A 72,089-nucleotide genomic window follows, 5' to 3' on the forward strand; every position below is an offset into this window, starting at 1 on the left:
AGAAGCGGTGACACTTTCGAGAAACATATTGGACAGTTCAACCAGAGATACTACGAGTTTCAGTGAGCTTAATTATCACATTTTTAAAATTAGCAATATTTCAAGAAAACGGGGCTATAATGACAACCGTGACACCAAATCTGATCATAATTTTACTTGTTATACAAACTTAAGTCTTTTCTGTCTTATGTAGTATTACCCGGGTCATTATTGGCTACTAAAGGTTTTTACACCTCAAGATGGAACACGGTGATACGTCATAAGCTTGATGCTACATATATGGTCAACAACTTCAGTCCTATCAGAGGCTAATAGGAGTTGTGGTATGGTGTTTAGCCAAGTTGGCACGTGGACCCCTGCAGGCTGACTTATATAGTGGTGGAGTTACAGTAATAGAGGGGACAGAGGGGTTGGCAGGCTAGCTGGTGCTGGTAATAGTGGGTCCTCCAGCACCTTCTACAGGATGGTAGTCTTTATCAAGTCTTCATAAGGAGCAGCACCAACATCGTCGCCACACCTGCGAGGCCTCGTCGCCTCTTCCTCACCCCTAAAACAACTCTCACATTGACAAGTGTAACTTAGTTAATGGTATATCAGTATAGGCTGATAAGTCACGGCTGTGATACACACCGGTCACCCGAAGCTCGTCCATCCGCCCACAGGCTGCTAGTTGTAACACACTATATATTTAACCCACCGCCGCTACCATCACGCACCTCATGTTGTGGTAAGAGGTAACTATGAATTATGTATGCATGTGAACATCCTGCTTATAAATTTATACGCTAAAATGGTAGATATTAGCTGTCAGTGTCAGATAATTCTCCGATATAAGCAGATGAAAGGCCCCGGGGAGCACCAACAGGGTTTCTTTTTCCCTTCGCCTTCAGCAGTGAAAGAAAAGGTCGACGGGCGATACATAAATTGCAAGTCGCTAAAAGATAATAATAAAAACAGTTATATATCACGTACAGCGGCCACTTACACACTAATGTTCTCATTACAAGATACCTGTGCCAGGTAATGAGGAGATGAGATGGTAGTGAGGACGGAGGCGAGGAGGAGAGGGAAAGTATTGGTAATGTAAGAATAACGGGAGGTAGGAGAGGAAAGGGTGCTAGGGATAGAGGAGGGGGTGTAGAAGTGGTGGTGTTAGAGAAAGAGGAGAGTAAGAGAGGGTGAGGGAGGGAAAGCGATTGGTGGAGAGGATATCGCTGAGAGGTGTGGTGGGGAGAATGTGGTAGAAGACGAAAGAGTGAGTGTGGATGGAAAGGGGGAAATGTGACATGGGAAATGGGGGGTGTAGTAAGAAAGGGGGAAGAGAATAGGGGAGTAGTAGGGAATGGTGTGACAGGAGGAGAGGAATGTAAGATAGGGGAAGGAATGGTGTGGCAAAGGAGGAAGACGGGGTTGCATGGTAGAGGTTCTGTGTCAAGGGAAGATAAGGAAGAAATTTGGGGAGGAAAGGAGGAGTAGTAGGAAAGTGAAGGAATTAGTAGGGAAGAGAGATAAGGAGAGGAGAAAGTTTGGTAGAGGAAGGGGAGGTTGTGGAAGTGTTCAGCCAGGGGAGGGTGTGGTAAGGGATGTGGTTAGGCAGGGGAGGGTGTAGTAAGGGAGGTGGTTAGCCAGGGAAGGGTGTAGTAGGGGAGGTGGTCAGACAGGGAGAGGGTGTGGTAGAAGATGAAACTTTAGAGAAAATGGGAAGAGACTTGAGAATATTTGTAAGTCTCCAGTTAATATGAGGAAGGCTTCGGCAGGTCCCTTCCACCCGTCACCAGAGAACAAATTAAAGAAGTTTGAGAAATACCGAGAGAAAATTATAATGTAAGGTTAGTGATAATGACTCGTGTATGAAGGTATTTCTGAAGTAAAGTGAATTATTGCTATCATTACAAATTTGAGGAGAACAACGGACCAAAGTCGAGGTAAAGATTGTTCGATGTTTGTGGGTTTGTGTTTATGACTATGGATAATAATTTTATATGGTTGGTATGAGCTCAAAACAGGTATGATGATCGGTTGTAAATAGATACCATATACGAACATTGAGCAACCTTTAACAGATGATACCAGCGCAAATTAAAAAACGCTGCAGGAAAATTCTTGCAAAAAATTCTACAAAACCTAAATTTAGGTCGTAAAGAGCAAATGGTAGCCTTAAATCCTCAATAAGAGTTGCTCCTCTAACCCAAAAATATTTTAGCAACAAAATCTTAATTTGTTGGCATTATAAGAAAAAAAATATACTAACATTTTCAACGTAACGAATTTACGTTTTGGAAATCTGCCAAAGGGGTTACATTAAAATAATTATGACTGCATCTATGTTTAATTATTACTACTACTATTGTTATACACAGAACGGAAAAATTTTATGATATAACAGCAGAGGTCCGTTCTAATACACTATGGTAACAAATAAGAAAATAAAATTATCCACAATAAAATAATTTTTTTTAATTTTAATTTCCAATATTTCTACTGCATTACTATTATTCTTTAGATTCGACGAACAATACCGTTTAAAAACAAGTGATCCAGATACATGTGGTCTGGAGTTTGTTCCATTATGTTGATAACAGTAAACTTTGCCCTCCTTCCCTCTGGACCGTGTCTGTGGTCAGCTGAAGTAGATTAAGCCGTCAATTATGGCTGTACGTCGTTAATGAGAGCGTCATTAGCTTAACGTATTAGTGCAACCAGTGTGTGTGTGTGTGTGTGCAGGGGGGGGGGTGGTTACTGTTGCTTGAGAGGCCAACACAGCTACACTCCGACTACACCCTCAGTATATAACTCCCTTCTCATATCCTATTCTCGCAGACGAACCAAGGAAAATATCTTAGAGCCAAAGTCTTAGTTAGATCTGATGTGAAAGTAAACTTGTTTTGTCCAACACGAAAATGTTTTCAATGTCTGCTCTTATAATGTAAAGGTTACTCTGTGTTAATAATAAGAAAAATGTTACTTAATAATTAACTGAAGAAGCTAAAACCTGAAAATACTCTTTAAGACACATATGGGATGTGTATGACAGAGAAAACTAGTGACAGTGTTTTAATGCAAAGTCACTATAAAAAGAAGAAAGTGGAATGAACACACAAGACATTTGCGAACCATTGGTGATTTTTATATATATGTGTGTGTGTGTGTGTGTGTGTGTGTGTGTGTGTGTGCAAACAGAAAATCTCAAAAACAGATGGAAAAATCTTGTTGAGTCTTCGTAGATCACAACTTGTTGTCTGTTGAAAGTCAGTGGTCGCTAATTTTCTTCCTTTACTTTTTTTTTACGTTAAAATGCCTTTGGTGTCGACTCTCATGCCGGTCTGTGTCTCCGTTAACACCATCTCTCTGAATACGAATACTCTTTAATTTCTATCCAGATGTATATATATATATATATATATATATATATATATATATATATATATATATATATATATATATATATATATATATATATATATATATATATATATATATATATATATTTTTTTTACCATTACCTCCATATGTCACACAGAAGGTTAAAATATAAAAAAATTGTGGATAAGGAAGGCGGTGTATTGTGATTATACTGCTGGATTCATGAGCAAAGTAAACTTCCTAAAAGCGACAGATACTTTCTACAACAGATTTATTTAAACTCTTCAGAGTGTACGCAAATGAATTTCATAAAATAGGTTTATCACAATTACGACACAACTAGACATTAAGTTCTGGAGTCCATTCTAACACTGACAAACTGCTGCTAAATCTAGTGCACGCGGATGGACGAAACCACAAACCTTGAAATAAAATTCCTATTAATCACGCAATACAACACTAAAGTCTGACATTTTATCCCACTACAAAAATAACAAACTGTACTTCACTAACACACGAACATGTAATAATATAAGGCCGGAGTTAGTCCAGCTGAAGCTCTGTACCTGAATTTCAAAAAAATTCTCCAACTTTAGCAGAGGCTGAGGCGGTACTTATTACACATCCAGATATAGATATGAACCGACAAGACCCCACTTCCTGAACACCGAGGTTGGTAATGTCTCCGGAATGGTTACTCGGGATGAATTTAGTGCGGCGGTAGATGTGTGGTGGACAAGTATACGAGTGTGGCCAGGAAGATAACATCGTGCTTGAGGGACGGACTGCACTCATACCTGGCGTGTATAACCGTCTGTCTCCCTGATTCCTTAAGAGTTTCATCATACTCTTTATCTGATGTTATTCATTATTTATCTTCCCAGATTATTTTTTTATCTGTCTCATATAATAAGTGATGTGGTCCTCAGTGTGCTGGTGTGTCTGTGGGAGTAACTATAGGTGTAGGGAGAAAGAGGAGATAGGATATGAAGAGGCTTGGGATCCTTGAGTCCGTGGATTACGTGCTGAAAATCAATAATTAATCGACAAGCTTCCGCGGCTCTTTGAGTCATGGAGCCATTATTTACAAGTTTGACGAGATACTATACTGTAGAGTTAATATTTTGTTTCTATTATCAGATAAATGACCAGCAGTAGCTTATACGGTTGGTACCTTATCTTACTGTTCATATTAGTAAAGTACTCCCGTTAATGATTAGAAAGTTAAAAATGTATAGAGTATGCTGTGTGTTGCAAGGAATAGCTTTAACGACGACACTTGTCTGACCTCTCTCTCCCTGATAAAAAAAAAAATAATTATATATATATATATATATATATATATATATATATATATATATATATATATATATATATATATATATATATATATATATATATATATATATATATATATATATATACAAGTAAATCACTGTAGGCGCGTGATCTAGGTATATGTGATGCTGCTTTCGTGTAATTCACATCTACTCACCCCTGAAGATGTGAATTACACAGAAAGAACTCTTATGTTTTATCAATATATATATATATATATATATATATATATATATATATATATATATATATATATATATATATATATATATATATATATATATATATATATTACACGAGAAGGAAAAACATATAAAATGTAATACACTTGGCTCAAGGCCGGTGTAGCTGCCACAGGCGGGTCATATATTATACATAATCAAGTGTTATAAAAGCCACTCTTACCATCAGTACTCCTTACCGAGATGAATAGAAAGATACAGTACAGGGAGTCTTATGTGTCAAGCGTGTTTACATTATAGTGCTGCCAAGACCCGAGACCAGAGTATTGTACTGCCGGAGACTCCACGGAGCGCTGGATATCGTGGCCTGGCAGATAGCTATTGTTCCCACCTTGTTTACGACTTAAACAGTAGATATATAATAACAAGATAATGTTCATATTATTATATTTGTGTTCCACCTGTATCGTAACTCCCATCGGGATCTGATAAGCAGCAAACTTCATTAATATTCCGCCAGTGACCCGAGGAGGAAGATGTGATAAAGATAACTCTCGCCAAATTACTGAATGGAAGTTGATAGTCGAGTGTTTTTAGTAGTGGGGGAGCCAGAGGACGTAGGCAACTTCAGCCCCGCAGCTTCGTCACTTCTGCTGCCTCCAGCACCACAAGAATGAGAACAACTCCTGCAGGAGGAAACTAAACTTACTAATAACCATATTATACTCGTATGGTTTTTATTCACCTCCGTCTCGTAGTCCAAAGGATTTTTTTCTTTATACTTAATTCACCCAGGTAATATAATCTAAATGCACCCGTTCCTGGTAACCTCAAGAAGCAAGTGTAAGACCAAGGCGCCTTGATAATAAAAAAAATAAATAAAAAGGGGAAGATAAATCGATCAAGGTATTTCATGCTACTGGTCATCTTGCTGTTGTCCCGAGTGTTGGCAGCACTCCAACCTTTATCACACAGGGTTACGGGGTTATTACGAGAAGAATAAACGCTTTAAGTATTAATAATAAAGTAAAGGTATTGGTAACCACAACACCGAGCAGTAGTACTGACAACACGTGGTAGTTGTGACTATATTCCTTCACAGTTCAGTATTCGCAAACAGTGACACTCCATAATACCGGAGATCATCGTTACCCATACCTGCGAGCTTTTCAAGATTATCATCATCACAGTTTCCGTGTCTGGAATTGCTGATCAGTACTAAATATTCATAAACAGAGGGACATGGCCGGAGCTGCTCTATTTAACACACGGATGCAGCATCTTATCTGCTCGTGTTTGTCATATATAAAACTTGTTTGTATATGACTAGTTGCGTTTTGTCCCTCAAAGAGACTACAGTACTAACTATTAACAAATTTTTGCCATATTACTAAAACGAAAAATGACCCTAAATTGGTTTCTTTACAATGTATTTAATATCATTACTCTGTATAATTCAACCTTTTACTTGGCGGCATCTAGATCACTTTCTGATGTCATGATTATCATATTCAAACGTTAAACAATCTGTACATCATGGATTTTACGAGTCATCTTAGTTATGAATATCCAGTGTAGCAGAACACACTGCCAACTACACCTATCATTTACATTCAGCCATAAGGACATAAATAGTATTATTACGGCGATTTAACTAAATGACCGCCCGCAGATCGGAATAAAGTGGTGAGGAATGTTGGGCGAAGGGAAAAAAAATTATAAATAAGATGTATAAAATTGGAACACAAAATCAGTATGCAATTTAAACCGAGGTAATAACCAAACCAATAAAACAATCAGTAAATAGCGTGTAAGGCAGAGACTGTATGACCGAATAAGAGGAGAGAGTATGTTGCCAGTGACTCAGGCCATAAAGATGGAGTTGAAATACTACACACAATACAGACAGCACAAACACACACTTCCGAGCCTTCAATGAGTGTGAAGTTTAAACCCACTGATGCCAGGGTTGAGCCAGGCGCCACGGCATCAATTTAGTCATAATGGACGAGGTTGACCTCTGCTTGCGTGCGTGGGAGAATGTTAAGTACAGTCATCACACTAACCACATTTACCATTCCATCTCCACAAATCACACAACGTGAAATGCGAAACCTTCAATTTTGTGGTCAGTTGATATAGAGAAGCACGATCAGACATTTTCCTTTGTCTAAAAGGTATATTTCTTGTCAATATTTGCATAAAACTTTAACACGTCGATGTGTAAAGAAGATAAACCTTGTTGGTGAACATACTGAAGGCATCAGCAGAGTTAAATGGACTGACATCACGCAATACTTCTACAGGAACCTTGATTATGAATATAGGGACATAGTTATATCTGGCAACCTAAGTTTCAAGCGGTCATGAAATAATTGAACATCACAGTTAACTGAAATCAAATTAAAACAAGAAAACAAATATTTTTATATTATTGATATTTTGCAATTATCTCAATACACACCACATAAATAAACAAAAACAATTAAACATATCCAGCGTGAGGAAGAACTTAAAGAAAGTGTAACATTGTACAATATTCTGAAAATTAAATTGGTGTACATAATCCTGAAGGTTATAACTTGAAGTGAGTGTGGTGAGGTGAGAATTTAAGACAGCTCTAATTATTACTTACACTGTTGAGTAAAACTTATATCCTTCAAAGACTTTTAATTGATTTAATAATATTGTAAGGATAATTTTAATTTTCTCACCTGATCATCACACAACACCTCTTATACAAAATGTTGATTTGGGTATCCAGATATAGCGAAGATATATAAGAGGGTACAACCTAAGCCCTGAACTCTGGCTGTTCCATGGCTCTGGGTTTCTGGGTTATGTGGTTGTCATCCACTGGGTTGTGTACGTCGCGTGAACCTAACTTTACCTCATCTTCACTTGTTTCACACACACACACCTCACCCACCCACCTATGGAAGTAAATAAATAAATAAATTACCCCGACAGGTAAGATGCAACATGAAAATGATAAAAAATATGCATTTTTTAATCGTCCTGTATCAAAATTTTTTGAATAAAAATCAAATCTGGCATCGACACTCTTTGTAAAACCCTTCATCACTTCATAAAATACGAACACGAGCGATCAGTAAAATGACGTCCCGAGCACCATGGGGTTTCCCGTTCCATTTGGTAGCAACGCGGCTGGACCATCTCCGACTGCCCTGTTGACTACGAGTTGCAGCAGTGTATAACCCTCCTTTACAACACCTGGCTTATCACGGATATGGTTTCAACAGCGATAAATGTCTTGAGAAGAAAGGTTCAGGTAATACAAGAGTTCTTCTAAAAATGGTTTAAAAAAATATTTCATACTACCAAAGACCACAAATACATATACAGTACAGTTCTCAAAGTATATCATACTTCGGTATGCGGGTAAATCAAACTGTACACAAAAACATCTATAAATTGCACATGACGAAAGTAAAAGATGCCGCAAGTAAAATACCAAAAGGTGAGATTATGTTGGCTCGACCCGGAAAACGAAACAGCCACCTCCGGTGTACACTTATCTAATTCGCTAGTAAATGACTGGTTGCCTTCATATGCATTACACCTCGCTGATGTTATCCCGCAAAATGTCAGAAATAATTAGTCTTCACAGTGTTACATGACTGTTAAAATAACAAGGTTTACAACTTGTAGACTATAAAGGGTAGAATATAATCTATAATTAATAACAAGGACTTACAATTAATAGTTTCATCCAGCGAAGGGCCATCGTACACCTGGTAATCAGGATCGTTCCTGTGTGGGTGTCGATATTTTGGCCGTGTAACCAGAGCACAATAAAGCTTGTGTCTTATCTCTGTATCTCCCACACAAAATGTTTCTACCTTACCAGACAGGCGGGGCGCGGTACTTAAGGTCCTTCCTTCACTATTTTCTCTCCTCCACAAGATCCACATGACAGTCTGGAGCTTTTTACACACCACTCATGTGAGACGCCTTGTGAGCGAAAACACAAGAAAACGCTGAAATAATTGAGTTTAGGTTTACAATTATGAGTCGCAGGTTGAATGTGTGTGTGTGTGTGTGTGTGTGTGTGTGTGTGTGCGTGTGTGTGTGTGTGTGTGTGTGTGTATCACTTGTGGGTTGATCGTCAATCTTTGCACTGTACTGTTGGTGAGAGGATGTTGATAAATCCAGATGGGAAGGAGGAGATGGGGCAGGGGAGGACCCGACAGACCGGGCTGGCAACTGTCTCCATGGTCAAGAGACCACGGCCGCGTTAGCGGGCAGGGCCGACTACACACGTCCTTACCCTATGAAGGCTGAAGGAAGTGTGTGTGTGTGTGTGTGTGTGACTGTTAAACGTGGCCAACCCGAGGTTGTTGCCGGCAGTGAACACCCACATGATGAAGGTGAACATTTCACCCCCGCTGTACAAAGTTATGGACGGAGCAGCACGAGGAGCGGTCAAAACAGAATATGTGGACTAGCCTTGCGTGCCTGAGACGATTTCTTCTCCACTCCAACTCTCAGAGACGATCATTAAGTCTCTGATCTGGGAAGATGAATGACCTGGGTGGCACTAATTTGTAAAATTTTTGCTTAATATTTAGACATCATGACCCGGCAGACAAGGACGAGTCTCCCGTTATCAAATCGATATCCAGATCGCCCGGCGAGATTACAAGTGGAATTACAAGCTGGCGAGAGTCGGCTGCTTGACCTACCAAATGGTATTTGGGTAAGGTCGCCCTCAGCGTGATGGAGTCCTCACTACCCTGCCCGGCCTCCTCGTTACCACGCAAATATATGTTGAGTGAGGAGATAAGAACAGCCTGCTTCTGGCCGACCCATCTACTGTTTCACTCACAGTTTTATCTTTGATCTTTTATTATGGTAGTTAACATGTGTTTATATTCTTACACTTACTAAACACTTCATGTATAATGTTTAAGTGAGCCTTACAGGTAATAATCTCACTGTGTGTCGTCACCATCTCTGAGGCTCGCGGAGACAACCACTAATGATGCGTACTGCTGTTCCTTTAACCTTACATTTACTTGTGATAAAATACACGTTACTGCTAACGATGTACCCAACATTATTAACTGTGTTCAGCTCTGTGTTTTTGCTCAGTTGAACTATAATACCCGATAAATATCAAAACGAGTACAGTATTCAGTTATATTTTCTATGAATTCCACAAAAATATAAATGTATGAAACAATTTAGCTTCTGTTGAAAAATGATCTTATCTTTTACTTCTACACGGGAAAGATAACAATTACAGCTCCTTCGTTACATGTCAGAGGTCCGAATATGGGTAGTGGAGTGGGTATTAATCCCGGGTTCGAATCTCCATTGAAGAGGTCGGCCGTAATGACCGAGACTTTGACGGTCAGTAAATCAAATGAAGCAGAAGAGGAGGTAAAGTGAGATTGATATCTGGTGTGAGCCAGTACTTAACAAGGCGTCCACTAAATTAAGATTTTCAAAAAGTATGACCTCATTGGACCTTTGATCCATAAAAAGTAAGATATTATGAGATATCTGGACTGCAAATTTGGTCCATATTTTTTTAATTTTTAACGAATTAGCAATCGTTCCAATACCCCAAAAAATTATTTTAGGTTTTATTTTTTGTCCCATACCCAATTTAAAGGCCGGATAACTTCAGAACTTTATTATGCATTCTTGGTAATAATAACCTTATTATTATTATCCTGGGAAGGTAAGTAATGCACTAACAATCACCACAGTGACCCCCAGAAGTACCATAAAAAAAGCAAAATTTCAAACTACTTGGATAAAAAATGATTTATTAGTCAATGATACAATTAGGCACAATAAAGGTCTAAACTGGGATGATGACTGGCCTTATTTTGGAGGGATGTGATATTATTTCAATATTTAATAACCCCCCTCAGCAACTCTATAGATCTCTCACGGTAGTACTTCCACAGACCTGCTACCTACAAAAGCAATTCAAAATAACAAACACAGAAGAATCCAATATTTAAAGAAATAATCACTGTACTCATAAAATGAACTAATCAATTCCTTAATCGAACACTCGAAGAGATGTATAGCAATTGTTCTAAGAAGTATGAATATTATTAAAAAAAAAAGGTATGTCTTTGTATGAATGTACGGCCTAGTAGACACACTGTTAAAGTATAATTCTAACCCCACCGGTTTGTCGTAAGACCCAACTGGCTCACAAATATCCAGACTTAACCTGCCTCTCTCTGACATCAGGCCCGCAAAGCTAACGCCCTGGGTTGCCTGACAAATTCCGTAATGTACTGTAAAAGCCCAGCGTGTATATCACATTATTGGGGGCATAACCTTTAAGTCTTCCTCCCTGTCCATTGCAAACAAAAATTAATATACTATTTAGAGCTCCAGTCTTAGGAATACGAATACAACATTAAGTCATCAGTCAATAGATCGCACTCCTAATCAGCCCTACTCTTTATAACTTTACCATTTTCAGTTAAACAATACTACTCTGACAATTTAACTCTACTGACGGTCAAAGAGGAAGACGTAGAAATTTTACAACAGTTCAGTTGCTTAATGTATAAGACTTTCCTTAATTTACTTGCATATAAACACTCGAGGTGGAACTTACACCCACTAAAAAATTATTCGGCACCCTTACGGCGTGATACAATGTGACACGGGTGCCGAATAATTTTTTAGTGGGTGTATGTCGAATGTCTCTCTTCCCAGCCATGCGAGTTTATAGCCTTTTTTCCCTCCTCTCACACCTGACAGCCACACGAGAACTGAACCCCTGGCCTTCAATAAATTGATCTTGCTACTGGCGGAAGAGGGGGAGGAGAAGGGTAAACTGAATTTTGGAACACCGGGCAGTCTAAAAAAAATCGATAAGAAAAGTATACGAGAAAGTAGGTTCTTACGTTATCTAAACAAAATATATCTTTACGCCGAGAAGGATGCCTCCAAAAGGAAGAACTAAGTAAACTATATAATTAAGTTCAGTGGACTCAGCTCTCGCTCATAGTTATATACTGTTGGTAAAGATTTCCTTAGTGATTGGCTATGTAACACAGCTTATGATTGTGGCCTCACCTTAGGACACCCAAGAATCTACCTCTTCCAGCCAGCCTCTCACACCTCCGACACATGTAATGCCAGACCAGAGGTGTGAATCAGAAGCAGGAAACAGCATCATCTTGTACCATTAACTTCTATAACTTAAAATACAACTACAATCACCATAAAATACCTTATCACTACCACCACAATAAGAGGAACTCACTGGACCATGGCGACCATCAGATCAGTTGATGATAATAAGACAGGCGACACTCAGCAGGAGAAATAGTTCTGTTGGTCTTACAATTGTGAGTTGGTCAGCTTGGTGGTGCAGCTAGGGAGGCGGTGTGTGGGGGGACTGATCTACTTATGTTTAGTTCATTTTTATGTATAATTATTTGATCTCTGTTCATCGCCCATAAAAAAATAATAAAAGAATGAAAATGAACTATAAACAGATTAAATGGATGACAATAAAATTAATAAAAGAATAAGCGCGATAAAAATGAGCAATAAACAGAGTTGTCTGTTCCTGGCTCATTTGTATCATTTAATCTCCCTTGTGGCTCATATCCCTCCTCCACCCTCCTGAGTCGTTCCTGAAGATGTCACACTTCACTATCACTCCCGCATCTCTTTTGATAACACCATTGAATACCACACTCCAATTTCGACTGTAAATTCCTACCTAGATAAGTTCTCCACAGGTTTCTCCAGGAACTCACAATCAGTTATTGATCGGTGGAGATAAACACACTTACGTACACAAACTCGCTCATCCGGAACACCGCCAACACCACTCAATGATTTTTCAATAAACTGTTGAACTTGATGATGCTGAAAGTTCTGTGTGTGTGTGTGTGTGTGTGTGTGTGTGTGTGTGTGTGTGTGTGTGTGTCATCTTATTGTACTAAAACGTTGTGCTTATTGTACTAGAGTATTCTGCTTCTCTGAACACACTTCGGAAAGGTTAACGTTCTGTCCCGATTCACCTGTGGCTGAACACTTCCACAAATGTCAGAACAGAATACCTTAAGAGTTTTTGTAACTTATTATTTAAAAAACAAAAACAAAATCATATTGGGATCATGATCAATGTATCCAGGTATTGAGAAATGTGAACTCTAGCAATACTATACCCCCTCGAAAAATAAACCTACATAAATTCACCAAAGACTATGTGGAGTGTATACAGTATTAACCTCGACCGTCCACTCTGCCCGTCGCCACGATATACTTGTAGAGATTTCCCTCAGTTACTTAAGAAAAGCTTTGCTAATCAAAATATTACTTAATATTCCGTTTCACATTAATAATATTCAAGCCGAGTTCTATCATCAACACTTTCCATTTTGTTTACCTACAATTAAACGATACATTTTGATATTTTTCCACATGGACCGAAGAAACACACATGGCGACCAACAGCAGCACAGAAAGAGAATCACACCACAATGCATCATTCAACCATGGGAGAAAAGATTGAATATATTTAGTACTGTCTACAACAACAGAGTGAACACACACAACAAAGAGATGTGGTTAAGGGAAATTAATAAAACGCAATTATCTGATTAAGGTCGTTCAATAAGCTTCAAGATTTTTTTGTTTTTTTATTATTAAAATGGTGGAATATAACAGAACACCTCACATGTGCCTCAGTTTAAACATATCCGTAAAGATCTTCGCGAATGTGTGAAAATTCGTGGTATAATCGTTAACAAGACAACAAGTTAAATATACGTTTGTATGCTGGCATTAGTGAGTAATTAATTTTATTTAATAACAGGTGATGTGTGACCTCACACCAACATACAAGCAGCCTGGCAGTGATTTCAATATTTCCTAGATAGTGATCCACATAATAAATAACTACAAAGGCACCAAAAGGTAATTTCTCTCGAAACTTCTTTGATTAATCTAACAGCAAATTCAAGATTAGAAATAAGTTAACTAAATTATCTATATGTTCGTTGATATCGCCTCAAAACTTCCAAAGTAAATCTAATAGCGACACTAAAATTATAATAAAAAAATATAAAAAATGTATACATGTGGCTTTCTCTAATGTACCTGTTTGCCCAGAAAATATTTTAAGTAATGAAATTCTTACTTTGTAAACCAGTTTTTCTACTACACAAAATTTACAGAATGCGAGAGCGCCTGAAAAGTCATTCTTGGCCAGCAGTGAAGCAAGATAATCAACTGTTTAACTTGTAAAACCAAAGGAAGGTTCTCTACAGTTGTCCTACTTCTGATAGGACCTGGAGCCACTGTGCGTTAGGCCAAGTAATTAAGTATTCGTTTCAACAAGGCATTCGATAAAGATATGCGTTAGCGTAATCCATCCTTTCGCCGCCATAACGTTTTCGGCCAAAGCATGATTTCACTACAATCTTGTGTTCACCTTGTTCAGACCTGTTACTCATCTATTCACCTTCGCACTTGAACATGCAGCTGAACATTCTTGAATGTCTGGTGGATCCAATGGGTCTGGTGGCCGAGATCATCCAAGTACCTTAGAACATAATCACCTCAGGATCCAAGGGGCTCTGACCCTATTGGAACAAAACAAGACTTCTAGGCAAATAGTTTCACTTCTCCTGGGGCAATTTTGGATCTCCATTGCCCATCTATCTTTGGCTTCAATATAGTAACGTTGGGAAGTAGCTGTTACTTTCTTCCATTGTCACGCTGTCATCCCAGGGCGCTTGTTTGAACCAATGGTTTTAAGAATTTCGGGTTTTTCGTGTGCTGGGCAGCGACCAGTGACAAGGTTAATTTAATACATCTTTTGTTTCACAATGTATTTTATGCCAGCCTCTAACTCATTGGTTTACCTTAAGAAATGAGGCAACTGCTTTCGGAAGGGGGAGGGGCAGACAGACAAAGTGAGTGTGAGGAAAGGATTGGTTTGAGGTTAAGGATAATTTAAATCTATATGATGAAAATAAGACATTCAATAGGCACGGCTTTATCGGCTAATTTATACATCCAGTGTGTAGATTCTGAACTATTACTGTATACCAACAAGGAATCGCCTTTCTCGTTCTGCTGAAACACAAACTACACCATTCAGCCAAAAAAAAAAAAAAAAAAATTTTAACCAAGCCTTACACAAGAACATAGGGAGGAAACTGCAGCGGGCCTATTACCCCATTCTGGGCAGTCCCGTTTACACCCAACCCCTATCGCTCATATATCCATCCAACCTATGTTTAAAGCTATCCAGCGTATTCGAGTTAATGATGATGTTTGGCAACTTGTTCCACTAATCCACTATTCTATTTCCAAACCAATGTTTACCTATCTCGCGCCTAAATCTAAATTTGTCCAATTTAAAACCATTGCTACGAGTTCGCTCCTGGTTGGATAGTTTGATTACCTTTGTTATATCACCTTTGTTTAGCCCTGACTTCCCTTTATATACACCTCGATCATATCGCCCCTCACTAAGTCTCTGTACTAAAGATTCCTAATGCCCGGGATTACTCTTGTTGTTTTCCTCTAAATTTTTTCTAGAGATTCTATATCCATTCTGTAGTTCGGTGACCAGAAGTGAACTGCGTAATCCAAATGAGGTTTCACAAGCGCAAGATATAGTTTAAGGATAACCTCGCTAGTCTTTTAACTAACACTTCTTTGTATGAACCTAAGTTCTTTGTCAGCCTTGTTTCGAGCAAATACACATTGTTAACTTGGTTTAAGATTCCTACTTATCTTTACTCCTAAATCTTTCTCAGTCTGATTTTTCTATAACAACGTTGTTCACTGGTTTCTCTGTTTACATCTCCTAGACTAAGTACTTTACATTTGTCTACATTAAATTTCATCTGCAATTTTTTCAAACATCCCAAAAATTTGTTTAGATCTTCCTGTAGTTTTGCGGAGTCCTCTTCAGATTTAATTACACGCCCTATTTTAGTGTCATCAGCAAATTTTAGTATGTTTATGTTGCTGTCTACGCTCGGTACTAACAATGTTGTACAGATAAATAAAGAAATAAGTTGAAAAATCATGTGCGATAGAGTCAACAGGCAATTAAATATATATTACTATTATTAGTTCAAACGCACATCAAAATCCCAACTATTAATTAAAGATAATTATCTCAGAACAAATGACAGGCAGGTGTTCGCTCTAATGTGATGATAACGTTAACCATTCACACTATCGCCTGCAGAGTCTATAGTTATATTCTTATTACAAAATAGTTATACATTTCATATAACGACCACCACTGACGACCCCGTGTTGCCTTACAATTTATATAACGTTGGTGGTGATGGCAAGGGGTTGGTGGTGAAGGGAGAGGGTTGATAAGGCAAACGCTCTTAATGGGAAGGTATAGGTAGAGAACACCTCACCTGCCGTACATCTCCTCCACCCCCTACCTCTTACTGTGTAAGATATTGCAGTCTCGCCTCCCTCCTCCTCCCTTGTCTTATCTTTTATTGCACAGGGATACCGCACCTTTCTTTTTTCGTCGTCGTCTCTCTCTCTCTCTCTCTCTCTCTCTCTCTCTCTCTCTCTCAATGTCTAGTACATAACAGACCAGAACAGTCATGTAAAATAATACACCTTCCTCTACATTGTTTAAATCTATAAATTTCTTCGTCTACGTCACGCACTTCCTGTGACACTCTTGACGGGCTAATGATATTCAACACGAACTGTTCAGTATTGCCAACACAACTGCTCAGTATTGCCAACACAGCTGCTCAGTACTGCCAACACGTGCCATATCTATAAAGCTACGAGTTAACAACATACAATATGGCGGAGATGGCCAGCAGCTAATGCCATCACCTCCAAACACTGTTTGTCTTGTGGTAACAACGCTGGGAACGAGTGAGAGAGTTCAGGTACACGTCGGTGGTTCTTTAGCACCAAACACGACCACTCCTTCCACCAACTCCCCCCAACTACTACCACTGTCACAACCACCGTCGACAACCTGCACATACAGTACATTCTCCCTCCCACCTCAACAACCACCACTGTCACAACAACCATCGTCCACAACACACACACACGGCCTGGACCTCCATTAAACTGACAATAGCTTATTAAGGAGAGGCGTCAGGCGAACACAAAAAATACCACTTGGGTTCCTCAGCTATTAGCTACAGCCTCCGGAGCTGAGATATTCAACTCGGGTTTCCGACTCAGCGTGGGGCTGAGATGAGAGGTGGGCGTGGTCACAGGGCCTGATAATCCGGTCATTCATAGGCGCCCAGACTTTCTCGTTAATGAAGGAAGGATGTTGGAGTAGTACTGATTAAGACTCGTGCTGATAGTGTGAGATGTACGAGAGCCTGTTGGCTCCACCTGATGCACCTCTGGGCTCGCTATGATAATGTGTACACTACTGAAATAAACTGTTCTTTGTGGCTCCATGAAATGTTTATCTCTTATGTGTTAGTCTCTCTCTCTCTCTCTCTCTCTCTCTCTCTCTCTCTCTCTCTCTCTCTCTCTCTCTCAATAGAACTTATGCATAGATGGAATATACAATGCTTTGTGTGTGTTTAGGAGACCCTTCGCCTCTATGGGAATAAGTATCGTTCAAGGAAAATTCAAATCGCTTACTCTGAACAGTGACTATTTTCTTCTCCTACCACCTCCCTTTTCCTATTATTTTCCCTAACATTTATTTACATATGCGCTTACACATCAAAATTCAAATTCTCTCTCAAGCTCTTCAGGCAAGAGACGAGAGCCCAGTATGCAGCAAGTATATTTCATATCAATCGCCATGTTGAGGCTCTGGAACAAGTAATTGGATGTTCTAGTCTCTTGAGTGGTTTTAGGTGGTTAGGGATCTACCTCATTCAGGGAATTTAGGGTTCGCTAGGCTCCCAGGGACAGACCTTTTTGCGACAAAGCAATATTCGTGGTTCACTGTCATATACTTTGTCTCCTGGTTTTTCCTAACACAAAACACTGGTCTATTTACGTATATCTTCTTTATCTAACACACTTTCATTTAATACCCAGAATCTCGCCCACCTGAAAACATTTTCCCTGCCAAAGTTACGCTTGTGACGTCATCAATCGGCAGAAGGATTTCACCGAAACCCTATAACAAAATTATTTCAGGATTATTAAGATGTAAGAAAATATAATAAACATCACTTCTCCCTCCTCAAAGACAAAAAAAAAACGCCCACCTGACTTATAGATGAAGATAAGTTACTCACGTTGAAATTATTGTATCTCTGTAGAAATTTGGCGACTTGGCAACAAAATTTTAGTATTAAATTTAATTCTGATGTTGATATCGGTATTTAAACCGTTTATATAACCGGAAAAATACACACACAAATTAACAATAATAACACTACAGACAAGACTGAGTCAAGAGAGAGCCTGAGCACTTGGAGTGAGATCATGTATTCAAAATAACTTAACGCCAGTAGTAAAACAATTAAAGATAAACAAATCTTACTGAAGATCATATTTTATTAGGGTGACTAGAGATAAGTGAGAAACATAGCCAAGAGTAAGGTCTCAACCAACTGCAGGTGGTATTATTAAACCAGATAACATGAGCACTAAACCTCAACCTGCATCACCAACATTATTTTTCCTGCTGCTCATGTTGCACAGACTGGTTCTGAAAGCATGGTCATTTTTGTGTGTCTGCTGACATTTGGCATATATACTTCTTATATAGGCTATAATATTTCTTAACATGATTTATGTATCTACGTAAACATAATTTCAGAAAGAATGTAATACTTGCATGTGATACTTTCTAAGATCCTGCTATACATGTATCGTAGTTAAATTAACTAACTTCTAAAATCGCATGCGGTTGATAATGTTAGACACGACTTTCATAAAAAAATAAAAAAGTAGTCATATGAGAGCAGCTACAGTACAGGTGTTCAAAACGTTCACACACACACACACACACACACACACACACACACACACACACACACACACACACACACACACACACACACACACACACACACACACACACTAAAAAAAGTTAATATACAAGAGACCACTACTAAAAAAGTCGCAGTGGTAAGTCCGTCAAGTGAGCCTTAACACAAGGGTTACAGGTTTCCAAACTACTGTATTTATTAGCCTAGATTATACGCTTAAAAACCTTAGTTGTTAAAGAGCAGTAATACATAGTAACATCAACATCAGCTTGTAGGACCTAAATTTTATAAAAATATGATCTTAACTGCAAATTTGGTCCACATTTTATTATTTTTTTTTTACGATTTAACAACCGTTTCGATTTAAAAAAAAACTTGCTTGTATTATTTTTTGTCCCCTACCCAATTTAAAGGCCGTATAAATTCAGAACTTCATTATGCATTCTTGGCAACTGATTATGGCCATTATTATTATTATTATTATTATTATTATTATTAAGTTACGTGATCAAGACTCTCCTGGGAAGGTAAGTAATGTACTAACAATCACCACAGAGACCCCAGGAGTACCATAAAAACAGCAAAATTTCAAACCACTTAGATAATAAATTACTTATTAGTCAATGATACAATTAGCTACAATAAAGGTCCGAACTGGGATGAGGACTGGCCTTGTTTTGTAGAGATGATATTTCTTTTCATCACTGAGTTAGACGAAATAGGCAGCGATAAAACACATTCTATAAAGTATGACTTCTATTAAAAAAAATACGACTTTGTAGGACCTAGTAGACACCTTACATACAGTAGTTACCTCGTATGATTATCAAACAAAAATAAATGTTATTTCTGGGAGTGTCAGGTAGTCACGTCGACCATAAAATAATTCCAATCACGATCTTCTAATTTCCAAAATCAACAGGGCTTTTTCCCCACTACATGAAACCCACACACTCATTTCATCCCAGCCAATTGGAGTCTTCCGTCACGTTTCACTACTAACGCTCTCATTATCACCGAGATTTCTTAAACTATTAAGTGTAATTATTGCCAAGTCATGCCAACACCATTACGTTATCACCTCCCATGAGCATCAATAATGTCTTTAATAGTCACCATCGTCATTATCCGTAAATACAAACTCACAATCAGAAAATTGGATATGAATGTTAAAACCATTTCATAAGTTACAATCATAGCGATAAGACTTCCCGAGAGGCTGTGTTGGCCAGCTATACAACGATGAGTGTTCGGAAATATGTTCAAAACAGAAATCTCGTACACCACGATATGTGTGTTGAACTTATGTTGGGTGTATTGTGTGTGTGTGTGTGTGTGTGTGTGTGCGCGTGCAGGTAGTATTGCAGAGTGTGTGTGTGTGTGTGTGTGTGTGCGCGTGCAGAGTGTGTGTGTGTGTGTGTGTGTGTGTGTGCAGTGTGTGTGTGTGTGTGCGGAGTGTGTGTGTGGAGTGTACGATGAGTGTCGTTGATCTAGGTTTTAAGTTACCCTCAGCTGTGTGAACCAACAAGACAACACCACGTACAACTCTATGAAGCACGGTGTTGGAGGTGGTTAAAAAAAAAAAAAAATAAAAAATAAATAAATAAAATAAATAAATAAATAAATAAATAAATAAATAAATAAAAATAAACTCGTCAGGAATTTGGCAAGTTTACTGTGAGATGACGCGCAACTGATTCAGGATTGGCTATTCGGACGAGATTAAAGAGCCGTAACTTCGAGCGCATATTGAACAATCTGAAGGAAGACGTCTAGCACGAAGCAGCACGTGGCACAATGCAAACACATAAACACACCCCCAGACTATTAGAAAAAAATAAACGAGACACATGAACAAGGTACGCAACATGACGCATAGGATATCAAGTTTAAAATATTGAGAGGAGACGCAACAGGCAACCCACCTGTCATAAACGAGTCGACGGTCGGAATTTTTTCGTAAGATAGCAGGTCAATGGGTAAAGAAAACGCTTACATTAAACTATGGTAATGATATATTTAATAAATTGGGCCAAAAAGTGTCAAAAAAAATAAAGGTTAAAGTTGCTAAAAAGTCATGTGAGAGAACCAGCGTAGTTGTCCAACCTTCTCGGCTAATCGGCTCTGTAAATAAATATTAGATAATTAATTGTGCTTTATTGTGCAACACAGTAATACTATTTTGAATATATAAATATTACTAAGCATATTAACCAATTCAATGGATATTAGCTGCCCATAAACAAATTTCATATTATAAACATTACAAACAATATTGGTATTATTTGGGGTTTGGTCATCTGGGGAACCTTAAGATTCTAACTATGGGATTAAGTACTTTAAACAATAAGACACATTATCTCCACAGGATTTCTGTCGCAAAACATTTTTCGATCGCATATCAATGAAGGTCTAAATCGTTCATAACACATCGCAAACCATCAGGAAAAAAAATAAGTCTGCATGTCTAAGTACAGGGATGACCAAAACTGAAAATTTACCCAGCAGAGCCCGTCTCGAATTTGAACATCAAAATAATTAAGGTAGTTAAAGTAAAATTTTACCCATTAATTAATATAAATGATGACACATCCCAGTGGTTCTTTAGTGAATCTTCAAAACAAAAACAGCACTATGTTGTCGTGTTAACTCGCACCAGGCATTCTCAAAACAAAGTCCAGACAATGTCATTACTTCTAAATTTTCTCGTATCTCCATCCAGTACTGATATACTCTGTAAATGCACTGAAAAAAAAGAGAAAGTCTACCAGGTAAGAGTACATGACAGCTGAGCTGGTGTGAACATGGGAGTTTTTTATGTCCAAAAGAACATAAGAATGGAGGAAACAGCAGCGGACCTATAAGCCCATACTGGGCAGTCCCATTTACACCCACCCCTATCGCTCATATATCCATCCAACCTATGTTTGAAGCTGCTCTTCATGGCACATTTCTTCAGATACGAAATGTCCATGACTTGACCCTAAAAAAAAAAACTTAAAACTTACCTGAACGTGGCATTTGGGGACTGAAGGGGCCATCCTTTCTACTACCTCCGACTGCAGCGATGAGTTTGAAACTAGTGACGTCATTTCAAATGGTGGCCCTGTTTCTAGAGAAATAATCTTATATCGACTATTATAGCAGGACTTTAAACTTCGATTACAAATTATATATACCGCATCACTCTACGAACGTGGCAGAGTGCATTTTTTGTGTTTGCCCAGAACCGTCAAATCGTCCATTCTAAGGGCTCGTTTACACGATCAATCTCGGAACATGTTTTCGAAGCATGGTAACGAAGCCGTGCTCGGGCAGTGATCGTGTAGACGGCAACACTGAACCACCAACCCTTCCCGGGCAGTTACGTGTGGGAGCCTAATAGTTGTGTGGCCACCTACGTGGGTCCCTGCCACACCACACAGACGCGCAAGTTAAAAGCAACGATGGACATTGTGCCGTCGCCTACACCTCCCACCTGTGACCCTCAGGAGTCAAGGCCACCATTTGAGTGGACAAAGACGTTAACATTACAGCTTATTGAACTGTATTGGTACCGGCTATGTCTATAGCAGGTCAGAAGTGATGGATACAGAAATAGAAACGAAAATTGTAAAGCTTATGGAGAAATGTATAATTATGTGAATAATGTAAATAATATGTGCACACTTGCGAATGTATCGTTGCACGTCCTGTGTGTCCTCACGCTGCATTTCAGCAAAGATTTGGTTATAAGTACCACACGATTTGTTCCTTAACCAGCTTTTCATCCACACAGTCCCTTTTCTTGTTTTTTCTTCAATATCATCCCAGCGGCCAAAACACACAACAGTGCGGCCGTCCGTCGCCGACTCGTCTGTCTGGGAGCCATGAAACTCTTGCCCAGCAGTCTACCACACACTGAAAGGTAACGACGGTGTGGCAGTTCCGTGTAAACACACAATCCACTAAACAGTGGTCTGTACCCTGCTCCGACCCCATGCTTCGCCACTGATCCGAAGCGTGCTCTACCACCATATGTGGTAACTGATCGTGTAAACGAGCCTTAAGTAATGACAGTAATTCATTAACTTCTACGACGAGACTATCGATGATCACGGCTGATACCATAACTCGAAAATATTAAGACACAAATGCAAGAAGACTTATCATATATAAACAATGGAAATGAAAATATCTGAGGCCAGGTGAGTTCTATCCGGCAGGGACACCTTCCACCAAGAGGAAGCATGTGCTGTTATATATCAAAGATAATCTAACAACACCCACCAATAATGAACGAAACAATATGAGAATCTCTGAATCCGTTTGGTGGAATTTGGAGACATAAAATACTAATAAGCAAGTAGTGGGTGTGTGTTGCAAAACAGACCCGGCATTAGACCTGCGCGGTAATAAAAGCAGCATTTAAATCACAAATACTCATAAAGAGAGATTTCAATCACAACACAATTAATTTGGCGAATTTTACACCCCAAGCCGAACGAGAACACAACACACAAGGGGCTGTTTAAACAATGAATGAAGAACAAGCATCAAAGAGTTGCTTGAGAAAATAAAACCTGAATCAAGGAAGTTTCTGAGAGAAGGACCAAAGCGATCAGTCAATCAGTCAAGACGTAGGGGTAAAGGGTTGGGCTCTAACGTCCAAACTCGAGACGTACGGCCGTTTTCTTAGTCAGCCAAGTCTCTCGTATCGTTCGCTAACACATCTGCATGTTAAGCTATCACCGGAAAACCCTTGGTGGGTTTCTTGGTCACCTACAGATTCACCAGCACGTCAGGAGCTAGTACTTGAACGTGGGGAAGTTCAATTGGGAAATAGGGCTCTAACGTCCATGTAGTGACGTAGATGTATGATGAGGTGCTTTAACGTCAATTTACATGACGTGTAGGTGAAGGAGAACAGCCTATGGACGGGTAGCAGTATCAAAGTGTCTCCCTTACACACAAACTCGCGATGGGACACCAACATCTTCAAAGACGACGGACGTAAATCCGTTCAGAATTAATACGACCGGCGAGACTCCAGAACAACAATTAACATAAAAAAGTGGCTTGGACATACCTGAAGTGTGGTGCATTACTGTCCCTCGAGGAGCTGTTAAAACACACTTACCTGAAAAAAGAAAGCAATAATATTACCCAGTGTGAATCACTGATACACAAGCACCATTTGTAATTTTCAACTTAAAGGAAAACATCCAAGCAGACCCAGTATTTTACAGCAATAACACATGTGTGAGTGAATACACGTGTTCAATATGCCTTAATGACACTCGCAGTGGTAGTGCTCACCTTGATTTGGTGGAGGAGGAAGCCTCGATATAACCCATGTTCACATGTGTAGCCCTGGAGCAGGGACAGCTGTACCTGAAACAATAGATGTAATGAAATAGCAGTTCTGCTGTTGTTACTCCTGAATATATTGTATACAGCTAAATTAACATTTTAAGTTAAAATTGTATAATAAGCAACAAACAACAGAAGGTGAATGTTTTCAACTCCTGATATTGATCACAACTCCTCGACATAACTTTACACTGTACGTCGCCTTCAGGGGCACCACAACTAGTAATTCCTGACAAATTTACTGATAAAACACCAATACTGACTTTGTTTCTACGAAAGTAAATAAAACACTATTGCAAAAATTCAAGACAGCATAAAATATTAATGATTATGGTAATTCACTAAGTTTTGAAAACTCTTCCGACAAAATACTTTCATCCACAGTGAGCTGGCAACCGTCGCTACGTTAACAAATTAATATATATATATGATCCTTCTAATATAAACACCAGCGCTTGTTATAATGTTAACGAGGAAACAGATACACAGGTCAACATGAATTAACTTTCCAACTTGAACCTACTGTATGTTTCTAATTTTCTAAGGAGGCTTGACACACCACCGAGTCTGACACCCCCGACCTGACACACACACACACACACACACACACACACACTGTAGCGCCAGATGATGATGATAGCAATAGTTCTATCGTTACTGATAAACATGATGATAAGCATAATAGTGACTACTGCCAGGCTGATCATGTTGAATACTGAAAACAAACAAACGAAAGACACGAGTGATATTTACGAGGCGTTAGAGGAAAAATTCACCTCTTAAAAATGATTCCAGTCAGCAAAGAATTTTATCTAATCAGAAACCACAATACATACTGCATTTTGTATGAATGAATATAATTATGCAATAAGCTGTTCAATGCAATTAATCACGTGTATATACAGGTACTAAGTTTCATAAAAAAAGATCGTACTAACATCTTACTTATTGCGAAGACCTTTACTACGTGTTGGTTATAAGTCTGCCTGTTGCATTAAGGTGTATTAGTGGTGGATAGGTTAATGTCTGCTGTGTTGAGTGTGTAAACTTGGGGACATTTGAAGGTAGTTTGGCAATTGCTTGTGTTTTTTGCTCGTCACGTGTTATTAAATAAAAAAAATATATAAATACAGCATTGCATGAACAATTTATTCTTTTAATAAATGATGTGTTTGTCTCTTTCATTCTTATTCGTGTAATTCTTATTTAAGTTAGAGAATTAAGAGACAGTACAACAAGAGTACCAAACGCTCGCCTACTCAAAGCTATTAAACTAAACGTGAATTATGTGGATGGCGATGATCGTTCCATCCAACACTAAAAGAAAACAACTCTTCGAGGCCAACTCCTTCAGTAGCTCCTGCAGGTAGAGGACGGAGGCTTCCTTTCTCTCGGTGATGACTCAGAGAACAGATATTCCCTGATGGTATTTATAAGGTGTCAGTTACAAGGCAGCCTCGGCTCTTAAGTACATACACCGAGTGATTCTTTGTATACACACGCATACATCTTCTTAATACACAGTTACCAACAAAACAAACTAAATGTCGTAATTCAATACCGTATTTGTATTGTGAAGCAATAAAAGTGTCACAGCCTTCAGCAACAAATGTATCTTTCAGGTACAAATTATACAGTGGTATAAGAACTACACTTGTACAGCACAATTAATGCCCGCCTCTAAAATATTGGTACAGCGCTCACGACTCAGTAACGATAGCTATTATACCCATACAGGTTAACAGTGATATATACCACAGTATCTGCTCACTAACTGTTCCACTGAAAACTGCCATTATTGACCAACGTCGTTAGTGCTGGAAAGTGCCCCGGCGGCGACGACCTCACGCACGCACGCACGCACACACACACACACACACACACACGTGCACACACACACTAACAACACCTCCGTCCAAGTCTTTATGTTCCCTCACTCACCCACAGGTAAAGAAATTACGAGGCAATTATGTTTTGTGTAGTCGAGCCTCGTAGCGGCCTTACCCGGAGCAGTAGAGAGTCGCCGCTACCCAGGTGATGGAACTATTACTATTCTGAGGTACAGTACACCGTCGCTCTCACTGTTACCTGTCCAGCCTCCAACCATCAGAGTGGCCAAGGTGATGAACACGACTGAACACCTCACCAACTAAAGGTGATTAGCCAGTCCATATATAAAGTACCACGCGAGAACGATTAGCCAGTCTACATACACAACACTAAAAAGTGAGAGGGATAGTAGGTGTAGGTGTGAGTTGTAGGGGGAGTTGTAGGTGTAAGGGGAGGCGTAGGTGTAAGGGGAGATGTAGGTGTAAGGGAAGGTGGAGATGTTGGTGAGGTGTAGGGGAAGGTGTTGGAGGTAGGTGTACGGGAAGGTGTAGGTGTAGGGGGAGGTGTAGGAGAGGTGTAGAAGAGGTGTAGGTGGAGGTGTATAGGGGAGGTGTAGGTGTATAGGGGAGGTGAAGGTGCTGGGAGAGGTGTAGTTGTAAGTGTTGGAGGTGTAGTTGTGGGTGTTGGAGGTGTAGTTGTAGGTGTTGGAGGTGTAGTTGTAGGTGTTGGAGGCGTAGTTGTAGATGTTGGAGGTGTAGTTGTAAGTGTTGGAGGTGTAGTTGTAGGTGTTTGTAGTTTGTTGGAGGTGTTGGAGTGTTGTAGTTGTAGGTGTTGGAGGTGTAGTTGTAGGTGTTGGAGGTGTAGTTGTAGGTGTTGGAGGTGTAGTTGTAGGTGTTGGAGGTGTAGTTGTAGGTGTTGCTTGGAGGTGTGTAGTTGTAGGTGTTGTGTGTTGTAGGTGTTGTAGTTGTAGGTGTTGGAGGCGTAGTTGTAGGTGTTGGAGGTGTAGTTGTAGGTGTTGGAGGTGTAGCTAGGTGTTGGAGGTGTAGTTGTAGGTGTTGGAGGTGTAGTTGTAGGTGTTGGAGGTGTAGTTGTAGGTGTTGGAGGTGTAGTTGTAGGTGTTGGAGGTGTAGTTGTAGGTGTTGGAGGTGTAGTTGTAGGTGTTGGAGGTGTAGTTGTAGGTGTTGGAGGTGTAGTTGTAGGTGTTGGAGGTGTAGTTGTAGTGTTGGAGGTGTAGGTGCAGGTATAGGAGTAAGGAAGGCGAGTGATTGTAGTGAAGATCAAGACAGCATGATTGTGGAAGAGGAGAGATGTTTATTACTGCGGGCAGGACGTTTATGGGTAAATATAGGTTGAATGATTTATGAAAAGGTGATGGGTTATCACCTGAGCAACGCCAGGAGGAAGTTATTTGTCTGGTGTAAGTAGAACACCTGGTGCTGACCTGTTGCTCTGCCTCACAGCGATGGAAGAAGTGGGATGAGAGGTGGTGTAGAGGTTGGTGGGAGGTGAAGTGAGAGGGAGGTACTGTACATTAGGGTGAAGCGGAAGGGCGGTATTGTACATCGGCGTGAGATAGACGGGTATAGAGGGAGGATGTTTATAGGGTGGTGAGAGGTGAGGTGAGAGGGGGGTACTGTACTTCGAGGTGAGAAGAGAGGGATGTTGTGTATAAGGTGGTGGGGGAGGCACTGTGGGATAAAGGAAGTGTTCCCGTACATTGCGGTTGACCTCTCGACCGCTAGAGGATAATAAACCATGCAAATTAAGAGAGACCCTCCCCTTGATACCACCTTCCACAGACATATCCAGGGGTCGTAAAGATTGTTAAGAAAGTACCAAGCTGATAAACATGTTTATAGACGTAACGTCAGACACCATAAATCATAAAGTGTGTAACATATACGTGTTTGGGAACCATCTGCTGAATTTACCCCCGAAAAGCACACCTAGAGGTCATGGGATGTCAGAAAATATACGATATCTTGGAGTATCTAACGTCATTTGAAAAGAATAAAATGGATAAAAAAGGGAATTCATAAAGCTTATGATTTACTATTGAGTGTTTACTCGAACCTTGCATCTGAGGCCAAGGGTCAGTTTGTAACACTAGCTCACAGACGGACATACAAACAGTCACTATAGTTCTCTAATATTTAATCTATCGTAGTGATATTTAGTTTCTTGTGGAATAAATGAGTAAAAAGATTAAAAAACAACAGCCAAAAACAGATATAACGAAATATGTATCTTATGCAAAATTTGGACGATTCAGAAACTATACAGTAAACAGTAATTATATATCTTCGTTTGGGAGGAGTCAAGGTAATAAAAATCGTTCAAAACCAGATGCCAGACACCATTATTACCCAAATAGAATATGCAAAACATGTAAGTTCAGGGAACCTCCTACAAAATTTACTCTCAAAAAGGACCACCTAGGAACGATGTTTATATTGTTTTATTTTAGTCTCAGTGAAATTCAATAAACAGTACCGTAATATTATCAGATGGACGGTGGTCAGACGGATAGTAGATAGAAGAACGGTGATCAGACAGATATATAGTGGATAGACAGATGACTCCCAAATATGATAATACCCCTTCTGTCTCTAGCTGCCGAGGGATAAAAAGTCATAACAGCAACTCAGGACTACACTGTGAATAAGGTCGAGAAAGTACACTATATTACACTCCAAGTGTATTAGTGTACTGGAACACCATGAAGGTTATTGAGGGAAGGAGGGAGGGGCGTGTCGGAGCACAGTTGGATAGGTTGAGGGAGGGAGAGAGGAAAGAAGGATAGATGGCTGGTCGTGTTGGAGCACAGTTAAGAAGGTTGAGGAAGGGAAGGAAGGAATGTCGTATTGGGGCACCGTGAAGGAGGATGAGGGATGGAGGGAAGGAAGGAGGGTCGTGATGGAGCAACTCAAGGAGTCCACGCCACAACCATTATGCTGAAGATAAGGATGACTTACCTCGTGAGAAACTATCATATCACTTTCCTCCTCCGGCTGATTGAGATATTAAGGAGGTGTTTAGTAGCTCCGTCCGGGACTCACACTCCTTTGTTTGGTCAGCTGGAGTGGACCAGCGTTCACGACCTCGCCCTAAACTGATCTAGCTCCACCTTTTAACAATTCTATTCATATAAATCCTCAGGTCAACGATTTTGGGGGGAAATCTAAATCAGTGATCAGAGTTTTGTGGTCATAAACATCTTTCGTATCTAGTCGCAACATACAACAAAATGATCGAGTTATTTTTTATCTGAATCCCAGATAGTTTTATTACTTGATTGGTTCGTAGTTAACGCATCAAAATCTTTCACGAGAGAAAGAGAGAGGAGGAAGAAAAGAAGAGGGGAAAGTAAGGAGATGAAAATACGTAAGGAGTAGCGAGGAATAGAAAGAGGGAGGAAAAAAAGGAGGACAGGAAGTGAGAAAAGAGGAGGAAAAGAGAATGGGCTAATGGAAAGAAAGGAGGGGGAAGGAAGTGAAGGAAACAGGAAGAGGAGGAGAAGAAAAGAGAGAAAAGGGAAGTAAAGGAAGGGGATGAGTGACGAAAGTTATTGCCACGGCTTTAAAGAATTTCATTCAGGCAAAGAGCTGTCAGTGTAAAGTACGATTCATTCTTGTCTGCTGATAAATTCTTAACCTGTTAGTCAAGAATATTGTGTATCCCCTGAGGTAATTAATATAGCCAATGCTTCTGAATCAATGTCACGAGTTTGTGTAAGATATATAAAAGAATTATATTTTTAAAGTGGTTAACTCGCTACATATATTCTTGCCATGGGAGTTGGGGAGAATACTGTTTATAGTTACTAAGGTATTATGTTTATAAATGAACACAAACGAATGGGATTTATTTTCATGTCGGTGTATAAACAATTACAAGAACTCACCCAAGAATATTGATTAATCGTATCCAAAATACTGATCATCCTTGTCCAAAACACTGATAAACTTGTCCACAGGTCGTGAACCTTCATGAATTCCTGTCTTTGTCCTCGAGCGAGACAGACAAAAGGTCATCACTCTGATCGCTTCCCTTCTCAGATTAACGTCACAATTTATCCAGGTGACCCCGACGACCTTTCCCCGCGATGACTCTGAGCACAACACCTGTATTTACCGCCTCAGCCCCACTGGAGAGGCATTAACTCAGCCTCGAGTCGTGTTGTGGCTACCAGAGGGATGCAGCCCGCAGCACTTACACTATTATTACGCCATGAAAATTTTCCTGCGGTTTAAATTAGTCTAAAACCTTGACGTACGAGGTGAATTTAACTTGGTCTTAAATTTCCCTTTATATTAATGCCACTATTTATATTATATTTCAAAAATAAAGAAAAGACTTTCACGTGTTATTGGCACCACTACTACTACCACTACTAATAATAATATCAGTAATAACACCTAAACACACACACACACACACACAGTTAAGAACACACCCATTTCATTATATCATTGGACGCCATTTAAAACACGCTAGCCTACACAGATATCCATTCCCATCACTTCAACTGCCGTCTTCTCCACCCTATCCTTCTATCTCTCCCATCTCCCTTCTGTCATCAATCTCTATATTTATCAATCTATATCACTTTCCATTTATTCAATATCACAGAGGTAAGCCCTGGTCAACCTTCTGTTCTGCACTTCCTTCCCGTCCACTTTGTATTTCTTCTCTGTACCTTAGTCACCTTATATGTTGTTCTCTAACACGTAATTTCGATCTCGACTAATTTGCTTACTTCACTAAGCTACATCTAAAGTCTATGATTTACTGACATTATCTAGTTAATCAAATCCCTAACCTAACTTTTTTTTTATCACATAAGCTAACTTGATCAAATCCGGGAGTTTACTTTGAAAAATTCGGGTCTGGTTCCAGGTCCTAATGTAAATTTTGCCTCGTGTTCTCTAAGCGACGCCCAATATACCTCTCCCCTTACAAGCATTTACAATTCTGGTGTAGGATTTTGTGCGTGTTCGTCGAGTAAGTTTATATTTTTTATTTTGTCCAGTATCAGTTGATGAGGGAGGAGGAAGAGTGAAAAAAAACGCATTCACAGAAAGAGGAATAATTACCATTTGCACGGAAGAACGTGGACCTACAGTGCAACTACAACAACCTGGAAATTATTAGCAGTTGTTGCTTACGTAATTCAGCACACGAAGGCCAAGTTTGTTTTACAAGATGCAATCTATTACAAAATGATTTACCTCCTCCAGAACCGGTTTGTTACTCTCCAAGGTGAACATCGAGTGCCATTAATATTGTTCTGGGTGACATGATAAACCCACACTCAGGTGTGCCACACATCCAAGACGTACCTTTATGTTATTCTCTCAACGTTGCCATTAAAGTTCATTAATGCTGTGCTCGATGATACGATAAGCCCAAATTTGGGGTGTGCCACACACCTAAGATGTGTCGTATATCATTCTCTTAACTGTGCTATCAATATTGTGCTGGAGGAATGATAAACCCACAACCAGGGTGGTGCAGCATACATTGTTATTCTCTCTACAGTCCTATTAATGCTACCGTATGCCACACACCACCCGCCACACCGCCCAGGATGTATACCACACAACTAGAATTTGCCGATATGTTAACCTCTCCAACACTCGAAAAAAGGCTCGGATTCTCGAAATTGATTAATAGAATCTACTGTAAATCTGAGCTCCAGTATAGTGCTGTTGAATCTAAGTTACAGTGATCTTCGGCCTTAGGAAAGTGCTTGTAAAATCTTATAATGATCTGCCTCAAGTAAGAGCTTAAGGATGAAAGATTAAAGTGTACTCGACGTTTTGCGGCAGTAAAGTGATTAAGAAAGCTATATCTTAAGGTATTAAGATCTCGAGGATAATAAATCTAAGGATCGTAAGGCACTTGGCACTATTAAGTTATTATGGCACGTGGCTTCTGTAAATGGGTTAAAGGACGTACTCTCGACATTATAACAAAGCTGCAAGTCGGGAAATGTTTTAAAGAAATTGAGTTTTACATAATCGATCCATCCCTTTACTTTCGTAATTTTAATATTTTGCGTTAAAATTAAAACCGAATAAAGATGAAACATCAAAATCTTAACGAAATAGAAAGAAGGAAGGTCTTAAAAAAAGTGTATATTGCCCTGCACGAAAATGGAAAATTTATGGGGGTCGTGTCACTTTTATCCCAGCCCGTCATCCTAAAACTCCGACAATTTATGGTAATTTTATCCACAAAAACCTTACAAGATTTTATTTAAAACTTGAACTATTCTGGTAAAATTGACCATAAACATTTAATGCTGGAGGAGTTATATATGAGAGGCAGTATATGTGATGTAAGCAACAGCAGAGGGAAGACAAGCAGAAGCAGAGGGCAAAATAGATGATCATATAACAAAGCAGACAGTCAGCTGGCATTATCAACCAGAATCAGCGACAGTGATAACAGCAGGAGCAGACGGGAATAACCAACAGCAGACAGCTAACCAGTAGTAGCAGCGAGCAACGGCATCCAGCAGTCTGTCATGACTTGCAGTGTCAGCTGTGATATACAACATGTAGACGTCCCCCCCCCCCCTAGTAACAGCCTAGGAGACCCACCCAGCACCTGACCATCTGTTCCAAGCATTCCATCAACCACCAATCAAACTGATCTAAACAACCCATAAAACAAACAACAAACACCACAACCTCCTAAGCCTCCACTGATCCCCTTATAAAATAACTAAGAGCCTCTCTCCTGGGCCGCCCTCGTGTTATCATTCACTCCATCGATGTACATAAGACGTCCCTTCTCCCCCTCTCCTTCTTCCTCACCTCTAAACCCTCTTTTCTCACCAACAACACCCGGCCTACATCAGATAAGCCACATTTGTCCACGGTTCTCTGTAAACCATTTGCATACATGCATTAACAACTGGCGTGTAATTACTCTGGTTATATTTAGGGCGAAGTCGAGTCATATTCTGCTGGTCCTGAGACCCGTGAATACTGAGTGTTGCAAATGTGATACATCCAGATGCCTCAATTATCAGCAGTTTGTGTTAACTAGTACCTAGGGTATTGGAGAGTTGATAACTGGTACCAGGGAGGGAGTAACCGGTACCCGGGATGTCCAGTGAATAACAGGTACTTGGGAGGAAGTAACTGGTACTTTGTATATCAAACGAACAACAGGTACCTGGAAGGGAGTAACTGGTACCGTGGGTATCCGAGAGTGAATAAATTTTATCTTGGATATCTGGGAAAAGCGCAACCGGTGCCTTGGATATATCCAGGGAAGAAGTAACCAAGATAAATAAAAATATAATGGTTCAGATGACTCGGCCGACCCTAAATTAAGAAATCATCTCTTAAAGATTGTGTATTGTTCCTGGAATACAAATAGGGAAACAGCGGTGCGAAAAGAGAGTATTGGCAATTCGGAAGGCACAGCGCGTGGTGGGTAATTTCCCGTCCCTAGTTCACCCACCGTTAAGAGTGTACATACTTCATATGCTGCTCTTTTACCCTAAATCAGATATTTTCTTTCCGTGGTACTGTTTTACATCAGATACAAGTAAATCCACTGTCTTGAAACGGGTTACAAATTATAAATAACCTATAAAAAGAAAAACCTACATCTGCATACATCTTTTATTTATTCCATAGTGATGAGGAATGTGTTGTCTCGGAGGTACAGTACGGTACTTGACCTTACACATGTTCTAACGTTACCCAAGGTATTTATGAAGAAGACAGGCCGATGCTTGTAGAGTAATTTAGGACTTACACGATGTGCTTATAAAAGACACTGTTCCTTTTTATGTCTATTACGTTTGTTAACTTGTAGTTGAATTTATGTTAAGTTTTAGGTCAAAGATAAATATACGCTATTACATCAAGTAGATCATTAGTTTGATTAGGAATTGACTTCAAGCACAATAAACCAAATCCTAGGCGATGACAATATAATTAATGTATGAACTAAATCTCACTTTAAATAACCTTATAAACAAAAAAAAATGTCATAATTCAGTTTTTTTAATGCGAAGTTTAGATGTACTTCACATAACTATTTATTAATACAACCCAAAGTTTTACGGTTCACTATTATTACATTTTGTTTTGTTTTAGTTCCCCCGTTCATGTCTGACTTCAACACCGACTCCATTATTAAGGCGTAATAAAAAAAAGTGGTTGAAATTTGCCCGAGTAGTAAATTATCTCTGAACTACTGTAATAACGCCTTTGAGATCTGAGAATGGGTGCCGGTTGTGATGTAACATTAGGTGTACTAAAAAAATTCATAACTAATTAGATTTAACCTTCATTTTATGCACCAATGTTTCAAAACAATTATGTAGCGTAGACTAAAATATATCAGCAATTGAAGAAAATATGCGCTACCTACTTATCCAATGTTTACTGGGGTCAGATCACTCGAACCACCATATTTAAGCAGCCTTAACAAATTACTATTAACCGTGAAGTTTTAGCTGCTTTGGAAAAAAGACGGACACTGTCCAAGAGTATTTAAGGTATCCACACGTTAATAAGTGGAACATCCATTATGCGGGGCTTTCATTATTGCGCCGGTAACCCAACAGATGATTACGGTCACAAAAACCTCCGAAAAATTCCTCTACCTCATGCATTTCTTCTTAGCTTCACCTCGAGGTTTAGAAGCTTGTAAACTGCACGTAAAAACAATATAGTCCATATAGCAACACAGTCAAGGTTTCATATACAGTATTCTCTTGGGTAAAGAAGACTGAGCATTTTCTCCTAACAAGAGAACGAAGAGAGATAAAAACTTAGGTGGTTGTCGAGTGGCTAAAAGGACTAGACTTATCCACATAATACAGATCTAATTTTCACAAAGCTTGTATCTGTATCTCCCTAATATGCCTTTGGATATTCAATTAAGGTGATTTAATCCATCGCCTAATATTGATCGCACTTAATGTCCAGGTTGTTTCTGTGGCATTGAGTTAACGCGAGACTAATGTGTACTGATGAGGCTTTAATTCTGAATATTACTTGCGGATGCGCTGCTTTCGCATGAATTAAATATTTAAGTGTTCATTCGGTGAAGCTCATAGATGCACCGCCTGAATACAGTCATCAATGGTTATGATTCAAAGCCATGTCCTAAAAACTTGGTCAGATATAAGGACTAGATATTCAATTGTCTTTCAAGTATTACTCAGATAGGATCTTCTACTGCAAGTACATTATCATCTCGTATTTATTTATTCTTTGTTCAATGCGTTATCCCCATCTCGCTTAAAAATTGAAGGTACTTGCGCGCGCGCACACACACACACACACACACACGCACGCACGCACGCACGCACAAACACTTTGCAAATAACTAGTTTATAAAAAAAAAAGATTAGTCAAAACGTCTAAATATGTCTTCAGAATAACACTACCGGAAAAGAAGTTGTGCGAACCAGCACCGTTGATGACATATTTTCTAAGTATAATATATATTTTTGTTGATTTTTATAAGTATGACAGTGATCTGTGCGTAACATCCTTGGCGGTTAAAGTAACTAAAATTCGACATCTATAACTATGTCCGTATCACACCTCAGGAGCGGAGACACATTACTGCACTACATAATTATAATTGACCAAGACAATCCCATTACAGCAGTTATGCTTTGGAAGTAGAAAGGTCAAAGGCCATAGTAGCAACTTTAAAAGAAGCCGTGTTCGAAGGTAAGTAAGCTGGCACCTGCATCAGTACAGCCTATTGTTTTGGTCTAAAGGAGGTGAATGAAGCTGTCAAACAGCTCATAAAAAACGAAAATAGTAGGAACCTCATCTTGACCTTCACTATTATCAGATATTAATAAAACAAAAATTATTTTCATGATCGTAATATAATTTTCAATCATAATCATGATGCACTGATCAGATACATTACTGGCTTCCGAATAAAATTAAAATTCAGTAAACACCTGTAAATTATCACTAAATATTAAAACACTCGTCTTCCCTTTAACTGAGGAACGATCACTGAGGCTCGCCCACTCGTCGGTGTCTAACAACTTGCATATACAGTGCTTTTGTAAGACTTACCTTGAATATTCAAGTAGTTCGTATTGGTAATCAACACTTAAATGTCTTTCCGGTAAAACACAACACTGTTATTAAAGAAAACCGAGCATAAAATTGTCGCTAACACGGCCAAGAAACACCATGGTCCATGCCGGCGGGCGACTGTTGACGCGTGTCGCAGCGTCACTCACCTCTGAACTCAGAGCGTAGTGCTTTTAAAAAATATTTGTTTTACATTACATTAAAAATAAGAAAATATGTACAAACTTCATCTTTAAAATACAAAAATGTACAGATAATATTATAAAAAATATTCATGTCAAGAAGAACATAGTATAAAAGCCTTGAAAAACGTTATTGAAAATTTAGGTTGAAATAAAATAATTTTTTAGTGTTGCATCTTTTCAAAATTTAAATTCCTATGTAACTGTTGTTGTTGTTGTTGTTATTGACGATGTTTGTCTCCTTTAACTGCCAAGGCAAAGATATACAAACTGCCCGGCCACCTGGACACACCAACTGGCCAACTCTACCCAGCCCACTCCACTTGGCCTCACCGCCCGGCCAACTGTACCCGGTCCGTGCCACCTGGCCTCACTACCCGGCCAACTCTATCAGGCCCACGCCACCTGGCCTCACCACTCTACCCGACCCTCTCTGCCCGACCCACTTTACTCTACCTACTCTATCGTACCCACCCTACCCGACCCACTTTACCTACTCTATCGAACCCACTCTACCCGACCCACTGTACCCGACCCACTCTATCCGACCCACTTTACTCTACCTACTCTATCGTACCCACTCTACCCGACCCACTCTACCCGACCCGCCTCTCTTGGCCATGTTCGGCCCCATTCCTCAAGTCCCTCTCCCCAACCCATCCTCACCACCAGGATATCTACATAATCAAAGTGACAATTTCGTTTCGGAAAGAAGTGGGATCAGTGTTGAACAGTGATGAACAGTGTTTAAGCCAGTGAATTCAGCACTAGACAGTACCAGTGAAAGCAGTGACCTACCACTGAGATAAGCACCCCTGGGAACTGACCTCCATCTTCTGACCAGGTGCTAATCAGTCCACCCTGGGAACAACAGTGGGTCGACTTCACACCTGACTACGAGATAACACATCACCACCTAGCAGAGAGTGAGGTACTGTGACACCACCCCACACCACCTGGTGTATCCATGACCATGTGAGGTCCTTCTTATCAACACCTAAGGACGAGTTACTGCACCACGTGAACACCACTCCACCCGGTGTCTCCATGACCACGTGAGGTCCTTCATATCAACACCTACAGACGAGTTACTGAACCACGTGGCCTACGTGACCTAACACAGTATGGCAAGAGACCAGCCCGGGCCATCACTGCAAACTAAAATAATTTGTATGTTCATGTTCCTTCTTTCAATAATGAAAGCTTTTGTTAAACGACCCACCCACCCCATGTCTTTGTATGTAATAAGTCATTTTTGTCTAATGTAAATTTCAGCCTTTGGGCTGCAGAACTTTGTCAATAAACCAATAATAATAATAATTATTATTATTATTATTATTATTATTATTATTATTATTATTATTATTATTATTATTCTACCAGGACCCACTCTACCCGACACACTCCACCCGACCCACTCTACTCTACCTACTCTATCGAACCCACTCTTTCCGACCAATTTAACCCGATCCACTTTACCAGGCCCATTTTACCCGACCCACTGTACCTGATCCATTTTATTCGGCCCAATCTACCCGACACATTTAACCCGACGCATTTTACCCGACCCAGCTATCTGCTTACTAATTCGGTAAGTTCTAAATAGCCTAACCTAGTCTCGATGACAAGAGAAACTCAGAAGCTCTTATCCTCACGCTCAAGAGGTTAATTGGCCACATCTTGAGCACTACTTATGTTACATCCGTCATCAACAGTTACTGTCGGGTAATTAAGATGTTTGGACGACCAGGTGTAGTTAGCATCACTATATATCACAGTAAAATAGAACAATATTTAAGTTAATGAAGACGTAATTATATAATTATATGAACGACCACAGGAGGAAGCTGGCCCCGGCAATTGCACCGAGACATTTACGTAAATTATGTTGTGCCTTTTATGATAAAACAGTCATCCAGGGCCTTTTGTTCCTCTATGTTATGTGTCCATTATAGCGATAAACACGGACATTAGCCTAAAACTGTACAAATTTATATGGATCTTTTTATATAAAAGCTTGACCCTCGCCCTGTACCTAACACTTGGCCAAGTAAACTGTTTTTTTGACACAATACCTGACACCTGACCAAGTAAACTGTTGTTCTGGCACTATAACTGAAACCCGGCCATATAAACTGTTGTCTTGACACTATATCTGACCAAATAAACTACTGTGCCACATGAAAGTCAGCCAAGGCCTGGCAGGAAAGTCCCGAAATATGTTTTAAGTGTTAATTGAATATTCATTTATACATAAAACTTTGGTTCACGTCAAGGGAAATTTACCGCCGTGTGGAGGTCCACAATTTGATGGTGTTATTACTCTGTTATCAGATGTTGGGATTTGTGATCATGGAAGCAAACTCCTGAAACAGAGGAGCCGGAGAGTTCTGTAATCTGATTACCAGCTGCTGCAGGTTCATAGTTGCATGGTGCTACTCTAGTGTTATATAATGATATACACAAGTAATTCAGGCACGGCGCTGCTCCAGTGTTATAGAATGATACAAGTGATCGCGGGCACCTTTTTGCCCAGTGAAAGTTTGAACGCTCGTGCTTGGCTAGCGTACAGCGAATGAGGGGGGCGCCAAGTCCGTAGACTTGCATGGTTAATTAGGGTGCGCCAAGTCCGTAGACTTGCATCGTTTTCCATCGTAAATAAAATGGTTAATTAATGCCTTCCTAAAGAAAACATCGACATGGGACCAGGTTTGTTCCACTCTACGAATTTTTTGCGATTTTTCCACCAAGTTTGATGAAAAACGATTGTGCCGTTTCGGCTGCCCAGAACAGACAGACAGACACACGCCTAGTCCTATAGTATATTAGATACACAGCTAATGCACGGTGCTGCTCCAGTGTTATATAAAAGTGTTACTCTTGGGTGGAGAGGAATGCCAAGCGCATTTGGCTGCCTGTGCTAGATGACGCTGTTTTCCAGGTCTGGAATTCTGTGATACAACTATAGAGTTGTGCTGACCAATTCGACCTTGTCCCCTCGTGCTCTTGTAGGAGCAGACAAGCCTCCTGCCAACACGCCAGGACCACCGTGTAAGAGGGAAGGACCCGGGCTCCTTTGATCACAATTACTCCTTCACCTGGTCGTCGCCTCCGTGTCTTCCTCCCCACCGACATATAACATTTTGATTGTAGTCATAAAGGCTCTGATTACTGAATTAAGAGACGCTACATCATGGCTGCGGCTCCTCGCTGGCACAGAGCTCCCTGGTGGCCAACTCCTTAATTACCTCTCAGGATAAGAAGAAACATTACAGAGCTCTACGAGTGACAACTTTGGCTCGTCTTACTGACTGTCTACAGTAGATTCTAGAATAATTCTGCCACCATGGATCTCCAACAGTCTCTTCCTACTTACTATTAATAAGTGTCTAGAACAGTTCTGCCAACATATTTATATTACAGTCACTCTCTACCTCGAATTAATGACCTTAATGACTGGTTTCTGTCACAACATATCTCCAACAGTCATCTTTACTAATAACAGTTAAACTCAACAGTCATCCACTCGTCAACCCCTACAAGTGAGGATGACAGTCGTGTCACTTCTCTCTGGCCATAGACGACCTGCAACACAGTAGTCCTCAACACCGCCCAGGTTGTGTTCTGCTGTAGATGGTTCTTGACTCACCATCATTCATCTTTAACCATAACAACAACAAATAGGTTAATGTTTACCTACCTACGTCACCACCTGTGGCTATGGGGTGGGGGGGGGGGGAACAGACACACATACAGATACTATACGAAACAATGTAAAGACACGAGAAATATGCATCAGAGTAAAACAATACATTACTTCTTAAAAACAATAAGATGAAATAACGTTAGGGTTATCCATACGTCCTGGATGACTGTAACAAGTCACTGACCATTGATAACACCTTTCACCTGTATTAGTTACTTGAGTTTATTATCATCATGAAGTCTTTTAATTCACACAAGTCTGTCCCCCAGCATTCTCACCTGCCACCTGTCACCATCTTACACTGGAGAGAATTTGACGTCCACACTGTCTTATATCTCTCTTCTCTCCTTCAGTGTCTCACCTCCTCCCTCCCTCAGTGCCTCTCCCTCCCTCCCTCCCTCAGTGCCTCCCTCCCTCAGTGCCTCCCCCCCTCCTGGTCATCACCCCGGGAGGCACCAGCAGGGGGTCAGGTGACGTAGTAAGGACGTTATCTTCATATTAGTTAATGTCGCCGCGGCACAGGTGAAAGGCCGCTCTTATTGAGATGTTGACCGGAGCTCCACACCCCGTCCTCCACACCATGTCATCCACACCCCGTCCTCCATACCCCGTCCTCCAGCTACGGGGTATGGATGACTATACTAATAATGTTTAGACCTGGGACTTGAGCTAATCTGATTAAACTCAAATTAACTTTAACTTAACTTAAACCTTAGGTCCTATAAATCTCAAATGGAAATTTCTTATTTGGATTCATTATGATATTAGACTGACCAATTAAAATCAACCGATCAGTTACCAGCAGCGATAGATCTCAGAAAGAAAGTTCGAGAATAGGTTTTTTTTCTTCATAACATTCTGTGAAATTACCTTCTTAAACCTTACGAGTGTTGTGGGTAATAAAGATAGAAATTACCCCTATAAGCATAAGCATCTTGGTAGTACGTGAATTGAATACGATATTTCTTTTCCCATTGAGTTCAGGGAAAGATTTTACTTTAACATTGAGATGCATAATTTTCCTCAATATTCAGAGATAATTTTTTTTTCTTCTTTATCCATATTTGGGTCGTAAGTGGAGCAAATCTCTCTTGGTTTCACTTTACCTTCGCCTTTCCTGTCCATTCACATTTTTTTTTACCTACCATTCCCTTTTTTTTTTTACACCTTGACTCTCTTTACTTGATGTTATCATTCCTTTTCAACTCATAATACTTTTTTCTCTTTTATTTCTTCTTTTTCTTACCTCTGTCTTCGCTTACCTAACCATTACCTACTCGGTTACCTTCTATTTCTGCTGTTCCAATTATTTCCTACTCTCTTCTATATATTTATCTCCATCCCCTCATTTTTTCACCTTCCTTGTCTCCCAGCTTACCTGCCCACCACCCTCAGTCATACTAATCTGTTTCTATTGCGATTTCACTTAACTTATATATAAATTGAAAATAAAACCATTAGTCGACAGCGAAAAATTAATACAACAGAAAATAGGCGTAAGAGATAAACTCAAGGGAACAAGAAAGTGCTAAATATGGGAAGAGGAAGTAAAAGAAAGAGATAAGACACGAAAGAGATAAAACAGGTTGGCAAATGACAAGGTACAATAAAGTGAAAGGGACAAGAAACTGTGACATATGACATGACAAAGGGAAGGCCAGTGTTCGAAGTCACACGATTTTGTACATTATTGTGTCCTTCAGCTGAACGTATCAAGTTAACGTAGAGTCTTAGTCTAATTCTGATGCCATTGTCAACTTTTTCTTTTTTTTTTTACTTATTTTATGTTTTCTACTTAACTACAGTCTCTAGCCTCCAGTTACGAGAAACTTTGATCTTGGGAACATAAGAGACTGTGGGAGGTGAGAGAGACATGAAGTAATGGGGAGGATTAATGATGACGGCGGGAGAGACACTGATGGTGGCCTCATGTAACACATTATTACAGTAAGTGGAGTAATGTATTGCGTTAATTACCAGGAGGGTCCCGCTCCTTCATCTACTACTACTACTACTACTACTACATTAAAAAAACGTGGCCTCCAGCTTCCCCCAATAGCCACACCTTCGCCACCATTTTATTATCTTAAAATTAACTATCATAATACATAAGTAGCTACCCTGGCTGTGTTGAGTTAGTTGAGCCTCACTACTACTACTATTACTACTACTATGCTTTCATTTAGAATCGAGTATGACAATCTTCTAAAGATGATACATATATAGCATGTGTTACAACTAATGTGTTATACATGTATAGTTGTATAAACAATAACACCTCGGACCCTAGTTAATTTATCCGTCATTACTCTTATCTATATTCTAATTCTTCGTAACAACTTGTTATATTCACTCCATTTTCATTAACATTCCAAATGATGTTGCTGGGGTCAATTTTTACCTTAACAGTGGCCTTAATGACTTCGCCGACTCACAGGTAAAAGTTTAACTTCATTTCTCAGGTAAATCTCTAAAATCGCCGCCAATTTAGATCAGTTTTCAACACGTTTCACAAAGTCAGTCCAGCGCGTCGTGATAAACAATCTTACAAACGAGCTCGTCAAAATACTGACTTGTTACGGCCACCAAGATGGTATATCCGAAATGATTATAATCCCAGCTTGTTCTACAAGCCCGACCGTCAATTATGATATATGTAGCTGTCAGCGGTCCAGTGCGGAGCTGATAGCCGATAGCCAGAGACCAGTGCGAGAATTAGCTCCATGGGCGAGAGAGAGAAAAACCATCACAAGAGTTCACTACATGATAAATGATCTTTTTACCTCAGCTCTCGAGGGAACACCAAGATCTGCTGCAAGATTCTGCCTCTGGTAAAGTGATTGGCTGCATTAAGTGATAGTTCTTGTCAGTTACCAAGACTTTCAGGTTAGAATGATAAAGTAAACGGCCATGACTAGATAATAACTGTCTGGATGTACTGCGTCATTCACATGTTTAAACGTAAAAGTAGTAATCTTCTGTGATCTGGTAACCGCTGTTCCTGAGTTGCGTTAATATGCCGACCCATCTTACGTAAACAAGACACAAATGCTTAACTTTCACATAAAATGGATATAAATGTTGTTAACCCAACTTCTTATTTAAGCCGTTTATTATCCCACACTTGTGAACACAGATGTGGCTCACTAAATGTAGAAATATTCCAATACAGACGTTCCTTTATACTATGGTAATTGAGGTCAAAGTTAAGCCACAACAAAGCTTCTAAGGTGGTGAACTACCACACTACAGAGGCGCTTAACTTGACAGACAAGAGACTAAATACTTAATCCACATTCGGTGAGTTTATTCTGATGCTCGTCGAGGAAAACGTAAAGAACATTAGGTGAAGTCTTATGGAGGAGGAGAGTGGCAGCAGCAGCAGAGTATCAAGGTCTTATAGTATTTAAGGCTGGGGGTTATGGTGAACATGTGAGTACACTGTAAACAATACTGTACACCCAGTTATTACTCTTAACTGTACACGAAAACCGGTAGGAAAGGCGTCAGACGCAAGGAGAGCAGCAAGACTGCTGCTGCAGCTGTTGCTACTACTGTTGCAGCTGTCGCGACTGCTGCTGCTGCTGCTGCTGCTGCTGCCGCTGCTACTGCTGTCGCTATTGCTGCTGCTGCTGCTGCTACTACTGTCGTTACTGCTGCTGCTGCTGCTGTTGCTGATGATGATGAAGATGATGATGACGACGATGATGATGATAATGCTATGGCTACTCTTGCTGCTGTCGCTACTGCTGTTGTTGCTGCTGCTGGCAGTGAGTAGGTGTTCTAGGATGGTGGATAGCTATTAGGAGTCGGGCCCATTAGATCTGAGGACAATTAGGACTAAAGCGCATTAGGACTGGAGCCCGTGAAGACTGGAGCCCGTTAGGACTGGGCCCATTATGACTGGGGACCATTATGACTGTGTCCTATTTTAACAGTCACCAGTTTTTGGTGGTCCACAACACCGAGTCATCTACTGATCTAACAGACCATTAATACACAACACCAGTAGCTGCCTCCATCAACAGACCCAGCGGGGAATCCACACCTCCTGCCACACCACGCCCCCACTGCCGCAGCTAATTAACCATCACCAAGCCCCCACTACCGCAGCTTATTGACCATCACCACGCCCCCACTGCCACGCCCACCACCATCGCCATCCACTTGCATGAGCGTGACGACCTCCTGAAGGGTGGGAAGTCTTTTCTCTAGCATGAACCCCACGACGACCCACGAGGACCCACGACCACTCAGGATGACCCATGGTGCCTGGTTTAATAATCCCAGGTGTTAATGAGCACCAATCCCACCGGGCCCCAACGTAATGTATGTTCCTCTTATGTAACTATAAATAATGGAGGTAAGTGCTAATGGAACCTAGTCTTAGGATTGTACTCTTAATATAGGGGTTGGGTTAGGTTAGTTTGAACCCGGTAGAACTGTATTTCACTTGACCTCCAACTTGAACCACGACTCATGAAGGACAAGAGTCATATAAGGTGTTGAGACTTACCTGGGTGTTGGGCGGGGCTCAGGGCGTGACGTGGCAACACTCACTCACCTACAAACGTTGTTTTTTTTTTCTTCTGCTAAACTTACTAATATATTGAGTTGATATACACTACCTTCAGGGTTAACAAACCTGTACTATGATGGCTAATATCTGCAGGTGTGTATCTAGTAGGTGAGATAAGACAGGAGGTGTGTTTTGTTAGTGTTTAGCAGGTAAGATATGACCAGACAACAAGTCCTCTCATGCATTATGAGACACGAGACCAACTTTATGTCTCATTGTAGTAAGGTATAAGGGTTGTGGCCTCCCTGATCTCATCAGCCAGGTAGGTGAAGACTCATTGACCTTTCACCTGTTCGACAGGTGAGGTAATTAACACAGAACTCTAAAGTTCATATCTTCTAAGTTATCGTTTGAATTTATCTTTCTGGAATAGCCTCAAAAGTTATACAGACCTTAAAGTTCATAATAGTATTGATCAAACCAACTGTTGCATTAGAAAGTTTAATAATATCTATAATTGGTAAATACAACGTGTGTTCTCAGGAGCAATTTATCTATACGAGCACTGTTGTGAACCGAGTCATGGATAGCGTTTGGTAAATCTGTTGGTCAAGCAATAAACGCCTCGTGCAAGTCCATATAAGCTCATGGTGAGCACTCTGCCTTGTAGACCGATTGAGAATTTATTTAAGTAACTACACGCAAGTCAATATACTTATATTTATATGCCGCGAATAATTAAGTGTACGTTCGTTAGGTAAAGTTGAGAGACAGTTTGTACGGCTTTATCTTGGCCTAAAGTGAAGGTGTTCAGTCCACATCAGTATCTGGTGGTTGTGTCTTAAGTACACTGCTTGTGTCTTGAAAATGGGAGGGTGAACCTGGTGGGAGGGTGGAGGGGTAGGTGTGTGGAGGGTGGAGGTGGAGGGAGGTGTGGAGAGGGTGGAGGGAGGTGGAGGTGTGTGGAGGGAGTGTGTGGAGGGGTGGGTGTGTGGAGGGTGGAGTGTGTGGAGGGGTAGGTGTGTGGAAGGGGTGGACAGAGATAAGGATGATCTAAAATACAAATATAAAGATTAAAGATATAAATTATTGTTAATTCATTCGGTAATATATAAATCATATCTATATGTATATCCATTAGTCAAATAAAAACTCAAGCCAATACATAGTTCTTCAGTTCTCTGCCAATCCATCAAATGATGACATGAGATTCTTTCGATAAAACGACTACATCTTAAATGCGACCGAGGTTTTCCTAAGTGGTTGGATGATAAACTGGAGTGTTACTTGTATCGTCTGTAAGTAACACCTGACACAATATATGCTATACTGATGTTATATGTTTCCGTGTAGAATGTTGGGTGATCCCGCGTCCCCGTAACAGATGTTCAGAAAGAAAACAATGAGATAGTAAGTCTAAAACGGTTGCTGGCTAAATAATTCTCAAACCTATGAAACCTAATCCAACCTTGGTACAGTATTGGACTCTCTTAGGCTGAGGCTTATTACGATTGCCGCCATTATCGCCTTAAGAGACACAATACTAGTTTCAATTTTCAATATAACAGACTTATCTCCATCACGATACACTGCTAAAGTGGAGGGATACTTTTCCCCTGATTATCACAACTTTTGAGGCAAGTAATTGTTAGTTTGTAATACAGTATAAATGAATTATTTTTGTATGAAGATAAAGTAGGTGTGAGGTTGAGTGGTGAGGTACGTCATAGCCTGAAGGTGTTGTGAGGGTGAGTGGTGAGGTAGAAGGCCATAGCTTGGAGGTACAGTATTGTGAGGGCGAGTGGTGAGGTAGAAGGCCATAGCTTGGAGGTACAGTATTGTGAGGCGAGTGGTGAGGTAGGAGGCCATGAGGGAGACAGTGAAGGGTTGATAGCTTAATGGTTTGGTTTGGCTGATAAGATAAATAAGAAGCCTCGCTGGGTATTACTTGTGCACTGTTTGTGGCGACCAATATTATCAGATAACAGAAGGAAGATATATTACTGTGTCAACAAGATGGAGTGTTGATGGTGGGAGGCAGAAGCTTCAACCATCAACCAACTTTTACAAATGTCTTATAAATGAACTATCATTTGTGCCGCCCGCTTCCTTGTGTTAATAGTTTAAGTCTTAATCTTCCGACTGTGACTAGCTCAGTACCAAATAACCTCAAATCACAAAATACTTCAATTGTGGTTATAGAAAACAAACTTTTCTAAATTTTAAAAGATACAGAATGAGGAAACTAACTTACATACCAACAAAAAAGCAACAACAAACTATTACTTGCAACATCTGAGCCTCGGGTAATAATAGGTAGCCTGAGTGTGAGGCGAGCGACACTTTCTTATAAGGGAGTCAGTACCAACCATCATGGCCAGCCACTGGTCTACCTGCAACCCTGGACTCTGATTTTCAAAAATAAATAAATAAATAAATATTAGTTTCACCTGAGATTCTACAGAAGTTACAAGTAATGCTTTACCTCTACCTTCGAGAAAAGAATCAGTCTGATAATTGTTTGATAAGTGAGCGGGTGAGTAACAGGCGTGAGGAGTGAGGCAGTGAGCAGAGGACGTGTGGTGGCTCAGAGGAAGAAAAACTACTCACAGTTCCGCATCACTCACCTGCCGTCCAGTGACTCAGAAGACAAATTGACTCACACTTCTCTGCCACTCATAGATCAGCCGCCAGCCAATCAAGAAGACAAAATGCTCAGATATATCGACCAATCACAGGTCACGAGACAACCCTGGAGGAAAATTTCTCACATATCTATCTACCAATCAGTGGTCGTGTGATAAACGTGTGGATGAACCACTTACAACTGTACATTCAATCACAGTCTTGTTCCAGTTCTAAACACGGAAGCAACTGCAGCAGCTTATTGAACCAATCATATCACCAATCACAGTGCTTGTTTCTGTCTAAAGGAGCCCAATATATAAACCATTCAGAGAACTTGTTCCTGACCAAAAAAGGAGTCATTTACAATATATTCAACTACAGGGCTTGAGGGCCCCTCTTTCCATTAGTTGTGGGTCCTCCACGGGCCCAGGTAAGACACTTAACTCACACCTGTTATATGATCCGGATAAAAACAAACAGATAATTTTATTCCAATAATCATTGACGGTGTTATCCACGAGGCCAGACTTTCATACCCAACAATCTAAATAATATTTTATTTACACGGGCGAGCCCTGTGAATCTGGTATCAGATCGACCGGACAAGCTCTCGGCGCGTTAAACTGACAACATTCCCAAACTTTGTCCAAATCGGGATTATCTTTATGACTCTTAAGAGTACACCTGTATCATATTCTTTAGTACTCAACTTGTGTCTTTACCTGTGCCGTATTCAGCTGCTTACACTGACTCCCCCCAGAGGTAGGTAGAGTCAAAGAGGAGGCAACAAGGCCCGAATGGCCTCAGTAAGTGAGGAGACAGCGGGTTTGTGTGATCGGCTGAGAGTGATATAAGTATCCGACACGGACTATCCCTCAGAGATCGCCTGGACGACCACCTCAAAGACCAGCCTGCTAGCCTGAACGAGGACAGGTTCATGTTCACACGCCCATATGAGTACATTCAAATTCTTTCTCGTGCCAACAACAAGACCAGCCCTGACCTGGCCCATGAGACTCTTGTCGTGTCGGCGCTGATGACACTGAAGCTTTTATGTGTATGGTACCAGCGACAGTTTCACTCTGACCTGACCATATAATATCCTAAAAACTCGGCTTATGCACTGGTCTCGGTCTAGGCTCGGTCTTACTGCTCTCGACTACATCACAAGTAGAGAGTAAAGTCAACAAGATAAGTAATTCAGCGTTAGTTAATAAAGTTAATGGTATAAGATATATGTAGAGGCAGGAAGTGGTGGTCCAGGAAGGTTATCACCTCACTACATCAAACTGACGGCCATAATTTGTTTAATGTCATCCAATATTTTATCTTTTGTTTCTTATGGATAATATTTGTAATTACCAACGTCTTCTATATTCCCTGCTTCATCCCTTGTTTCTCTTATCTTTCTCCTTCTAGCTTTTCTTTCTTGTCATCTCTTAGTTTAATCTACATTTTTGCTTTAAACTTTGCTTTATTAACAGTTTCATGCACGCATCTTTATTTCCCAAATGTAATAAAAAAAATTATAGAGTAAATTTTCTTGTCACATGCTTGTTAATTATTAATGCATCTTCGAATTTTTCCCATAATTCATTCATAAATCTCTAACACAACGATGCTGACAAAATCCACACTTCGATAAATAATAGCTTAGAACACAAACAAAAATAAGTCATATAATTTACAGCTGGACACGAGGCTGGAGTAAGAACTAGCATCAAGATTAAGTGTTTACTAGTCAAGGAGCCAGAAAGATTTACATTGTCTCTGGCTGTTACTATTACGGCCTGGAGCTTTGTTGGTATCTGGGTCTTGTAGAACAAACAGAGTATTGCCAATATATACTTAAGGGCTGGCCGTGGAGGCGGGAGTGGTGGGTTGGGAAGGTGGAAGAGAGTGATTAACTGCATCAGTAATGAGTGTTTGTCTTGTAAGGGTCCAAGAAGATGTACATTGTGTTGGGGTGTAGTTATCGCGGTGATGGTTGGCGAGTAAGAGGTAGATTGGTGGGGTGTGAACCTCTATAACAATGTCTCTGTTAGATAGTGTGTTAAGATAACGTGTTGTGAGAGCAGAAAGTACTCTTTACCTTTTTGTTGGTTCATTGTGTTTGTTTTATTCTGTGATATACTAACACTATTACTGGTATGCTTGAGGTTATGATGGCGGTGTTTGTACACTAACTGTGATGTTTAGTGATCTCTTATGACTAGTTTTGTGTGAGAAAGGATCATTACAGATCATCCCAGAGGTAAAATAATTGGCCTGGTTGATTAAATTATGAATCAAATACCCATTTCGTCTTATTAAAGTGGCTCTCTCGGGGCCAGTCTTCCATCAAGCAACAGGCCCGCCGGTTAACATGGCATATATACTTATTTGTTATAAAAAGGAATGCTTGATTATTATAGAGACATTTTCTTACACATATGTACTCCCTGTACACCAGCGGGCGTGGTAAGAAGTTACTTCAAGGTTCCTGCTTGATGTAAGACTGGCCCCGAGAGGACAATACTCGATAAGACGAAACGGGTAACTGATTCATAATGGGGCAGACCAGAGAAGGCCTACGATGTCTCTTATCACCTGTTACTTAAGCCAAATGTTACACAACTAATCAATTGTTACACAAGTAATCAAGTGTAACACAAGTAATCAAGTGATACACAAGTAATCAAGTGATACACAAGTAATCAAGTGTTACACAACTAATCAAGTGTTCCACAAGTAATCAAGTGTTACACAACTAATCAAGTGTTACACAAGTAATCAAGTGTTACACAACTAATCAAGTGTTCCACAAGTAATCAAGTGTTACACAACTAATCAAGTGTTACACAAGTAATCAAGTGTTACATAGCTAATCAAGTGTTACACAAGTAATCAAGTGATACACAAGTAATCAAGTGATACACAAGTAATCAAGTGTTACACAAGTAATCAAGTGTTACACAAGTAATCAAGTGTTACGCAACTAATCAAGTGTTACACAAGTAATCAAGTGTTACACAACTAATCAAGTGTTACACAAGTAATCAAGTGTTACACAAGTAATCAAGTGATACACAAGTAATCAAGTGTTACACAACTAATCAAGTGTTACACAAGAAATCAAGTGTTAGACAACTAATCAAGTGTTACACAACTAATCAAGTGTTACACAGGTAATCAAGTGTTACACAACTAATCAAGTGTTCCACAAGTAATCAAGTGTTACACAACTAATCAAGTGTTACACAAGTAATCAAGTGTTACATAGCTAATCAAGTGTTACACAAGTAATCAAGTGATACACAAGTAATCAAGTGATACACAAGTAATCAAGTGTTACACAAGTAATCAAGTGTTACACAAGTAATCAAGTGTTACGCAACTAATCAAGTGTTACACAAGTAATCAAGTGTTACACAACTAATCAAGTGTTACACAAGTAATCAAGTGTTACACAAGTAATCAAGTGATACACAAGTAATCAAGTGTTACACAACTAATCAAGTGTTACACAAGAAATCAAGTGTTAGACAACTAATCAAGTGTTACACAACTAATCAAGTGTTACACAGGTAATCAAGTGTTACGCAACTAATCAAGTGTTACACAAGTAATCAAGTGTTACACAACTAATCAAGTGTTACACAACTAATCAAGTGTTACACAACTTATCAAGTGTTACACGAGCCACAACAGCAACTCTCAGACGATCGATCAGGGAGAGATACTGGAGGTAAATAATAATTGTTTTGATCCTTGACGTAGGAAGGTGGAGTGGCCTCACTACATCTCACCTAATATCATCTTACCTCTCTTCCTGCCCATCACCTTCCCCCTCCAGATGATGATTCATTTTGTTGACACTTTAGTTATACATCATCTCAATAACATCCTTTAACATTCCCCTCCCGAGGCCAGACACCAGCAAGACTTTTTAATATATCGTTGCTACAACAGCCTTTGTTATCCTGCTGCTGTTTCGTTTCCTGTATATATATTTTTCATTCACACATTGTCGCCATAACGAGTTTTATCACCACTCAATTGATGCCTCGTACTGTTGAATGTTTAGCCATATATTAGAGATGTAGTCACCTCTATTGTGCTCCTGCCAAACCTCACAGTATTGTTTGTCACCTCCTCAAAAAGCTTTATCAGCTCACAACTGACAATGATTCGGACTGATGAATATTTTAATCCGATGTTTCTACCACCGTGACACATCATCCTGTAACTGATGCCTCACACAGTGTACATTTTCCTAAGAGATTGCCGCCTCCGTTGTTGTGGACTTTCGGACTCAAAACTCTTGATAAAAATCCGGTTGCCCAAGTTTAATAATGTGGGATCACTCACTGGGGGAAGTACAGGTTCTGGCTGATGGTTCATTCCTTATGTATAATTGTATAAATCTTGATAACAAGTGTTAGCGGTGGTGTGTTTAAGACGGTGTTAATGGCCCTACCACTGATACAGGGTTTTTTATTAACACACCTGAGAGAGACAGAGTGACGACGTAGCTTTTGTTCAAAGTAAAGTGAGGGAGGAAAGACACACACTCTCTCTCTCTCTCTCTCTCTCTCTCTCTCTCTCTCCCAGGTGACCAGCGTAGAGTGAGGGAAGAAAGGTGTTCTCTTCCAAGAGACGAAATTGCTTCTTACAACAAGGTGGTTGTACTGCTAGCAGCAACTCACACTCACACATTACCTTCCCAATGGGTTTCGAACCTAGGGCGCGTGAGCTGCCAGCCAAGCATAACGACTACTCCACTACCAATACATGTTATCCTCGTGTAATACTTGACATTTTCTTCAGAATTCACTGGACTGTGAACGATAATTTTGTCATATTTCTGAGGTTAAATTTGGTTGAGTTTAAGATGCCGGTTAAACTATATTATCAACATTCAGCTTGAGGGATCATATCTATAATCTAATCTAAGACGACCTTGATTATTCCGATATAAATATTGATAATACTCAGTAATCTAGCTGTTGATATAATCTTACCGATGGTATAAAAAACAATTTTCACTATACTAATAATGAGTATGAGTTGACATAAGTATTAAGAATAAATCAAATTATTATAGACCTCTCTGTAATCAGGTTTTATTTGTATATATTCATTAACATGAAACAGCAGAAGTAGCCTTAAAAGCTAAATACATCATATTCAATGGCAAAATTAAAAAGACTGGCTGGAGCAACAAGAAAAATATGAAAAATCAATTGAATTAAAGAAAAATTATTCCATAAGTAGCATAAAATGTGTGCTACTTAGAACAGTAATGATTTTTATAAGTAACGATACTTTGTTTTACTTAGTAGCAGATATTGATAAGAATGTCCTTTGTGTGTGTGTCTGGAACCAGTCAACAACAATGACACGCTTATCTCTGCCTTCGTGAAAATTCATTACAATTTCTTTTGTGTCTTTTTGACAATGTTTTGAGGTCCACCTAATAAATGTTAAAGATAAACTGATAACAATGGCAGGTTACCCGTCGACTTCTTGTGTCCTCGTCTACTCGAAACACCTACAAGGTCAACCCTTCCTCCAGGAAGTGGGAGATGTGGTGCTTGGAGGAGAGCGTCTGGATGAACTGAAACACCTTTTTTTTTCTTTAAATACCAGCAGATGAAGGCTGACTCAAATCCCGGATACTCTACACACACACACACACACACACACACACACACACACACACACACACACACACACATATATATATACACTCCCTAACCGTTTATGTAACAATTACTGGCGGTGTTAGTGATTGGCGTTACTTTGGATATTAATAACTATTTAATGGGTCATACTCCAAACTCACATTTTCAAGCACTATTTCTGATGCTTTACAATATATGAATTAAAGCATAAGAGTTGAGTTTCATATAACAGTTTTAAAGTAATATCTCAAAAAGAACAAAAAATAAAAAACATGAAAAAAATTCCCATCTGGGTTTCAGGTCCCGAGCTCAGGCGTGACGGCACAAGAGAGTCGTGAGGAATAACAGGAGGCACGTGAGTCTATAACGTTATTTGGGATGGTAAACGCTGAAAAAAGGTGACCATCCTGATAATATTCCTACCCAAGTTTCAGCATTTTTAAACGGGAATTAATATTGTAAGACTCTATCAACCTCAACTTTAAAATACATATAATATCTATTTAATTCATCATTTTATTCATTTATATATATTTTTGTTTTCCTTTATGATTTCATGCAATATAAATACATCATTCGTATAAATTATTACCAATACTGATGCTGACCGCCAGCTGAAGGCTTAAGGTGTTCTAATAGGTGTTACTCCACAATGACCTTAACATTTACCCCCTCTGCTACTGGATTATGTAAAGGTGCGTTAAATAAGACAGGTTAGGTTAATGCTAAGTTTAGGTTTGGTGTAGGTCAAGTTATATGATGTATAGGAGGGCATGAGTGGGAGGGATACAATAGTAATGGTGGTAGTAATGGTCATGGTGGTGGTGGTGGTGGTGGTGGTGGTGGTGGTGGTGGTGGTGGTGGTGGTGGTGGTGGTGGTGGTGGTGGTGGTGGTGGTGGTGGTGGTGGTGGTGGTGGTGGTGGTGGTGGTGGTGGTGGTGGTTGTGGTGATGGTGGTGGCAGTGGATGTATGGGGGTGTTGGTGGTGTATAAAAAAAAATTTGTAGGGGAAAATACAACATCCTGGACTCGTTACCCAACAAGATACACAAACAATATATCCTTCAAGTGACTCTTTTTTTTTACCCACCACAAAACTAATGATGATAAGAGCCAGTTCCGGGACCTTCATCAACTGGGAATACCAAGACAATAAACACATTAAAGATATTACCGTGTGGACAATTCTCCCTGGGTGAGGTTCTCGCTGTGAGGTTCTCAAGGGTAAAAACTGTGACCCAGACTGTAGTGTTTTTGTCAGGATGATAACAACGCCCTGAGGATGCCAGGGGAATAAACATGACATTCTTACACCGCACAGGAGATGTTTACACACTGATGACGGAGGAGAAGCAGAATTTAGGGAGAGGACGACGAAGAACACACCGAGAGAAGGAAGTAAGTAAGAAAAGAAAAAGAAAGACGTCGGGTAGAAGAAATAGAAGCCGAAGATAGGAAAAACAGGAGAGGACCGAGAAGAGGAGGAACTAGACACAAGGGACATGTGTACCAGAGGTTGAAGAGAAACAGTATTTAGGATCCAACGAGAACAGCACTTAAAGGCCAGGAAGGAAGGGGAAACTACACAAAAGAAATAACATAATTAAGTAGGCGAGGAAATAGAAATAAAGAGGAGAACTAGACAGCAGAAAAAGTAAAATCTAAGTCAGGGAGAGACAACAATATAGGTGGACTAGACGTGTATATCCTCCTGGCGGATAAAGGAGACAGAGAAAGAGAACTAAAAGAAAGGAATATTAGCGGATGATGGACAGAGAGAGAAAGAAAGAGAGGAGATACAAGAAGGCCACAGAGAGAGTCGGGAGCCGGGCGCCTCACAGATAACCCAGGGACCAGTTTTTGCGGGAGCACCTGCATCCCCCGACGCGTCCAGCCTACCACCAGCAGTTTATGGCTGGGGAGTTTTTGCTGGCGGTACTGCCCCATAGTCGACCCGCGTCACCCCCGGCAGGTAATTTGCGAGGAGCTCCCCTGTGCACACCACTTAACAGGGCAGCCTACCTAAATGATAAGTCTCTGTCACTTTTTCACTGTGAACGTTTCTTCAGCCCCGAGGTAAACAACTGCCACGCCAGTACTTGTGACTCTTGTAATCTGAGACAGTTGAGCCACTATATAGGAGATGATTACCTACCATCATTAATATTAAGATGTATATATGAGACACCATAGTGTAATTACAGTGAGGATATTGTTATCGCCCAATACACATTATTACTGTAATTATAACATTTGGTGAAGTTATTGATACTCTCCTTATAACTAAGATAAATGGCTACACAGACCAGCCCCTTCAGGCCATCTCCCACGTAAGACATAATATCATAAAGTGAAGACACCTTAACACGCCGCGTCATGACAATAAAATAAAGTGTCAGTCAGAGAAGGCGGAGTTCCACCACACACACACACACACACACACACACACACACACACACACACACACACACACACACACACACACACATGCATATACAGACACACACACGTTTTTTATTATTACATTCTGAAAGGAACGTTAGAGGAAATGTGTTTAACATCCTCAGGTAAGGGACATTATAGCCAAGAATACTCACAGGTGTGTGTTGTTCAGGCCCCTATCACTGCCGGTGCTGCATTGTTTCATTTAGTTTCGATACTGGCTCGTTCGGAAGGAGACACGAAATTTTTGAGGTGACTGTACGTGGCCCAAGATTCTCGAAGATTACTACGTTAAATCTGATATCTTTACCACGAATGACTGGTGGTGGTGAGCCTCCTGCACCACACCACCAACAGAGAGCCTAAGGGGTTTTCCTGGTGGTGGTGAGCCTCCTGCACCACACCACCAACAGAGAGCCTAAGGGGTTTTCCTGGTGGTGGTGAGCCTCCTGCACCACACCACCAACAGAGAGCCTAAGGGGTTTTCCTGGTGGTGGTGAGCCTCCTGCATCACACCACCAACAGAGAGCCTAAGGGGTTTTCTTGGTGGTGGTGAGCCTCCTGCATCACACCACCAACAGAGAGCCTAAGGGGTTTTCCTGGTGGTGGTGAGCCTCCTGCATCACACCACCAACAGAGAGCCTAAGGGGTTTTCTTGGTGGTGGTGAGCCTCCTGCACCACACCACCAAGAGAGAGCCTAAGGGGTTTTCCTGGTGGTGGTGAGCCTCCTGCATCACACCACCAAGAGAGAGCCTAAGGGGTTTTCCTGGTGGTGGTCAGCCTCCTGCACCATCACCTGACAGTTGCTCCACGCAACACGAGGTTATCCGTGCGTGTTTTCCAGGGTATGAACGCGGCCTTTCAAGGTTGGGCGGTGTAGTTGTGTACGAAAGCCGGATGTGTGAGTCGCTGTCAGGTGTAACTGTTTTTTCGGATCCTCATATTTGTTCCACTGTTAGGTGTAGTTATGTATAAGAGCCAGATATATCTACTATTTTTGGGTGTAGCTGCATACCAGAACATGATCTGTGTACTACTGTTAGGTATAATAGTGTAGAGTAGATTTCTGTATTGTTGGGTGTAGCAGAGCCAAATCTTCCTCTATACATACATATTGGTCAAAAGTGCCAGACTATAAGTACAGTGCGTTATTACCAGAATAACTAACCATCAAAAACACGTGAATAACCTCACCTCGATACCTATTATGGTAATTCATCTCTGGCCACGTGGAAACATCAACACGATAACAAGTTCATACTCGTTCACTCACTCATTTAAGAAATACATAACATATTGCTATCATACCATACCACACCTTCCTCATCAAAGGTAAAGTACAGGTAACATAAGAGGTTGGCAGGAGAGAATACAAAACAGATGTGTGATGAGGAGTGACTTATCTCTCAAGAAAAACAAGAGTTATGTCGTGATATATAAGAGCGGATGACCCCCTGGAGCCAGTGACCCAGTTAGCAGTGTGAAACCTTTTACCTCCACCTGCCCTCCTCACACCTTCCCTCCCCTCCCAAGGCCAGATACCACGCCTCTCCACCCTCCCCAAGTCCTTTGGACACTCTCTGATGCTCCCAAGGCTTTGCAGTTCTTCAAGAGCACAGTTTAAGTCTGCTTACTTAGTGAACATTTATCGTCATCCTTTACAGGCATAAAAAAATTTTGAACACTGGTAATGCTAGGATGCCCTCAGCCCTTGGTAGAGTATTCGACAATATCTCGTTAGTTAAACGACTCACTATATAACTAATATATTAAACTCTTAATTTCGACATCTTATTCACAACACTCTCTGGATCCATTCCTGTTATTTTATATATATATATATATATATATATATATATATATATATATATATATATATATATATATATATATATATATATATATATATATATATATATATATATATATATACATCCTTTTTAATGCCTTTTTCTTGTGCTTATCTCTTTAATTAACTTAAAAAGTAAAAACTCAATTATGATCCTGTCAGACTAAAATTTTTGACGACAGGTCGTCATAATACACTGTTTTACCCTCTTTAGTTATATAAACATTGGTTGATTAATGGTCTACGAGCTGTCTCCTCAAGGTGGGTTATAGATAACGAGGTTCGTTACAGCTAATTTATTGTTAAGAGTCTTTAAGATGGTTCATGTACTTCCTTATATCTCTTAAGTGGTTTATATAGTCAAGTTTTGTCTCTCAGGGGGTTGATGGAGGCAGATCTTGTGTCGCAAGTTAATGATGCATAAAGATGTGTCTCAGAGAGTAAATACAGAAATGGCATCCTCTTACCAGTGAAATATAACTTAATTCATCTCTTATAAATGTCGAAAACGTACAAGAGCCTCGTTGTGATGTATTTAATAATTACACAATTGGGGATTTCGTGTGTGTGTGTGGGTGTGTGTGTGTGTGTGTGTGTGTGGGTGTGTGTGTGTGTGAAGGTGCAGCAATTGTACCATGTAGTGTAACAAGCTACAGGACAGCTGGAACACTTCATCAAAGGCGATTAATGTGAAGCTGATGAAGAGGAACAAATGAGCGGTGTTCCACAGGGTGTTCTACACACACCCGCGTAGTTTTTGTGTCCCGTTAATGATCACGTACAGTACAAAGGGTTATAGTTTTACCACCAAAGGCAGCCAGGGCAGCCTTATTACTTAACAACCATTGTTAAAAACTTTGCCAATATTCGGAATAAACTTTTAATCTATATTTTTTAATAAACCTTTAAAACAATTGTTGCTATAAAGATTTACAGTGAATACTTACTATTAAGGTTAGATTAAATTTCAATTTTTCCTATAACGTCCTTTAGGTTTTGTCATCTATTTTATTACATACTGTATTTCTCATATTATGCTAATTTACCTAAATAAACATTTTGACTGCAACGGGTTCACTGTTGTTAATACTGAGTGCAGCAGTTGTGAGGTCATCTTAGGTCAAGTTAAAGCTGGTTGTCATATATTTTGGTGACGTGATCAATTAAAACGACGCACAGAACCTCAAGTCAATAATGTTTATAGTCATCAGGACACAGTCAAGCTAGAAAACTGACCTAATATATTAAGCAGGCGGACAACATCCTGGTCCTACATTTCATTCAGATCGCAACTGAGGGACAAGTAAGAAGGTCATCGGTCCATTCTTGTCATACAACACAATCTATAATCAACAAACATCACTCGTGGCGCTGCACCACCACATGAGTCACACCACACTATCTTGCACCTCGTTTAGCTAAGCTGCCTATCTGCGTCCCACTCTTACATGCAACACTAAAATATATAACTGTTATCTGTATATTAACACTAAATGTCTAATGAACACAAACCCTCAGATGAAGAGAGAAACGAAGTCACTTTTTTTTCCCCTGAACATGTCTGCACGGGAGTAACCAGACCAAACATACCTGGTGCTTCTTAAGTAGATATACTGACCTAATAAAACACAATAATGCCAATGAACTGCAAAGGATTTAACTCTTTTATCTCTTCGCCTGTGTACGAAAAATATTGGGACCAAACATTCTTTGTGCTTATGTCTTAAATATATTGAACCACGTTTGAAGGTTAAAACATTGGAATTGTGAAGTTTAGGGAAACAAACAAGACTGGAACAGCTTCAGTGAGGAAGAAAAGAGTTGCCTTATATCTTTATATCAGACCAAACAGAGCTTTACACAACAATACAGTGGTGTAAGGTCATGAAGTTAACACAAGACGGAACAAGGTGGGCGGTGCCAATAGGTGCAGGGTTGAGGGAGCGGCGTCACACACCACCATAAAGCCGTGAGGTAAACACACAAGTGCATCAGCCTCGACACAAGAGGCAAACATAAGTAAATACTGATTTGAATATACGAGAGTTAGGTCGTGACCCTCGCCAATTTACAGTGACATTTATCAATCTACCAAAATATTATATAAACTCGGAATTAAAAGTATGTGATTATTCACACTTCAGTCAACAATTAAGAGAAATTTGAAGTAAAATATACAACCAAGTATCTGAACACACTAACACACACAACTACACCAACTGATATACCTCATAGCACCTCCGGCAGCTAAGGGTATTAATAGGGAATCTAAGATGCTGTAGGTTGGTAGCGTCGTCTTGGGAATTTCTGAATTCTATGCATTGATGTATAATTCTCATAGAGATGACTAAATCTCGTAAAACTGTTTCTATCGTGATGTGTAATAATAATAGCGTAACACACTCTTAGCAGAGATGGAAAGTCATTTTAAGAAGACGAAGACCATCAGAGAAAACGAAATATAATGAACGTGCGCAAGGTAAACTTGGCTATGCTGAGTACTTCGGCGTTCGAATAATTATCAAGGTTAAATTATGCTAATAAAGTTAAAATGGACTTTATTCAGGTACAAAATTTGCTTATCAAGTCTAAAATTCGTATAACTCTTCATATATAAGTTCCTGGCTAATTATACTGATCCCTAACTTAGTTACTGAAGGCTGCAAGATAAATTATTTACACAATTTTTTTTTATATTTTGTGCAACATAAGTTAGATACTTAATCTGTTTTTATTACCGTGTACACAAAGTGCCAGGTATATAGTTTGTCACTTATACAAATGGTAATAGTAGTTGTTGTAGCAACAAGTGTGTTGTTTATAGATGGTTATCCAGAATACACCTGGAGCTATACTACTACTATGTGAAATAGTCTGTATTAATGTAGGACCAAATATGTAGTTACGTGATGTGTAATAAACTCCGCTTATTTTCTGATAGACGTGATAAGTATCAATAATTCCACCCTGAAGGAGCGAGATAGTTTTAGTTGATCTTCGCTCAAGGCAAATATGGTCATGTAGCTCAAACTGGTTTTTGAATATGCGAAAAAAAATGAAAAAATAAAATCCTGTCTGAATAAATCGAGAAGTAACAGATCATATCGGGCACAGATTTATAAGGGATAGCGGGCCTCCCTATAAACCTGTCTTTCCTTATACGACCTAAACTTTATCAGGAAGGTAAAGCTTTCCATCGACGACTGGGAATCTTCTCAGCTTCTGTCGCTGAGTTTATTGGCTCAAAATAACACTGAAAAATTCCACTTGATTATTTTAATCATTTATACTCGGAGTTTTACGGCGTTATAATAACGCACTTAAAAACGCTGGCAACATCTTGCGGTGAGGTGATTTAACTTGTCACTTTCCGCTGTCCATTTTTTGTGGATTTATTAGATTGAACTCAAATTAATTTCGTGCACAAATGAGACCAAGAAATTGGCCCGAGACAACGTTGTCGCCGCCGACAGTAAACTGGACGAAAAAAAATGTGCAAATGTGAGAGAGTCATGAAGGACTTATGGATTATGTGGATAAAAATACATCGTGTGTGTGTGTGTGTGTGTGTGTGTGTGTGTGTGTGTGTGTGTGATGCATATTTTACTCGTAATTATATGCTGTACACTGACCACCTCATCCGGGTACGTGGGTTACTGATCAAATGGACCCCAATCCTAGTAAGACCCAACCTACCATACTTAACCAGTAAAATCGGGGAGCAATGGTAATGGTTGGGAAATGTTAAGAGTTGGGCGTATTATGAATGGGACCACCTTCACCTGGTCCATGAGAGTTACAACATTTTCATAGACCAGTAAAGGTGTAAACTTATAACACAAAACACACATAATGACAACATCATACACTTTACTCCCACACACAATAACATTAAACTCTGTCTCTCTCTGCCACTAGAAAGTCACTCACTGTTTTGCTTATCTCAGTATCTGGCCTCATCTTTTGCCTTAATAAGGTTAATTAAAGAAACTTAATGAGGTGCCAAGATCACCTGGGCCACACCTGGTGACTCGTCGACTGTTGTATACCATCAAGGTGGTCGAGCAGACACCTGAAGGAGCCCGGAGTTACGCTAAGTCCTCCCGGTGTTGAATGTTTGTTAAGGTAAATATTGATTCGTCTTGGGCTAAGTTCTCCTTATTTTACACGAGAAAGTTACTGAAATACTCATAGGTAGTTAAGAAAATGTCATCCCATGGTTAAATGTCAAGCCCACTAAATATGATTTCCCTTCCAAAGTAATTTGTTCATGAAATCGACACAAAGGCTTCAGTTCTATCACAGATACTTTCATCTTTTGTGTCTAATCTGAATAAGTCTGTCCCTGTGTGTGTGTGTGTGTGTGTGTGTGTGTGTGTGTGTGATAATAATAATAATAATAATTAACGGTTTATTGAAAGAGCATAGCAGCCAGAAGGCTGAAAATATGCAGTTACATAATTGGGGAATGGGTTTCGATTTACAAATAATATACAAGTAACATAAGTGCTACAAATAAGATATATAATAACTAGATGGGGAAAAGCTCAAACTACAGGGCATTTCACCATAGTGACAGTGCATGAAGTAGGATTTACTGGGAGTGAATACACTGGTTTATTACAAGTTATTGATAATTTTTACAATGGTTGGGACTGGGCTGTTCTTATAGCGATCAGTTCGTGCACGTATGGGCTGTGTGTGTGTGTGTGTGTGTGTGTGTGTGTGTGTGTGTAATGATGATGATGATAATAATAATAATAATAATAATAATAATAATAATAATAATAATAATAATAATTAACGGTTTATTAAGATAACATGGCAGCCCGAAGGCTGAAAATATACAATGAACAGAGATGATAAGTTACATATGGTGAAATCGGGGAGTGGGTCACTTGATTGACATAAGCTTTCAATACAAAAAAAAAAGAAACATAGAGTCAACATCTAGATAAACTATAGATCTGGTACTGTGGGAGCTGGTCTGTAGATTTTCTTGTGACCTGATGTCGGCGCCAACAAAATCCTTCCTACTGAAGATGTACCACGTGGTCGGGGTAGGTCCTCCAGCTCACACAAGGTATTGGAGATGGTTCTTGTTCCTCATGTGATGTAGTTAGGAATTCATAGTTCCTCACCTGGGTGGAGTAGGGAGTCCCCATGAGTGTGTGTGTGTGAAGGTGCAGCAATTGTACCATGTAGTGTAACAAGCTACAGGACAGCTGGAACACTTCATCAAAGGTGATTAATGTGAAGCTGATGAAGAGGAACAAATGAGCGGTGTTCCACAAGGTGTTCTACACACACCCGCGTAGTTCTTGTGTCCCGTTAATGATCACGTACAGTACAAATGAATCTAGTTTCTCCTCCTTGTTGTTCGCTGGATGAGTTTGACCCCATTAACCTGCCACGTTGAGAAAAAGAGATGGTTCCTCAGAGATAATGAGATGATATTTTATCTGGATTAATCTGTCAGCGTCAGACAGCGAGTCACAGTTCAAGTTGGCAGGTTAGTCGTTAGTGGTGTACCTGTGTACACTACTCTCTATTTCTCCCAGCTATTTCTCTTGTGTCCTTGACCTTTGACCTCATGCTTAAGATTTTACTTAGTAACCATTTAACCTTCCCAAGAAAAAAAATATTACCGAGGCTTAACGTTTCAACATTATTCCAGTTAGGTTAGGTTAGGTTAGGTTAGATGCAGCTAAATGCCAAACACAGGATAAATGTGGGCGCGGGTTGAGAATAGTGACACACACACACACACACACACACACTGAAACGTCCTATTGTGTAATTATAAAATAAATCACAACGACGCTCATCTTACTGTAATTAACCCTCTTCCTTTACCGACAATAACATATCCACTGGTTAAATAATCTCTCAGTCCTAAATGACCCCAACTTAACCTTATATAACTTAAGTATTTTCAAAGGGCTCAGTTGTAAAGGGTCTCAGGCCGAATAGACCTCATAAGTTAACTACAGTGTTAGGTTACTGTATCTACTAAAAAAAAGTCAAGACCTTCACTCCTTGACACACCTTTAGAGAGGGTGCAGATTATGTAGCTGGTACCGTACAGTGTTGAGAAATGGCATACTAAATGATTGACTTTTAATTTTTAGGAAGTTTTACAACAAACGAAGGAGGGCGGAGACAAAGTGGTTGCAGTGCTTCTCTTCTGTCCTAAGGTATAGTCAATTCGATCCTGGGACACTCCCAGTCCATAAACCTGTGAAGGGGCACCAAACTTTACAGTCTGGTGTACCGAACACTTACTCTTGTGTCCAGTGAGCCTGACACACTGTCAGGCTATGGGACCCACTTTCACTTTCACAACAGAGGCAGCAATGTTAGAATACCTCAAGAGTCTGAGAATGATGAGGGGGGCAATGTTAAGTGTGTGTGTGTGTGTGTGTGTGTGTGTGTGTGTGTGTGTGTGTGTGTGTGTGTAAAACTCAGATAACATTCATACAACACATTACAATCAGAGTGAAACAACATTTGCCGTAAATTAGTTTGTGTACATTAATTTCGGTGAATTATTCACATTTCTCAATACACAGATCGTAAATAACTGATCCTATTGTGAAAGTTAACTTACGCTGGGAGGTGGCCAGTGACCACACCCCGTCACCTCCTGTGGTGGGTCAGGTGTGTTGGTGAACTCCAGCAGTAAGGTGGCCTGACCACTTATCTGAACAACAAGCCATTAATATTACTATCAAGTATGCATTGTCGTTCAGACATATTAAAGCTGATTTTTTTTTACTAGACTATTTTTTCCTCGTACCTGTCTCATTTGATAAATAAATTAAAATTTAATTCCATAAATTCTCTAGATGATTCTCTTCAAGTACATGATTAAGAACAGACACAGCTGTAGGAAGCTGGTAAAAACTGGTCTTCTTCACTGAAGGAAAGACTTATAGCTGACATCCTGGATGGGTGTAATGGTCGGAGGCGCTAAACTTTGCCATATCTAACGTTAATCACTCCCGAGGGAAAGTTTCTTGACCGCCTATAAACACCAACTCTATAATTTAATCTTTCAGCGGCTTCATGTTTTTATCCATCTTTTCATAATTTTGTGTGTGTGTGTGTGTGTGTGTGTGTGTGTGTGTGTGTGTGGTGGAACTCCGCCTTCTCTGACTGACACTTTATTTTATTGTCATGACGCGGCGTGTTAAGGTGTCTTCACTTTATGATATTATGTCTTACGTGGGAGATGGCCTGAAGGGGCTGGTCTGTGTAGCCATTTATCTCAGTTACAAGGAAAGTAACAATAACTTCACCAAATAAGATCATAAGAATGGAGGAAAATGTAGTGAGCCTATAGGCCCATACTGTTATAATTACTGTAATGACGCGTATTGGACGATAACAATATCCTCACTGTAATTACACTATGGTGCCTCATATATACATCTTAATATTAATGATGGTAGTTAATCATCTCCTATATAGTGGCTCAACTGTCCCACATTACAAGAGTCACAAGTACTGGCGTGACAGTTGTTTACCTCGGGGCTGAAGAAACGTTCACAGTGAAGAAGTGACAGAGACTTATCATTTAGGTAGGCTGCCCTGTTAAGTGGTGTGCACAGGGGAGCTCCTCGCAAATTACCTGCCGGGGGTGACGCGGGTCGACTATGGGGCAGTACCGCCAGCAAAAACTCCCCAGCCATAAACTGCTGGTGGTAGGCTGGACGCGTCGGGGGATGCAGGTGCTCCCGCAAAAACTGGTCCCTGGGTTGTCTGTGAGGCGCCCGGCTCCCGACACTCTCTGTGGCCTTCTTTTATCTCCTCTCTTTCTTTCTCTCTCTGTCCATCATCCGCTATTATTCCTTTCTTTTAGTTCTCTTTCTCTGTCTCCCTTATCCGCCAGGAGGATATACACGTCTAGTCCACCTATATTGTTGTCTCTCCCTGACTTAGATTTTACTTTTTCTGCTGTCTAGTTCTCCTCTTTATTTCTATTTCCTCGCCTACTTAATTATGTTATTTCTTTTGTGTAGTTTCCCCTTCCTTCCTGGCCTTTAAGTGCTGTTCTCGCTGGATCCTAAATACTGTTTCTCTTCAACCTCTGGTACACATGTCCCTTGTGTCTAGTTCCTCCTCTTCTCGGTCCTCTCCTGTTTTTCCTATCTTCGGCTTCTATTTCTTCTACCCGACGTCTATCTTTTTCTTTTCTTACTTACTTCCTTCTCTCGGTGTGTTCTTCGTCGTCCTCTCCGTAAATTCTGCTTCTCCGCCGTCATCAGCGTGTGAACATCTCCTGTGCGGTTTAAGCATGTCATGTTTATTCCCCTGGCATCCTCAGGGCGTTGTTATCATCCTGATATAAAAAGCAACAGTCTGGATAATTTTTCTCTTTACTCTCGAGTCGCTCACAGGGAGAAACTAATTAAGGTCGAATTGTCTATCTTATAATATTTTTAACGTGTTTATTGTCTTGGTATTCCCGGAACCTCCTCCACAATCACCACCACACTCTTCTCCCTCCTCCTACTTTTCCTCCTCCTCAACTACCACCACTACCAACACCACCACTTCCACCATTACCACCATATACTCATAACAACCATACACACACCAGTTCCACCTCTACCACCAAACAACCACCACCACCACCACCACCACCAATCACCCACCACCAATCACCCACCACCACCATCATCGCCTTCTCCTCCTCCACCCTCAGTACACATCTGTGAGGGAGGAACCTGTATGTGTGTAGCCAGAATCTTAACTGGGTAATTTGGGTGTTAAAGAGACGATGCCAGACGAGAGATGCCGTAAAATATTGAGGTGTGTGAAGGTTTACGTTAACTTAGGTTGTGACAGCCGAGTCGTTAGCGATCCTTCAACTATCTAACTCTCCCTTGAGATATAGGAGAGAGAGAGAGTAACGAGGGCAAAGATAACTTACTTCTATACCTGTTCATGAAGTCCCTTTGAACAGAGAAGTTGTTATCTAAAATTAGGCAACAATTTTCAGGGTGTGAATCTTTCGTCGGGGCTCTGAAGACTTTTAGATTACGATCACCTGACGAACGATCGCTTGACGAAGGCTATGATTAAGGCTGAGGGAGAATGTAGTATAAAGATAATATGAAACCACTTGATTTAGTCTCGAATTACGCGGAATATATGAGATTATAATAGTGGAATGAAGATAAACAAATATTGCTTCATGCCTAATATGGAGAGAGAGAGAGCGAGAGAGAGAGAGAGAGAGAGAGAGAGAGAGAGAGAGAGAGAGAGAGAGAGAGAGAGAGAGAGACCCTTCAATTGGGTGTTAAAAAAACTCGTGTGTCTCAGGTCATCCAGACACTCCTCCTCCTCCTCCAGGTACCACATATTCTGGATTCCTTGAGAGTTGACCTTGTAGAAGTTACCATGTTGTCTTCAATACTCAAGAAGAAAACCACAAGACGGTCAACGTAATGTTTAGTTTTCAGTGTTGAAGAAAACAATGAAATGTGTCTTGGGACCCATATTTCGGTAACACCCACAACTTATAATACAAATAAGGCTATATTAAGTAACATGAACTACTCCCTCCAACCTTTGTTATGCTATACTTCGGATCAACGCAACTAAAGCTTCCAACACTACATACATAATATATCATCACATGTGTATGGTTACCGTACACATATATTTGACTATTTTACTTATATTTCCACTTATAACCTAACACTAATACTTATACACGAACAAATACTTACATGTATGCACTCTTTTATACCAATACTCTGCTCATGTGACTCGTATCTACATGACGATTTACTATACAGAAAAAATCATAGGTATCATGAATGACACATACTTCATAAACAAACTTGATTTTAATATCTTTAGTTTAGGGGAAGCAGCGATGTGTCATGGTTATAGTTATTGTCGTCCTCGTCGCCTTTGGTTAAGTGTATGTGTTTAACTTGGTGAGCTTAGAAGACATGGGGGTGAACAGGAGATACAGAGCAATAGACGATAGAAATAACCTCAGCAACACACTTGGCCGACCGTCGACTATCAGGTCATATTTTCAAGGGTGAATATTCGACGAAGACCTTGACTGTTAACACAATCAAAATTATGGATAGTAGACGAGAACACAGGTAAATAATTAAGGAAGTAGATAGAGACCTGTAGTGATGTAGACATGTAGATAAGAAGAAAGAAAAATTGGTGAACATAAAACTACGAAAACCTATCGCGAATTTACATGGAAAACATTTCTTTAAACACACATTGTAAAAATACTTTAAAATTGTAATGAGAAAAAAAATTGAGTCAATTGGTTAGAATTAAAATGCACTAGCTTAAGAGTTTTATATTTATTGGCGTGAAATAGTGGACAAGAGAATTATAAGACACTAAATAGATAATTAAAGACATTTTTTTTCCTATGATAAAGTGAGTCGCTGAAAACCTTGAGTAGACGAGTAATTAATTAAGTCTGGGGAAATTTTGATGTTAGATAATATTTAAATTAGGGATAACTATAGTGTTTCTTGGTGATTATTGTTATCTAATATCAATAAAGATCCATTAAAAGGTAAGTTGATGGAGATTCCTCTTGTAGTTATATTAAATTGTAATAATCTTTAATGGCGAATATTATATTTCTATATCAGTGCTGAGATAATATCAAACAACTAGATTATTAACTCTTAAAGATATTTTTATTCTATTAATCAAAGTCGGCTTAGATTAGATTACGGATATGATGCATCAAACTCAACTTTGATTATATAGTTTAACTGTACCTTATACGAAAGTAAAGATGACCTTAGATAATTGAACAAAATTATCGTTCAGAGGCAAGTGAATTCGGAAAAAGAAGTAGACCATAACACAAGGAAGATAATGTTGTTTAAATATATGATTATTTACTACCTTCATTCTCCTCCGACACTTGTGTAAGATGGCTCGAGAGACACACAAACACCAAGAAGAAAATCATAGAAGGATGGTAGAGAAGAACAACACAAGACGAGTGTAAGATAGTGAGAGGAAAGTGTTTAGATATCAAGTTGCATCGTCTAATCACAACTGGAATAATATCGTTTGTAACAGTGGCAAAAGATGTGTGTAGAGCTTATAGCAAACTAGCAGAGGTTTGTTACACACACACACACACACACACAAGGGAGAGAGCGCCTTTTCTCCCTCACTTTACTCTGGTCACCTGAGAGATAACACCTTTCCTCCCTCACTTTACGCTGAACAAAAGCTACGTCGTCACTCTGTCTCTCTCAGGTGTGTTAATAAAAAACCCTGTATCAGTGGTAGGGCCATTAACACCGTCTTAAACACACCACCGCTAACACTTGTTATCAAGATTTATACAATTATACATAAGGAATGAACCACTGTAGTAGATCCATCAGCCAGAACCTGTACTTCTCCCAGTGAGTGATCCCACATTATTAAACTTGGGCAACCGGATTTCTATCAAGAGTTTTGACCCCGAAAGTCCACAACAACGGAGGCGGCAATCTCTTGGGAAAATGTACACTGTGTGAGGCATCAGTTACAGGATGATGAGCGCCAAGTGGCAGAAACATGTAACTCAGACCTTCATCAATCGCAGTCATTGTTAGTTGAGTGTTGATAAAGCTTGCTGAGGCGGCGATGGATGAGTAAAAATTTCATCACTGGGAAATTTACCGGTAAAATGATAGAGGTTACAACAGCGGCAATATACGACTAGAGTTTCATCAATGTGAAGCATCAGTTGGGAACCGATAAAACTTGCTATAGCGGTGATGCATGATTGAAAAACACCATCAGTGGAAGATTTGTCGGGAAGATTATAGTGACTCTTACTGACTCGGTATATAACTAAGGTTTCAACCGTAGGAATCATCAACTGGAGGATGATGATGGGCAAGAGGGTAGGTAATGGGCAGGAGGAGAGATGAAGTGGGGGGGGGTTACATCACCCATGGGAAGGGCAGGTGTTTAGAATATAATGAGAAAGATGGTATTAGGTGAGGTGGAGTGAGGCGTGACGCTGGCCACCCTACGTTCCTACGTCAAGGATCAAAACAATTATTATTTACCTCCAGTATCTCTCCCTGATCGATCGTCTGAGAGTTGCTGTTGTGGCTCGTGTAACACTTGATAAGTTGTGTAACACTTGATTAGTTGTGTAACACTTGATTAGTTGTGTAACACTTGATTACTTGTGTAGTACTAAGGGCAGCAATCGCCTTATGTGTGATTCACGGCAGCAGTACGGCGAAAACGACTACTACATAATCTACACAATTGTTTCAATATGAAAAGAAGGTTACAGCAGTGATTATTATTTCCAGATAGATCACCAATTTCAATAATATCAAAATTTAGCCTTACCCATACATAACTACACACAAATAGTGATGCTGAATTTGGCTGATAATAAACTTAGGTTAGTCCTCTATCTACCTATATAAATATTAATATGAAGTTCAGTGGTCGAGCTTTTCCGAATTTTTACCTAAACTTTGAATATGATGCAGGTCTCTTATTCTCTATCCTTCATTCATCACTGCTGCTATGGTCCGCTCCTTTGCTGAGACAGTTATAACTTACCTAAGTCGTTAAGGTTACAGCTCTCCTCCCATCTTCTTACCCACTTCATCACCAACTTCTCGTCTCTCCGATTCATGTTGGTTTGGTGGAGCTTCTGATCACTCTCATCAGCGGCAAATAACAACAACACCTCGGTGAAACACACACAAACACACACACATATATATAGCTAGAGTATTATACGAAAAACTTCAAGTAATGAATATATTGAAGACTCTTGATATATGAGCTCTGTTCACCTACTTCTTATGGTGTTCATTCGAAACCAATTTCCCTGTTGTATTTTGATATTCGAATGAATACTCCTATCACTACAGTTTTCTTCTCTCGTCAGCAGGATATTCATGTCAATATGCTTCCCTTCTCCTTTTGATGAGTATTCGTTCGAATCAAACTGCTCCATCGCCAGTTCCACTGTGTGTGTTGGTAGGAGGTTCGGCGCAGTGACCTGTCGTCCACGAAGGGTACAACAGGCCTTCGCCGCTAGTGTACCACGAACTTTTGAACGGAACTGTACATAAACTTTACCTTATATTTCAATTATATGTCAAATTTACAAAAACTTTCGTCACGTAAATTTTATGTACAATCAAACGCAAAAGTCGAGTCGCGGTTTTGTCCGAAGATTAAATATAACTCATGAACCATTATGAAAGTCTAGCACAAGGCAGGGAGCACCAAAAGTTTAGCCCTTCGGCATTTGTTTTCACAAAATTTCACTACACGACTTTTGTCCTTCATTGTACACCAGTGACTTGCTATGTATAATTTTCTTTAGTATATATATGGGTTTATTTTCATAACCATATGTTCAATAATTGTGATACTATACTGTGTGTGTGTGTGTGTGTAGCAAAAGTTATTGTGCTGAAAAGTACCTATTCATTCCTTTACCTACAAAACTAGTCATAAGAGATCACTAAACATCACAGTTAGTGTACAAACACCGCCATCATAACCTCAAGCATACCAGTAATAGTGTTAGTATATCACAGAATAAAACAAACACAATGAACCAACAAAAAGGTAAAGAGTACTTTCTGCTCTCACAACACGTTATCTTAACACACTATCTAACAGAGACATTGTTATAAAGGTTCACACCCCACCAATCTACCTCTTACTCGCCAACCATCACCGCGATAACTACACCCCAACACAATGTACATCTTCTTGGCCCCTTACAAGACAAACACTCATTACTGACGCAGGTAATCACTCTCTTCCACCTTCCCAACCCACCACTCCCGCCTCCACGGCCAGCCCTTAAGTATATATTGGTAATACTCTGTTTGTTCTACAAGACCCAGATACCAACAAAGCTCCAGGCCGTAATATTAACAGCCAGAGACAATGTAAATCTTCCTGGCTCCTTGACTAGTAAACACTTAATCTTGATGCTAGTTATTACTCCAGCCTTGTGTCCAGCTGTAAATTACATATCGGCAATATTTCATCTCCACGGTAAGGCCAAGATGCCAACACAGCTCCTGGCCACGATAACACTCCCCTGTTAGTTAGGGAGATGTGACCCAGAATTACCTCCAGGCCTCTATGTATATAAGACTCATGCTTTCACTGTCCACCGCTGCTCTCCCCAACTCCTTCTTAACGTCGTTCCATTACAGATTTATGAATGACCAATGGGCAAAAGACGCACAGACCATTTCACCAAACAATACTCAGAGCGGCCATGACAAGATGCTTAATGTCAGCAAGTTTAAAGCTTGACTACTTTTTGACATTTCATATCACTGTTGTATGTAGTTTACGGCAGCCTTCACAGCAGCACATTGTACAGAATTATTAGAGTCTATTTCCAGACTTTGCTCTGGATATCTGACGCAGACGGCGATACAACCTGGCTAAGCATATTTTATGATATTCCGCTTCAAAGGCATCTATGCCACACTCACTAAGTTTAGGAAGCTGTTTCTCATTATCAAACTCACCAGCAGCTGTACGAACAAGTTCATCAACTCTCGTTGTGCTAACAGAGACCAGATTATTCTCATTGTCATCTTTGGGGTAGAAAAAACAAATATGTTTCTAGTTACGATACTGAGTGAAGACCGTGTGCTAATTCCTTGTTCTGGTGTACCTGGTGTGTCTTTCTTATTTTTCTATATGTGTCTCTTTAGTTTGGCTCTGGCATACATGTTTCTACTTGACCTGTGATATTTTACACAGTTTTGCATAAAAGTCGCTTCCATGCCGCTGCCACTATCAAAGCGGTTGGTTTTGATATCGCCGTCAAAAGGCTCAGTCTCCTCAATTTTTCTAAGATGTTCTGCCAAAGCCACATAATCCGGGTTGATTGTTCTCAGTAAGGCTGCTGAGTTTCTGCAGCGTCTTTCTGGCATTGACCCCTAGGCAATGGCTTCTTCAGATTTC

Source organism: Homarus americanus, unplaced genomic scaffold (genome assembly GCF_018991925.1).
Source record: "Homarus americanus isolate GMGI-L3 unplaced genomic scaffold, GMGI_Hamer_2.0 scaffold13381, whole genome shotgun sequence".
NCBI lineage: Eukaryota > Metazoa > Arthropoda > Malacostraca > Decapoda > Nephropidae > Homarus > Homarus americanus.